The sequence below is a fragment of the Sphaerodactylus townsendi genome, unplaced genomic scaffold (assembly GCF_021028975.2).
Source record: "Sphaerodactylus townsendi isolate TG3544 unplaced genomic scaffold, MPM_Stown_v2.3 scaffold_20, whole genome shotgun sequence".
NCBI classification, from domain to species: Eukaryota; Metazoa; Chordata; class Lepidosauria; order Squamata; family Sphaerodactylidae; genus Sphaerodactylus; species Sphaerodactylus townsendi.
In genome coordinates, this window is record NW_025950363.1 from 1,623,096 (window position 1) to 1,694,254 (window position 71,159).

The window sequence follows — 71,159 nt, forward strand, 5'->3', positions numbered from 1 at the left end:
TTCCCTGGAGAAAGTGCGGCCTAGTGGTTAAGAGCTGCAGATCTGACTTTGATTCCCCACTCCTACACATGGAGCCTGCTGGGTGACCTTGGGTCAGCCATAGTTCTCTCTGAACTCTCTCAGTCCCACCTACTTCACAAGGTGTCTGTTGTGGGGAGAGGAAGGGAAGGTGTTTGGAAGCCGCTTTGAGACTACTCAAAAGTAGGAAAAAACAGAGTATAAATGCCAACTCTTATTTATCGGCAATCCTAATTTGTGGTTTTAAATTGTGGCCTCCGTACATCTTTATAATTCTTGTTTACGTCTGTATTGTAAATTGCCTTGAGGAGGGAAGGTGCCGTGGTGTGACCCAATCTCATCAGAACCAGAGCTGGTATTTAGGATGGAGACCACCAAGGAAGGCTCTGGAGGGGAAGGCACCGGCAGACCACCTTGGCTTAATCGCCTTCCTTGAAAGACCTTTGCTAGGGCTGCTGGAAGTCAGTGGCAACTTGATGGCACTTTACAGAGACACACACACTGTCTTGGGTTCTGCAAGGTAGAAAGGCAGCTAATCACCCTTGTTAACTAAATAAAAATTAGTTTTATGCATAATTGCTGGGTGTAGGGTATTAGCTCTCAAACATTTCTGTATGCCCTCTATAAGAGAGAACCGGGTTTGATTCCCCGCTGTGCCACTTGAGCTGTGGAGGCTTATTCGGTGAACCACATTAGCTTGTGCACTCCAACACACGCCAGCTGGGTGACCTTGGGCTAGTCACAATTCTTTGGAGTTCCCTCAGTCCCACCCACCTCACAGGGTGTTTGTTGTGAGGGGCGGGAAAGGGAAAGGAAATTGTTAACCCCTTTGAGTTTCCTTACAAATCCAAACTCCTCCTCCTCCTCCTCCTCCTCCTCCTCCTCCTCCTCCTCCCAGTCCCAGAAATTCACATGGGAAAATCATTTGAACTGCTGCTTTTCCACATATTCAATTCTGGCTGGTGATTACCCACAGTTGTGTCTCACACCCTACAATAAATTGAAGAAGCAAGATTGCCCTTCTTTGTTTACCTATAACAACAAGGAATCAAACACCAACAGCCCTGAAAATAGCAAAAGGAACGCCTTGCATTTCCCCCCTTTAAATTAAAAGAAACTTGGAATCAATCACGTTTTTTCCCCTTCTCTTTTACGAGAATTTCTTCTCCCAGAGAACAGCTGGTTTGGTGCATCTGGAAAAAAAAAACGGTCTTTGGTGGGTGACCTCCATCGAACGAAGCCTTTCCCAGGGCAACTTCATAATCTGTGCCTCCGTGAGCTCGAGGAAATTCCTTTGCAATCAGGGTTGCCACCTTTCATCTTTCGCCCTGCTGCTATGCCTTTAGCTGCCTGATGGGCTGAAATAGAGCAGCATGACTTACCTCCATGCTGGGGAAATCAGAGCCGAAATGCCGTTTGTCATGCTGCTAGTAAAGGAGCACGGAACAGGCCGGGTGATAAAAGTTGGCAGCCCTACACCCAGGCCATCCAAGTCAGTCCAATATGACCTGTGTGCTCTCAAGTTGCTGTCAAGTACACAACCCTTGGCCTCCCTTGCAGGGTTTTCAAGGCAAGAAACAAAAGGAGAGGGCTTGCCATTGCTTGGCTCAGTATAGCAACCGTCAACTTCCTTGGTGGACTCCCATCCAAGTACTAACCAGGGCTGACCTTGCTTAGCTTTCAAAATCTGATGAAATCAAGCTAACTTGGGCCATTTAAGTCAAAGCTAGAGACACATCAAGGAGTTTTGCCATTGCCTGTCTCTGTGTAGCAGCCCCGGACTTCCCTGAGAGCCAGCGTGGTGTCGTGGTTAAGAACAGATGGAGTCTAATCTGGAGAACCAGGTTTGATTCCCCACTCCTCCACCTGAGTGGCAGAGGCTTATCTGGTGAACCAGATGTGCTTCTGCAGTCCTACATTCCTGCTGAGTGACCTTGGGCTAGTCACGGTTCTTTGGAACTCTCCCAGCTCCACCTACCTCACAAGGGGTCTGTTGTGGGGAGAGAAAGGGAAAGGAGGTTGTAAGTCGACTTGAGTCTCCTTTCAGGAGAGCAATGTGGGATATAAATCCAAACTCCTCCTCCTCCAAACTCCCCCTCCTCCTCCCCCTCCTCCTCCTCCTCCTCCTCCTCCTCCTCCTCCTCTTCTTCTTCTTCTTCTTCTTTGTTTTCTTCTTCTTCTTCTTCTTCTTCTTCTTCTTCTTCTTCTTCTTCTTCTTCTTCTTCTTCTTCTTCTTCTTCTTCTTCTTAACTTCACTCAATTACTATACCCTGCTTAGCTTTGAAGAGGCTAACCTACCAGACCCATCCAAGGCAAAGGCCACCTACTAAAAATCCGTCATTAAATCTCTTCTACAGGACACTTTCGGACACTTTTCTCCTGCCGGCTTGGCAACGCGTGCCCGGCCCAGCAATCTGCAATTATCCGGTTTTCATCCGTTTCACGTTATCCCAAACCTGCAAACCTCAGTATTCCGTGGAAGTAAATAGAATAAGCCCACCCCCCTCGAATGATGCAGAGATTAGTGCGTGCTCCGGTTCAGAACTGGTTTCCAGAAATTTTTCGAGCTAAAATGGAATAGCAGACAGCAGAACCCAACAGATGGCAACTTTGGGGAGGAGAAGAAAAAAAGACCACAGTGGAAATGTTGCTGATTCCCATTTCCACAATGACACGGCCGTGGTTTTACTGCTGGCCATCCAATATTTCTGCATGCTAACGCGAGACTCTAGAGAGTTGAGAAACCCTGGAAGGGAAAAGAGGGGCCGCCGATCTATCCGATATCAGAGAACAGCAGACACTACCGAGGGCAGGCACTTTTAGCAGGAATTATTTCTCCATGCGATTCAGTGCGACCCGGCAGACCTCTCCAGAACAAAGCGAGGGATTCACGAAGGGGTTCTGCTTTCGTTGAAGGAGTCCACGACTCGGCTTGGTTATTGCAAAAGTCCCTGGTTGGTAGCAGAGACTCAGAGTCTTTGGTTCAGCTTCCCAGCATCCTCATTAAACATACTTCCAAATGTCTAACATGTGTGTTTGCCGTGGTATGGAGGCAGGTGTGTTCTTGGAGATGCAAACATTCAGCTATTGTCTGTTCCAATACCCGACTGCCGTTGAGCAGCACTTGGATTTCCAGGAATTCAAGAAGCAACGTGCCAAAGATTCTTCTACATTGGGTTGAACGGTGTTATTGGACAAGGATTCAAGGCGGGGGGGGAAAGTAGAGGTGGCCAAGTTGTTTCATGCTGTGGGCCGTTCCTGTTTGAGGGCAGGAAGCGCTGATTGCAGAGTAGCTGCATGTCATAGAGCTGGCTGGACATATGTTGGCATCAATTTAATCTATTAGCAGAGTGAGAACAAAAGAGACCAATACACTGTTGCTTTTTTATATAAATGAATTTTACTATTAGGAAGGTTACATGGAAATAAAATAGAACACCTTTCTATGCTAATACTATACTGGATTACATACTTCCACCTCATCATTTCACATCATGGTGAAAGCTATACCTTGTCGGTACTCAAACAAAGCAATAGACTTTATAACTACTGCCTACATGACCACTTGCATGTTAGCTCTATTAGGACTAACTGACCAATAAGCTTAATCAATAGACTGGCCATAAAACTGTTACCAGGTTGCATGCACACATGTCTGAGTTGTGACAAAGGAACAACATACTTCTTTCTTAGCTTAAGCCTTTATTAGCGCATAGACAACAGTACCAACAATAATAAAAATGGATTAAAAAAGCATATACAATACAGAGGAAATAAATGTTTAAGGTCGAAGGAAATCTACTGAAGCGTACGTTTTAGTAGAATTTCCAGGAGAAAGTCTGCCACTATCATACAGAGAAGGATGGGGGATTGTCCAGCGAGTAGTGTAATCTAAATTAAATCCAGGGAGATGGGGTAAAGGAGTAAGATTCACATACTTGGATCCTGATTTCCTTGAATCTGAGACAGTGTATTAGTAGTAATTAATGGAGCCCAGAGATTCAACTGAATACACGATCGTTACATGGGCACAATCTTTTTAGCCTTTTTTCTTGCTTATTAAATCTGCCCATGTAACAAGGCAGAAGGCATAACATTAAACCACTGGCTGAGCATTATGGCTCTCAACTTTGAGCAGGGTTTATGATTAAGCAATATTACGGAGTAGTGTGCCAAGTGGCCCGTTCAAATGGGAGGAGAAAAATCTCTCTCACGAGGGAAGCTTACGTTTTCTTAGCTGCTTGCGATGATTAGGGTAGAAACTCTCTATCCAATAGTTGACCATTTAATTTTCTATAAGCTTCTGAATAGGACAAAGGGCAAAGTGAATCCACTGATAGTCCAACAACATACTGTGTCTTATTCACTGCTGAAGGTATGGTATAGTGGTTAACAGCAGGTGGACTCTAATCTGGAGAACCGGGTTTGATTCCCCATTCCTCCACATGAGGGGTGCACACTTATCTGGTGAACTGGATTTGCTTTTCCGCTCCGATACACCTGCTGGGTGACCTTGTACCAGTCACAGTTCTCTCCAAACTCGCTGAACCCCACCTACTTCACAAGGTATCTGCTATGGGGAAAGGAAAGGAAGGAGTTTGTAAGATGCTTTGAGACTTCTTATCGTTGTGAAAAGGAGGGTATAAATCCAAACTCTGAAGAGCTAGTTTTTATCCCCCACTTTTCTCTAGCTTTTCAAGGTGGGCTAAAGTGGCTTGGAAGCATCTTCCCTTCCTCTCTGCACAACAGACACTTTGGGAGGTAGGTGAGATTGAGAGAGTTTGTAGAAGCTTCTGGGATCTCCTCCATAGTGCCATTTTCTGAGCTCACTCAGTTCCCTTTCATCTGTTTATTTGCAACATTTCTCTGTTTGTTCTTTTATTTTGGGGGGGAGAGGGAATCTGCACGAAGCATCCAATTGCCGCGAAGAAGGTATAAAGTACAGCACAAGGTTCTGAAGCATTGAAGCAATTCAGCACAGAACTAAAAAAGGGGGGGGCAAAATCACATAAAGGCAGGTAGGAATGGTTTCAAGGAGGTGAGTGAAGACATACGGGGGCCCTTTCCCCACTCACCTTTGTCTGAGGGTTGCTGCGTGCAATTCCCAGCACGTGCAATTCCTGGCGCATGCCCCGGCTTCCCCCCACCTGCATGAGCGAGGGGGGGGGTCATCAAAGAGCCACCATTTCAAAAGAGCCAGGAATTCTGGCAGCCTTCGAGAGGCCTTGAGAACAGCGGTCAGGCTATTTCGTTCTGCGCCCGCCCTGGAGAGTGGGGAAGTGCAACGCTGGACCCAGCTACTTGAGGAGGAGAGTGGCCTTGGGGCTTAAAGATAGATGGGGAAAAGGGCCATTACATTTGTAAAAGGAGGACAGATTGAAAAAGGTTTTAGAAATGTTTTAGGGGATTTGTGTGAAAAGGACCAATGATGCTCACAAAACGGACAAACTGTTCAAACAATATAAGGGGGATGGTGGAATTCCACTGAATACCAATGGATGGAAGGATAATAAATGAAGAATCCTATAAAACTTTATGATTGTAATACTTCCTGCTAGTAAGTTCCATTTTCCTGGGAGGGTTGATCCATTTTCCTAGAAGATACTCAGCCTGATACCTGCAATCTTTCTAAAAATCCATTTTGGCCATTATTCTTTCTGAAAACCTGCTGTACAAATGTTAACCTGGTGCAGAAAAAAGGGGAAACTCGGGAATGGAAACAAATCCAACTTTGCTTGGCACGCACAGAGCCCAGAACGCCAGAAACCTCTGATTGTCAACTAAAAAATAAAGTGCATTCTTGCCCTCTCTAGGTTCAAATTTCTATAATCCATTTACAAAATAGCTGGTTTTCACTGAGTTAGCAAATCCCATTGTATCGGCGGAAAATATCTGGAAGGAAGCCAAAGAGCACAAATGGAATGAATTGTTAGCACAGGGCTGATAAAGATTCCTGAGAGGTCTGTGAAACGTTATTGCTGTCTAGGTCAAAGTTATAACACTATATATAGCTAGCTGTCTGCCTATTGATCTAAGTATGCAAATGTGGAATATTGCTATTCACGAACCATTAGTATCCTAATTTTTTTTGTGAATGTCCTTTTAGTTGCCCGTTGCAGCACGGATAATCAACACGCTGAAGTGGATTCCTGTTGCAGCTTTGCTCTTTGATGCACATTTTTAAAAAAAACGTTTATCTTGACCCTATTCAAACGGCTGGCTGGATCTTTTTCCTTAAGAATGGGCATCCATAAACTTACATAGCTCAGGAAAGTTTTTCCTATCACACATCATCCTGTTTCCCCAGTCCCGCCATAACATCTGCTGTATCTGTTTTTCTTGTCATCCTGGACAGGTGAGAATCTTGAAGGTAAAGGGAGCAGCAGTGGCGTAGGAGGTTAAGAGCTCGTGTATCTAATCTGGAGGAACCGGGTTTGATTCCCAACTCTGCCGCCTGAGCTGTGGAGGCTTCTCTGGGGAATTCAGCCAGTTCGCACCACTTCGGCAGAACCGGTTGTTAAAATGGTGCTTGTAAACAACCAGTTGTTAAATTATTTGAATCCCGCCACTGAGTGTGGCCCAATTTGCAGATCTCTGAATCTATGACTGTGGCCACATTGGCTGTAAGCAGATAGGCTCCTTCCACACATGCAGAATAATCCACTTTTAACCCACTTTCAATGCACTTTGCAGCTGTGCGGAACAGCAAAATCCACTTGCAAACAATTGTGAAAGTGGATTGAAAGTGCATCATTCTGCATGTGCGGAAGAGGGGACATAGTTCTGCAAACATGGGGGCCACTCCAGGTTTTCAGAAAAATTTGAAAACCTAAAAAGAAATGGGGGTAGTGTTAAATCCCACCTCCAATAAAAATAATTGTCTGCACAAGGATTTTTAAGGAACAGTCGGCGCTGCTGTGGACCCAGTTACGGCAGCATGGATTTTGGATACGCCACATTCAGAGGTGACTATGGTCGAATCCCCACTTGAAATTTGCACGCAGATCCAAACCTGTTCGTTGTGAAACCGTGTCCTCTTCATCGGAGTTTCTCCCTCCCCACCGCAGCGAGCACACAGCAGACACACCCGGTTGCAGAACTCTTAGCAATCCCCACTACCAGACTAGCTTGCTTCACCGGTCTCCCCTGATTGGCTGGCGTGCCTTGATGGGGTGGGACCTTTTACCACTGCGGAAACGTACATTGTAGGAGTGTGATAAAAAAAAAACCAGCGTGTAAAAGTTTAACGTTTAACTGTTTAACTGTGCAAACAGTTCATCGTTACCTGTGTAAACCATGAACGATTCAAAGTTACGCGTTTGACTGTTTAATGTTTGCATCCCCTTCTGCTGGCCGATCGCAAAAGCGGAAAAGAAACCAAGGAAAGGCTGCACGCGCATCACAGTGCTGATTGGTTGCCCAAATTCTGCGTCGCACTCCAGGGTGGGAAACGAGTCAGGGTTTCAACCCTCATCCCTCCCCTCGGATCAGCTCTGCACCGTGTTAATGGTGTCTATGTCGCTTGCAACCAGGTCCTGCTGAAACGCAGATTAACAGGGAAAACGAGGGCCAGAAACGGAATCTGCCACGCAAGCAATGGGGAGGTCCTCCCTCAAACCTGGTTAGTTTGTGTTCTGAAACCTGGCTAAGACGGTAGTGGGGATTCGACCTATGTAGGCCTAGCGCCATGTCAAGCTCAGCAACAGGGGAGGCAGAGACAGCATTCCTCCCAAGAATCTCATGCGCCTTGTACAGGCTTAATTCTCAATGAGGGTAGTAGGTGTCTCAGGTCAGCACTATCACTGAATATTTAGGACACTTAACCACAAAAACAGATATGTGCCCAACTGCAATTTTCCAATGCAAATTATTTTTTGCTAACAGCATGCATATTATGACCTACAGCATTTCCCATTCAAGAACCCAGACGTCTAAGTAATCTAACGCAGATGTGTACTACTATCATAGGTTGTATACATCAGGGTTTCTTTTTTAAGGAGTTGGTTTCAGTGCACGTTCTGGGATTCCTGTCTGCAGCAGCAAATATAATGCTTTCTCGCTGGAAGCAGGAAAATCACACAGTTTCACACCATTTCACCCCCCCCCAGTCAGGGCGACACACCACAAATGCACCGACCTCTGTTATTTCTCCTGAATTTTTCCTATCCCCTACTTTCCTGGAACCAATTGCCACATGAATTCCATTTAAATTGCTGATTTGAACAGTGACGTGAGAGAAAAGGGATTAAAATCATTCAGGACTGAAAGAAAAATAACACAAAAAAATATGGCTGTTTTCCAAGCCTTGGTCTGGTAGTTTTTGCTTCTAATGTTTCACCCGAATCTATGGCTGGCATCTTCAGAGGCGGAGAAGGACTTTGGATTTATAGACTGCCTTTTTATCCTGTAAAGGAGCAGCAGTGGCGTAAGAGGTTAAGAGCTCGTATATCTAATCTGGAGGAACCGGGTTTGATTCCCCGCTCTGCCGCCTGAGCTGTGGAGGCTTATCTGGTGAACCAGATGTGTTTCCACACTCCTACATTCTTGCTGGGTGACCTTGGGCTAGTCACAGCTTCTCGGAGCTCTCTCAGCCCCACCTACCTCACAGGGTGTTTGTTGTGAGGGGGGAAGGGCAAGGAGATTGTCAGCCCCTTTGAGTCTCCTGCAGGAGAGAAAGGGGGGATATAAATCCAAACTCCTCCTCCTCCTCCTCCTCCTCCTCCTCCTCTTCTTCTTCTTCTTCTTCTTCTTCTTCTTCTTCTTCTTCTTCTTCTTCTTCTTCTTCTTCTTCTTGAGAGGCTGAAGGCAGATTACAACCTCCTTTCCCTTCCTCTCCCCACAACAGACACCTTGTAAGGTAGGTAGGATCTCTGAACAAACTAACTCAAGGTCACCCAGCAGGAGTGGGGAAACAAATCCAAATAATCACCCAACCTCTGCTTAACCACCTCCAAAGAGGGAGAACCCCCAACCTCCTTTGGCAGCTGTTTGAGGCCCACACACCCTGTGGGGAGGAGAAGAAGAAGAATTTGGATCTATACCCCCTCTTTCTCTCTTGTAAGGAAACTCAAAGGGACTTACAACGTCCTTTCCCTCCCCCCGCCCCCAAAACAAACACCCTGTGAGGTGGGTGGGGCTGAGAGAGCTCCAAAGAACTGTGACTAGCCCAAGGTCACCCAGCTGGCGTGTGTGGGAGTGCACGAGCTAATCTGGTTCACCAGACAAGCCTCCACAGCTCAGGCGGCAGAGCTGGGAATCAAACCCGGTTCTCCAGGTGAGAGCGCACCTGCTCTTAACCGCTACGCTACGCTGGCTCTCACGGAAGCAAGCGAGGCAATAGCAGGCCGGCAAAATGGCGGACCATCTTGTGCCAGGATGCTTTACAGCAGGAGACTGTAGGAGGTTAAGAGCTCATGCATCTAATCTGGAGGAACCGGGTTTGATTCCCAGCTCTGCCGCCTGAGCTGTGGAGGCTTATCTGGGGAATTCAGATTAGCCTGTGCACTCCCACACACGCCAGCTGGGTGACCTTAGATAGTCACAGCTTCAGTGTCGCTCACTCAGCCCCACCTACCTCACAGGGTGTTTGTTTGTGAGGGGCAAGGAGATTGTCATGCCCCAGGTCACCTTACAGGAGAGAAAGGGGGGATATAAATCCAAACTCCTCCTCCTCCTCCTCCTCTTCTTCTTCTTCCTCTTCTTCCTCTTCCTCCTCCTCTTCCTCCTCCTCCTCCTCCTCCTCCTCCTCCTCCTCCTCCTCTTCTTCTTCTTCTTCTTCTTCTTCTTCTTCTTCTTCTTCTTCTTCTTCTTCTTCTTCTTCTTCTTCTTCTTCTTCTTCTTCTTCTTCTTCTTCTTCTTCTGAATGGAAAGCCATGGAGAAACCCCACCGCAAAGCACACAGCCACTCTGCAAGCAAAAAATACACAAAGGTCCTCTAACAAGGAGCATTCCCTATATGAACAGCAGTCCATTGGGGGGGGGGGGGGACATTGCAGAACTGCTGGGCCCTGTTGGTCGATTGCGGCACTGTGTGCCGAAGTGTGGTGCCACCTGTGTTGGCTCTCGGTTCCCCCAGTTATAAAAATATCCCGAAATCATATTTTCCAGCGTTGCTGCTGCTGCTGATTCGTACAGCAGCTGGGTTTCCACATAAACTAAATGAGACTGTTGCTTTGTAACCTGCCAGTGCTCAAAATTTTTTTCTTAAAAAAAATCTCTCAGCTGACTGTATGAATGTATTGAAATGATCTACAGTAGTGCATGGAGGTTGGAACAATATTGTCGCTCTGCTGTTTGAAGAAGAAGAAGAGCTGTTTGGATTTATACCCCACCTTTCGCTCCTGAAAGGAGACTTAAGAAGACTTACAAACTCCTTTCCCCACAACAGACACCTTGTGAGGTAGGTGGGGCTGGGAGAGTTCTGAGAGAACTGTGACTAGCCCAGGGGTAGGGAACCTGCGGTTCTCCAGATGTTCAGGAACTACAATTCCCATCAGCCTCTGTCAGCATGGCTGACAGAGGCTGATGGGAATTGTAGTTCCTGAACATCTGGAGAACCGCAGGTTCCCTACCCCTGGACTAGCCCAAGGTTGCCCAGCAAGAATGTAGGAGTGTGGAAACACATCTGGTTCACCAGATAAGCCTCTGCCACTCAGGAGGAGGAGTGGGGAATCGAACCCGGTTCTCCAGATTAGAATACGCCAGCTCTTAACCACTACACCACGCTGGCTATCAGCCACACTCCATTAGAGGCCGGGTTATATTGAATGTTCTCTTGTGGATATTTCCTATGCAGAGATCACGATTTGGAGCACATGAAATGTTCCCTGATACCTGTTGCTCTTTTCTGCTGTCTGTTTCCTGCTTGATCAGCAGGTGCCTTGGTATTTGGGTGCTGTGTGGTTTCCGGGCTGTATGGCCGTGTTCTAGCAGCATTCTCTCCTGACGTTTCGCCTGCATCTGTGGCTGGCATCTTCAGAGGATCTGATGTTGGAAAAGCAAGTGGAGTATATATCTGTTGGAGTGTCCAAGGTGGGTGGGGAAACCTTGCCTGTGAGTAACAAAGGCGGCAACCAGGTCAATAGTTTAGGGCATCTGAATAGAAGTATGAGTAACAATGAAGACTATAGCCTGGGAGTAACCCTGTAGATAGCAAGGTCACTAGTGGGAGCATCTGAATAGAAGTATCTTGGCCTTTGTTTCTTTTTTCTTGGCTGCCAGTGCTGAAAAATACTAGGGTCAAGACTGTGTCAAACCAGCTCCACACAAACACAGGATGACCATAGACAAAAGAAACAAAGGCCAAGATACTTCTATTCAGATGCTCCCACTAGTGACCTTGCTATCTACAGGGTTACTCCCAGGCTATAGTCTTCATTGTTACTCATACTTCTATTCAGATGCCCTAAACTATTGACCTGGTTGCCGCCTTTGTTACTCACAGGCAAGGTTTCCCCACCCACCTTGGACACTCCAACAGATATATACTCCACTTGCTTTTCCAACATCAGATCCTCTGAAGATGCCAGCCACAGATGCAGGCGAAACGTCAGGAGAGAATGCTGCTAGAACACGGCCATACAGCCCGGAAACCACACAGCACCCAAGTGATTCCGGCCGTGAAAGCCTTCGACAATACATTGCCTTGGTATTGTTCACTTTCTTGCAAACGAGGATGACTTCTTGCTGAGAACTGAGCCAAGCCAACTGGAAGGAGTTTCTGACCCCTTGAAAAAACCGGTCTGTAGTTCGGGAGTGCTCAGTCGTTTAAATGATACATTTGAACTTGTAGGCAGGTAGCATACACATTGCAGTATCACTTTTGACCAGCAAAAGTCACAATGGAATGGTTTATGGTTTTAGCTCACTGTTATTGGTTTTATTTGCGAAGTTTTAATATGTATATTGTACACCGCCCAGAGCCGTCTCGGGGTGGACGGTATAATAAACAAACAAACAAACAAACAAACAAACAAACAAACAAACAAACAAACAAACAAACAAACAAATAAAAGGAAGGAAGGGAGGGAGGAAGGAAGGAAGGGAGGAAGGGAGGAAGGAAGGAAGGAAGGAAGGAAACTGAAAGAAAGAAAGAAAGAAAGAAAGAAAGAAAGAAAGAAAGAAAGAAAGAAAGAAAGAAAGAAAGAAAGAAAGAAAGAAAGAAAGAAAGAAAGAAAGAAAGAAAGAAAGAAAGAAAGAAGGCCAGTGGGCTGAAACAGATTTCATTTTAGGTCATAAAGTCTGACATAGAATCTTTTTGTGTTAATTCATTGTGATTTTATATAGATAAGGCAGTCTATTATGGGCCATCTACTATAATGGGGTGATTTTAATTTGCATAGGTATAAAAATGCATATGTATTTTTGCTATGCTGCAGTTTTTAATGTGCTGGCTCTTATCTATTCTTGACTTTTTGGTACTTAATTCTTAGGTGGGGGTTTGTTAAGTATGTTAATTTCCCCTTTTCTTGCTGGCACACTTTAAAGACCGACAACATTTCCCAGGTTATAAACTTTCCTGAGTTAAAGGTTGGTATTTGAAGTCAGCTTTGACTAACACAAGCTTATACCCTGGAAAATTTTGATCTTTAAAGAACTACTGGACTCAAATCTTGTTCTATACCTTGGAGAGGAGGATCCCAGATCTCAGATTTCCACGGGAGAAGGTAAAAACACAGTTGCTTAGCTTTCTCCCCCATCCCATGTACCTCCACTACCCTGATACCAGATGACCACAGCTGTTCCCAAGAGAAGGTTGGGAGGAAGCCAGAGAAATGGGAGGAAATGAGAGTGCAAAGAAATTGGTATGCAGAGATCAGCTTCTGACTCCTGACAGCCAAATGCCTCACAATTCATCTGGAAGTATGGGATGCATCTGTTGGGGGGAAACAAGTAGAGCATTAGGGCTACCAAGCCCCCCACCCCAAGTCATAGGCACATGTCCTGGGCGGAGGGCATTTGGATCACGTGGGGGTAGAAAATCACCCCCACACCCAGAGGTGGGATCCAGCAGGTTCTCACAGGTTCCCGAGAGTAGGTTACTCATTATTTGTGTGTGCCGAGAGGGGGTTACTAATTGGTGATTTTGCCACGTGATTTTTGCCTTAGTTACGCCCCTCCTCTCAGCAGTAGCGCGCAGAACTTGAAGCAGTCTAGCAAGAGGTGCACCCGGCGCATGCAAGTGGCAGCCTGTGCCTGCTCAAGTGCATTACGTTAAGCTCGCCCAAGGAACAGCGCATGCCCAGCGGCTCGCGTCACCTGCCACCAGCGCCCCGCCCAGGAATGCCCCGCCCCGGAATGCCCAGCCATGCCCCCGTCATGCCCTGCCCAGCCCCATTGGCGCTACGCCACAGTTTGAATCCCACCACCATGAGAACCTGTTACTAAAATATTTGGATCCCACCACTGCCCACATCCCTCCTCCTCTTTTCCCCCTCGCCCTGCCCTGCCAGCCCCAGTGGAGGCCGCTGCGACGACCCGCCTAGTCCCACCCCGCCAGGCCCCGCCACTGGCTAAGGTAAGTGAGGCGCGGGGGGGGGAGCGCGGGGGGGGGGGTTCGGGGGCCCATGGGGGGTGGAAATCTTGGAGTCTGCCCCGGGCTTCATTTTCCCTAGCTACGCCGCTGCCCTAAGTTCTCCTTGCCCTCATTGCTTTGAGCAGCAGTGGGAGCAAAATAGAAAGCAGCCTGGCATACTTATCAGAAGTTGGCACTGGAAGTGTCAAAGGGTAGGTCTGGGAATTTCCGGAGACGTTATGATTCTATCACAGAGTTTCCAGGGATTCCTAGAGCTGCCCTTTGTCGCTTCCTGTCTAAACATCCAGTTAGCACATAAGGTGCATTTTAAAAAAAATTCTCCCACAATGCTGTTCAATCCTATAAGAGCGTATATACATTAACAGCAATGTATGTACCGGGCAGGGAGAGAAAAGAGCCCCATCACAACCATTGTTTGTTGTTATCTGAAAAAAAACAACCCTTGGAATATTCCTGCAAAGAAGCTACAGATCCTTAAACAGAGTGTCCCAAAGTGGCCTTGCACAGAGAATAACCTGGAAATGATCCTTGGGGGGCAATAAATCTTCTTCTGTGACCTTGGGCTAGTCACAGCTTTTCAGAGCTCTCTCAGCCCCACCCACCTCACAGGGGCTCATTCCGCACATGCAGAATAATGCACTTTCAAACTGCTTTCAGTGCTCTTTGAAGCTGTGCGGAATAGCAAAATCCACTTGCAAACAGTTGTGAAAGTGGTTTGAAAATGCATTATTTTGCATGTGCGGAAGGGGCCAGGGTGTTTGTTGTGCGAGGGGAAGGACAAGGAGATTGTAAGCCCCTTTGAGTCTCCTGCAGGAGAGAAAGGGGGGATATAAATCCAAACTCCTCCTCCTCCTCCTTCTTCTTCCCAGAATTTGGCTCGACTGGACTGGAGATCTGAGTGCTTCTAGTCAGTCCCTGGGATGACCTTCTCCTTTTTTTGGGAAAAACTTTGCAGCGACATCTCAGAAAATTTGATAGATGAATAATGCACTTTCAATCCACTTTGAAGCTGGATTTTACTTAGGGAGCTGGCAGAGGCGTAGCAAGGGGGGAAGTGCCCGGTGTACTGGTACATCCTCCGCCAACTTGGAGCTACACCTCTGGTAGCTGGGGATGCTTAGTTTGGTGAAGAGAAGGTTAAGAGGTGACACGACAGCCATGTTTAAATCTTTGAAGGGATGGCATGTTGAAAAGGGAGCAAGCTTGTTTTCTGCTGCTCCAGAGACTAGGACCAGGAGTCATGGGTTCAAGGTGAAGGAAAAGAGATTCCACCTAAACATCAGGAAAAAACTTCCTGACAGTCAGGGCTGTTTGACAGTGGAATGCACTACCTCGGAGTGTGGCAGAGCCTCTTTCCGTGGTGGTTTTTAAACAGAGGCAGGATGAACATATGTTGGGAGTGATTTGATTGTGTGTTCCTGCATGGCAGAGGGTTGGACTTGATGGCCCTTGGGGGTCTTCCAACTCTGTGATTCTGTAGGAAATTCTACCCCCGCACATTCACTGTTTCGTTTGCACTCAGAGTATATCCAGACAGCGGCTTCATACAGACTCCCCAAAACTCACAGCAGCTACATGGATTGTGTCGACACAACAGAACAGGCAGGGTACAGCGGCAGGGTACAGGCAGGGTACGCAGGGTACAGCAGCTATTTTTATGCTCTTGAGGACGGACCACCAACCTTCTTTGGAGGTTTTTAAAGAGAGGCTCAATAGCCATCTGTCAGGAGTGCTTTGATTGTGTGTTCCTGCATTGCAGGGGGTTGGACTTGATGGCCCTTGGGGGTCTCTTCCAACTCTATGATTCTATAATTGGTAGGACAGCCACAGTGGTCTCTCCTTTGCCCCAACTCCCCCCACCCACCATTCTGCTATGGCTCCAGTCCACACTGAGACTGAGACTCCCTTGCCTTTAATCTCCATTGGAAAACCATCTGTGTTGGTTCTTTGGTGTAAAAAAAAAATCATACGGATGTTTGTAAAAAGTATCATATATTAAGCAGGCTTATATTAAGGGTGTCATCTGATCTCCTTAATCAAGTAGGGAAATGATGGAAAAACCAGAAAGAAGTTTACAGGAATTTGTACAGGCGGGTTGTATTCGAAGGAGATTCAGGTCAATCCAGCTATCACTAAAAGGGATTAACGAATTATAGAGGAAGAGATTCCAATCTCATTACAGAATAAGAGGCTCAGCTCAGCTGTGGCGGTGATGGTGTAAAGGGCCGTCAAGTTGCAGCCAACTTATGGTGGCCCCCGCAGCTTTTTCAAGGCAAGAGACAAAATGTTATTGTTTAAGAATTTTCACCTCTGCTTTTCTCAACCGTGAGGAGACTTAAAGCGGCATACAATCCCTTTCCCCTCCCCTCCCCTCCCCACAACAGATGCTTCATGAGGTACCGTGTTTCCCTGAAAATAAGACAGTGTCTTATATTAATTTTTGCTCCCAAAGATGCGCTATGTCTTATTTTCAGGGGATGTCTTATTTTTCCGCTCCACAGCTGCATGCTCTGGTGTTCTGTTCGACAGGCATGCTTCCAAACAAAAACTTTGCTACGTCTTACTTTTGGGGGATGCTTTATGTCTTACTTTCGGGGAAGCAGCAGTGGCGTAGGAGGTTACGAGCTCGTGTATCTAATCTGGAGGAACTGGGTTTGATTCCCAGCTCTGTTGCCTCAGCTGTGGAGGCTTCTCTGGGGAATTCAGATTAGCCTGTACACTCCCACACACGCCAGCTGGGTGACCTTGGGCTAGTCACAGCTTCTCGGAGCTCTCTCAGCCCCACCTACCTCACAGGGTGTTTGTTGTGAAGGATGAAGGGCAAGGAGATTGTCAGCCCCTTTGAGTCTCCTGCAGGAGAGAAAGGGGGGATATAAACTCAAACTCTTCTTCTTCTTCTTCTTCTTCTTCTTCTATTTAGCACTTCAGCAAAACCTCTACTATGTCTTATTTTCAGGGTATGTCTTATTTTCGGGGAAACAGGGTAAGTGGAGCCGAGGGAGTTCTGAGGGAACTGTGACTGGCCCAACATCACCTAGCAGGCTTCATGTGGAGGAATGGGAAAACAAACCCAGTTCACCAGATAAGAATCCACGGTTCATGTAGAGAAGTGGGGAAACAAACCTGGTCCATAAGATTGGAATCCACCCTTATATGGAGGAGTGGGGAAATAAACCTGGCTCACCAGATAAGAGTCTACGGTTCATATAGGCCCCTTCCGCACATGCAGAGTAGTGCACATTCAGTCTGCTTTCACAATTGTTTGCAAGTGGGTTTTGCTATTCCGCACAGTAAAATCCAGCTCCAGAGTGCATTGGAAGTGGATTGGAAGTGCATTATTCTGCATGTGCGGAAGGGGCCATAGAGGAGTGAGGAAACAAACCTGGTTCACCAGATTAGAGTCCGCTACTCTTAACCAGGCTGGCTAAGTGGATAACTGTGTTATCGCAAAATAAACATCACTTTTAAAAGGCAAGAGACCAACAGAAGGGGCTGCCTTTGCCTGTCTCTGCACAGCACCTCTGGACTTCTTTGATGGTCTCCTATCCCAATACTAACCGGGGCCAATCCTGCTTAGCTTCTGAGATCTCATGAGATCAATCTAGCCTGGGCTATCAGAAGAAGGAGAAGAAGAAGATGAAGAAGAAGAAGAAGAAGAAGAAGAGGAGGAGGAGGAGGAGGAGGAGGAGAAGGAGAAGGAGAAGGAGAAGGAGGAGAAGAAGAAGAAGAAGAAGAAGAAGAAGAAGAAGAAGAAGAAGAAGAGTTTGGATTTATACCCCACTTTCTCTCCTGTAAGGAGACTCAAGGTGGCTTCCAAACTCCTTTCCCTTCCTTTCCCCACAACAGACACCTTATAGAACATAAGAACATAAGAAAGAGCCTGCTGGATCAGACCAGCAGGAATGTAAGAGTGCGGAAACACCTCTGGTTCACCAGATAAGCCTCTGCCACTCAGGTGGAGGAGTGGGGGATCAAACCCGGTACTCCAGATTAGAATCCACCTGCTCTTAACCAGCACACCACGCTGGTCAGGGCACATATGCGCAAAAGATAGGGTTGCCAACTCTGGGTTGAGAAATACCTGGAGATGTGAGGTCTGGGGCCTGAGGAAGGCAGGGTTTAAGGAGGAAAGGGAGTTCAATAGGGTATAATGCCAGAGGTTCTGCCTTCCAAAGAAACCATTTTGTCTACATGAACCGATTTCTGTCGATGGTAGCTCAGTTGTAATCCAAAGGGATCTTCACCCACCGCTTGAAGACAGCAACATTATCAATAGGGCTTCTCAAACTCTTATGCAGTGGTGGGATCCAAAAATTTTAGTAACAGGTTCCCTCGCCAGCCCCCCCTCAGCAAAGGGGGCAGAGGCGTACCTAGGCAAACCTGAGCCCTGGGCAAAACCTGAGTTGGATGCCTCCCCCCATGGGCAGCCACCCCACCACGACCCCCCCAAATTTTTTTGCACCAGGTCATTTCTAAATCATCATCACATTATAGAAAATGCCCCAACTCACAAATCTGAACACAGCAATGGTGAAACACACAGGTTCTTTGATAGAGACTGGTGAGATAAAAGGTACGAAAGGCTGAGAATCAATGAATTGCAGTACCGGAAAGGGATTAACCCAGTTCAGGGAGTGACATTATTAGTCGCACTTGCTATATGGAACCTTCACGTTCAAAGGCAGGATGCCTCTTGGGGAGGCGAGGGCGTGGAGATGGAAAAGCGGACCCAATTAGTAACCCCCTCTCGGCACACACAAATAATTAGTAACCCACTCTCGGGAACTGGTGAGAACCTGCTGGATCCCACCTCTGCTCTTATGTCTTGGTAAGCCTTCTTCGGTATCTATAACTTGTCATCCTGTCTTTAAAAACACCAGGTAATGGGGAGAGAAGGAATGCTGGAAACTCTGTTTCCAGGTATAGGAAGTGAGAGTCTGGTAAAAGAAGAAGAGTTTGGATTTATACCCCCCCCCCCCTTTTATTTCCTGTAAGGAGACTCAAAGGGGCTTACAAGCTCCTTTCCTTCCCCCCCACCCTTTGGGGCTGAGTGGGGTTGAGAGAGCTCCAAAGAACTGTGACTAGCCCAAGGTCACCCAGCTGGCATGTGTTGGAGTGCACAAACTAATCTGGTCCCCCAGACAAGCCTCCACAGCTCTAGTGGCAGAGCAAGGAATCAAACCCGGTTCTCCAGATTAGAGTGCACCTGGTCTTAACCACTACGCCACTAGTTGCAGTTGTGAAAGGCAGTAGAGAGGAGGGCAGCAAGAGATAAGAGCCAGGCAAGGAGGATTTTCTTAGCCTCTCAAAAGGTACCTTCTGGCTTTCAGTCATCGCAAGGAGATGGAGTGTGACTTCTGTGGACTCTGTTTTAGCAACCACAGCCTCCGTCCTGCGCAAAAAAGTTTGCCTGCCGAAAATCACCAAAGGCATCTCAAGAGGATAGCACCGATAACGTCGTCGGCTGCGTTATCAGAGCAGACAATGGACTGTCTGGCGTCGGCCCATCTCAGAGAGTGTTTGACGGCAGATGCTTTGGAGGGCCTCAGAAATCTGGCACGGAGTCTTCCACTCTGTAATGTTATATCCACAAAAGCCTTGGAGGTGCGGATGAGCAGGGAGGGATTTCTCTCTCCTTCCAGGTGGTGAGCAGCTTATGCTCTGAAGCTCAATTATTCATAGCCCTGCTTCCTTGCATCCCAGCCAACCAACTATAAAATGGCCCCCCCCCCCCCCCCGCCCTTTATTGCAATGTCCTGTATCTGTTGATTCCTATGTGGAGAATGATGAAGAACAGAAGAAGAGCAAGAAGAGTTTGGATTCATGCCCTGTCTCGCTCTCTCTTGTAAGGAGACTCAAGGGGGCTGACAAGCTCCTTTCCCTTCCTCTCCCCACAACAGACACCTTGTGAGGTAGGTGGGCCTGAGAGAGTTCTGAGAGAACTGTGGCTAGCCCAAGGTCACCCAGAGGGTTCATGTGGAAGAAGAGGAGTTTGGATTCATATCCTGCTTTTCTCCACTCTAAGGAGTGTCAAAGGGGCTGACAAACTCCATCCCTTCCTCTCCCCACAAAAGACACCCTGTGGGATAGGTGGGGCTGTGAGAATTCAGAAAGAACTGTGACTAGCCCATGATCACCCAGCAGGCTTCATGTGGAGGAAGTTGGTTTTTATACTCCACTTTTTTTCAACCATAAGGAGTCTCAAAGCAGCTTATGAAATCTTTCCCTCCCCCTCCCCACAACAGACACCCTGCGAGACAGGTGAGGCTGAGAGAGTTCGGAGAGAGCCATGACTAGCCCAAGGTCACCCAGCAGGCTTCATGTGTAGAAGCAGGGAAACAAATCCAGTTCACCAGATAAGAGTCCGCTGCTCATGTTAATGAGTGGGGAATTAAACCCGGTTCTCCAGATCACAGGTCATTCGTTTTCAGGGGCATTTCAGTTCAGAAGCCCGTACGTGACCTGCCTACAATTCCAGCGACTTCTTCAGTCTGTCTAGAACTTTATCTTCGGAGGTTAAAACAGTTCATGGACAACTGGAAACCCTTGATAGAATATCTAGACAAAACAGGGAAAAAATGAATTGATGACTGGTGGTTCTGAAGCTTAAGGACTGCTAAAATAAGATCCAATAGAGAAAAGGCAGACTTTTTATTAATAATGATGCTAAAGATTTAAATTTCTGTTTAATTGCCAAGCGCTGAAAGTTTAGGATTTAAGGGTTGATATTTGGGGCAGAGTGAACCGAAAGTCTACAAGGGGGAGGAGGAGGAGTTTGGATTTATACACCACCTTTCTCTCCTGTAGGGAGACTTACAAACTCCTTCCCCTTCCTCTCCCCACAAAAGACACCTTGTGCGGTAGGTGGGGCTGAGAGAATTCCGAAGAACTGTGACTAGCCCAAGGTCACCCAGCAGGAATGTAGGAGTGCGGAAACACATCTGGCCCACCAGATAAGCCTCTGCCATTCAGGTGGAGGAGTGGGGAATCAAACCTGGTTTTCCAGATTAGAATCCACCTGCTCTTAACCACTACATCATGCTGGCTCTCCCAGAGGAAGACAACCACCTTGTCTTTTGCCTTGCAAACCCCACCGGGTTGCCATAAGCCTGCTGTGAAGTGACAATAGTTTTTACCACCATTGGGTTTGTGCAACTTTCCACATTGTCTTTAAATATCCTGGAGATGAGAACAAAACCTGTTTGGGAACCTTGGCTGAGAACCTTTGGCGCTCCAGATGTTATGGACTACAATTCCCATCAGCCCCTGTCAGCATGGCCAATTGGGGCTGATGGGAATTGTAGTCCATAACATCTGGAGTGCCAAAGGTTCGCCACCTAGCCCATAGTGGGTAACAGTTCATTTTTTTCATTAACACTGCATGCTTCCCTTGTTCATAATCAATTTAGATTCCAATGTCAAGTCCCCAAGCATAGCCTCTAGGCTTTTAAGCGTGGCTGAGACGCGTGGCATCATGGGAAATTGGGCGTGATGGCTTTCCCTGTGATTGTCAGGGCCATGTAGAGTTGCCAACCACCCAGTGGGGCTGGGAGATCACCCACAATTACCACTAATCCCCAGACAACAGAGAGCGGACTCTGGCATTATACTCTGCTTTGGATGGTAGGCCTGATAGCATAACAGTCCGCTGAGGTTCCTGTCCTCTCCATTCTTAAATATCCAGGGATTTCCCAGCCCCTAAATCACATCTCCCCAGACTACACCCTCAGAGCTCCAAGAATTTCCCAACTTGCAGTGGGAAACCCTGTCCAAATTTGATGCCGACTTTGCCACAATTCCTACCATCAGACTGCTGAAAGGGTGGCATTTAATTTTGGCCCTTTCCCCACTTACCTTAAGCCCTGCGCTACTAGAGGAGAGTAGCGCGGGGTCCCTCAGCACTCCCCACTGAGAGGGGCGGCGACAGCGCAGCCGCCCCGAAGCTGCTGCTGTCGCGCCCCTCAGTGCGAGGCATTCCTGGCGCTCTTTCAAAGGGCGCCTTTTGATGACCCCGCGCAGAGCGCGGGGTCGTGGGGACGCCCGGGCGCGCGCTAGGGATGCCGCGCGCTGGGAATTGCGCGCAGCAACCCTCGGAAAAGGGTAAGTGGGGAAAGGGCCTTTGCCATGCGGCTGAATCTGTGTCCTTTTAGCTCCTGTCTATGGTATTGGTTTACACAGATGGAACGGCTTGGCCTCAGCAGACTTACAAGCCACATGGCGCCTTTCCAAATTCTACACTTACCTGCCAGTGTCTGTGCAACAGACTTCGGGAATCAGAGAACGGACCTCTAGACATGTGGGGAAAAGATGCACGGAAAACGATGCAGGCAAAGTAACTTATTTCCCTTCCTGTGCTTTTGATAGTCCGTTATGATATCAAACCCGGAATGTGGAAGGTCACCATGTGGTCTCGGGATCGATTAAAACGTGCGGGAGTTGCATAAAGTGTGACTTTCTCGACTGGATCCCTTCCAAAGACTGCCGGGTCTTTGAACACCCTGAAAAAAAACCTTCCTGCCCACTGGAAGCTGGATCGGCATCAGGAAGCCCCAGCTAAAACTTTATTACTAATTTGGAAAACGTCTAGGCCGCTTCTCCAGAGAATCCTCGCCGAGGCATCTTCTGAAGTGAAGTGTCGCTAAAACATAAAACCCCATTGAAGTTGTATTGTCGAAGGCTTTCACGGCCAGAATCACTGGGGTGCTGTGCGGTTTCCGGGCTGTATGGCCGTGTTCTAGCAGCCTTCTCTCCTGACGTTTCGCCTGCATCTGTGGCTGGCATCTTCACACAAACACAGGACAACTATAGACAATAGCAATCAAAGGAAACAAAGACCAGGATACTTCTATTCAGATGCATTCACCTATTGACCTTGCTCTCTTCATTGTTACTCCCAGGCTACTGACTTCTTTGTGACTCACATACCAGGCTACTCTATTCAGAGGGCCTCACCTTTTGACCTCACAGTATATATACTCCACTTGCTTTCCATTCCTACTATCAGATCCTCTGAAGATGCCAGCCACAGATGCAGGCGAAACATCAGGAGACAATGCTGCTAGAACATGGCCATACAGCCCGGAAACCACACAGCACCCCATTGAAGTTGTTAGTAGGGTTTTTTAAGCATTAAAAATCCCGCCAGAGCCAGCACGGTGGTTGAGTTTTGAGTGTCAGACTAGGAGCTGGGCAACCGGGTTTGAAACCACAATCTGCTGTGGAAACCCACTGAATGATGTTGGCCTAGGCATATGGTCTCTGTATAACCTACTTTGCAGAATTGTTGTGAGAGAAGCAGAAGAAGAAGAAGAGGAGGAGGAGGAGGAAGAGGACGAGTCTGGATTTATATCCCACCTTTCTCTCCTGTAAGGAGACTCAAGGTGGCTGACAAGCTCCTTTCCCTTCCTCTCCCCACAACAGACACCTTGTGAGGTAGGCGGGGCTGAGAGATTTCCAAAGAACTGTGACTAGCCCAAGGCCACCCAGCAGGAATGTAGGAGTGCGGAAACACATCTGATTCACCAGATAAGCCTCTGCCTCTCAGGTGGAGGAGTAGGGAATTAAACCTGGTTCTCCAGATTAGAATCCACCTGCTCTTAACCACTCTACCACCCTGGCTCTTGGATCAATCACCACTTGGTACGGTCCCTTAGCCCCCGCTTAGGTTTTCCCGTGTCCTGGGGGCAGCTGGAGACCTGTTATTACAACTGATCCCCAGACAACAGAGAGCAGTTCATCTTAGGCAAATGGCCCCTTTGAAAGGTGGGGTCTATGGTGTGGTAGTCCACTGAGGTCCTTCCCCTCCCCAAACTCCGCCCTCCTCAGGTTCCACCCCAAAAATCTCCAGGTATTTCCCACCCCGGAGCTGGCAACCCTGTTCCTACATTCCCTCACTGTTGTTTGCACCACATGCATTGTTCTAAGGCAGGGGTCTTCAAACTATGGCCCCCCAGATGTTCATGAACTACAATTCCCATCAGCCCTGCCACTTGGCCATGCTGGCAGGGGCTGATGGGAATTGTAGTCCCTGAACATCTGGAGGGCCAGAGTTTGAAGACCCCTGTTGGGCAGGGGTGGCCAACCTTGTGATGCTCCAGATCTTCATGGACTACAATTGGCCATGCTGGCAGGGGCTGATGGGAATTGTAGTCCCTGAACATCTGGAGGGCCAGAGTTTGAAGACCCCTGTTGGGCAGGGGTGGCCAACCTTGTGATGCTCCAGATCTTCATGGACTACAATTGGCCATGCTGGCAGGGGCTGATGGGAATTGTAGTCCCTGAACATCTGGAGGGCCAGAGTTTGAAGACCCCTGTTGGGCAGGGGTGGCCAACCTTGTGATGCTCCAGATCTTCATGGACTACAATTGGCCATGCTGGCAGGGACTGATGGGAATTGTAGTCCATGAACACCTGGAGCAGCATAGGTGGGCCATCCCTATTCTAACGCATTCAGATGAGGACAAATAGTGGGTGGGAGAAGTCCCTATTGAGAGAAGTCCCATAAGGGATCCTTTTGAATTTCTTACCTCTACTCTTTCAACCCCCCAAAATCTCATTTTTCGTTTCATTTCTTCCTTGTGCTAATAGAACCCAGGATTTTTAGTCTTGTGGCATTTTCTGTTTCCTTGCATCAAGCTGTCCCTGTAAAATCAAAGTCCTTCAATATTTATGTGCCAATCAATCGGTAGTAGACACGGTCTGTATCAAGGTATAAGCGATGAGGCTGGGTGAATATAAATACAGTACATGTTGCATATAAAAATTGCACAGCGCACACTCCCGGTGCTAATGGATTCACAAAATCACTGCCAGAAAGCAGACAGCCAAAAACTATTGATTAAAAAAAAGAATAGAAAAAAGAACACAGGAATGTTTGCTCATCAGTAAGTCCAAAATAGTAGTGCGTGCCTGATCTAAGGGTATTCTTGTATATGATGCCTTCATATCTGCTGTGACTAAAGCTGCAGTTGCAGGACAGCTAAATCCTTCTAGTTTTCTAATCAGGTCTTCAGTGTCTTTTCTATAACTGGTAGTCAGAACACCAAAAGGCTGCAAGAAGGAGTCTCATCTCTGAAGTGTCAATAGTCCAGCCTAAAACACCCTTAATTCTGTTTCTTCCCCTAAGGGAGCAGCAGTGGCGTAGTGGTTAAGAGCAGGTGTACTCTAATCTGGAGGAACTGGTTTTGATTCCCCACTCCTCTGCCTGAGCTGTGGAGGCTTATCTGGGGAATTCAGATTAGCTTGTGCCCTCCCACACACGCCTGCTGGGTGACCTTGGGCTAGTCCAGAGGTGGGATCCAGCAGGTTCTCACAGGTTCCCGAGAGTAGGTTACTAATTATTTGTGTGTGCCTAGAGGGGGTTACTAATTGGTGATTAGCCACGTGATTTTTGCCTTAGTTACGCCCCTCCTCTTAGCAGTAGCGTGCAGAACTTGAAGCAGACTAGCAGGAGGTGCACCTGTGTGCATTCGTTTCCTGCCCAAGGACCGGCGCAGCGGCTGCGTCCTTGCCACAGCCCCACCCAGGAATGCCCCGCCCCCGGAATGCCTGGCCACACCCCTGTCGTGCCCCGCCCAGCCCATTGGCGCTACACCACAGTTTGAATCCCACCACCATGGGAACCTGTTACTAAAATTTTTGGATCCCACCACTGGGCTAATCACAGCTTTTTGAAGCTCTCTCAGCCCCACCCACCTCACAGGGTGTTTGTTGTGGGGGCCGGGGAGGGCAAGGAGATTGTAAGCCCCTTTGAATCTCCTACAGGAGAGAAAGGGGGGATATAAATCCAAACTCCTCCTCCTCCTCCTCCTCCTCCTCCTCCTCCTCCTCCTCCTCCTCTTCTTCTTCTTCTTCTTCTTCTTCTTCTTCTTTAAAAAGGCAGAATAAATGGACGTGCCTGGCATCTGAGTTTTCCATCTCTCGCTGGAATTCAGAGTACCGGGGAATAAACTGAATGAACTTGAACAGTATTCTTGCAATGTCAGTGTGGGTTTGCTTCTCTGATTCATATCTGTGACTCTCGTTCGGACCTTTATACCTCTGGCAACCGCATCACCCGCAAGTCATCCAGATGCACAGTTTCCAAAATGGTTACTCAGCACTGTCGTTGTGTGTGCGGAGGCAGATATTCCCAACTTGAACCTCCAAGTCTCACCGCTCGATTCATCTTATTTCACAGCTTCCCGGAGGACGATAAATGTCATTCCATATAACTTGGGGTTATTTTTTCTCTCTCCTGTTCTGCCGAAAAACCAGACGAATATCTGTGGGCCTCGTCCCACAAGAGGATATAATATAAATATATATATTAAAAGAAATCAATCCTGTCTTCGTATTTCCTCAGGGAACTTTGAATAATATAAATAACGGACAGTAGCGGTTAAATGGTGGGAACTCTGCGAAAAGACACTTTGGTGCTCGATGAAGGTCAAACATTCAGTGTGAAAAGAAATAGCGAAACGTTTGTTTCCCATTTTGTACCTTGCAGAGAAGAAGAAGAAGAAGAAGAAGAAGAAGAAGAAGAAGAAGAAGAAGAAGAAGAAGAAGAAGAAGAAGAAGAAGAAGAAGAAGAAGAAGAAGAAGAAGAAGAAGAAGAATTGGATTTATATCCCCCCTTTCTCTCCTGTAGGAGACTCAAAGGGGCTTACAATCTCCTTGCCCTTCCCCACTCACAACAAACACCCTGTGAGGTGGATGGGGCTGAGAGAGCTCCGAGAAGCTGTGACTAGCCCAAGGTCACCCAGCTGGCGTGTGTGGAAGTGCACAGGCTAATCTGAATTCCCCAGATAAGTCTCCACAGCTCAGGCGGCAGAGCGGTGAATCAAACCCGGTTCCTCCAGATTAGAATGCACTTAATCTTAACCACTACACCACTGCTACTCAAGTACCCTTGTATGTGACACTTGTGGTGGCATTTCTAGGGAGCGTTCCGAGAGGAGGTGCATTTTACTGCCTCATCACTGCCCTTAGCATTTTCTGATTTTTCCTGCCCCTTTAAGACTTCTTAGTTGTAGTCGAGAAACGAGGATGCTGGGCAGCCCCATCCAAATCTGGAGGCAGCAGGCCACGGTGCTAACGCGGCAATACCCTGAGGCCTCCAGGAGAGCTTTCCAGCAGCACCGGGATCAAGAAAAGGGCCCGAAACCCATCAAAAAGCTCCAGGACACATGCCAGCAAAAGAGTGGCGTAAGTCCGAGGCCTGGGGCGCCGCACTGTCACCTCTATGATCCATTCAATGACAGACTCTGGGTTTCATCAGTCAGAAGTCTTTATCGGAATGAACACTGAACCTCTGGCTTTTGCAAAGCCAGTTCTGACCCGCTCCCCAAAGGCCCATAGCTTTATTACCTCTGTTGATCACTCCTTCCCCTGCCCCCAACTACGTAAAGTGAAAGCAGGAAAAGAAGAGCTGGAAAGCGAAAGTCCATTCCCAAGGTCTAGGGAAAGATCTGGCTACCCCTCCCTTCGCAGAGAGGCCCAGGGATGCCACTGGTCGAATCCCCACTTGAAATTTGCACGCAGATCCAAACCTGTTCATTGTGAAACCGTGTCCTCTTCATTGGAGTTTCTCCCTCCCCACCCCAGCGAGCACACAGCAGACACACCCAGTTGCAGAACTCTTAGCAATCCCCATTACCAGGCAAGCTTGCTTCGCTGGCATGATTGGCTGGCGTGCCTTGATGGGGCGGGACCTTTTCCCACTGCGGAAACGTACATTGTAGGGGTATGATCAAAAAAACCAGCGTGTAAAAGTTTAACGTTTAACTGTTTAACTGTGCAAACAGTTAATCGTTACCTGTGTAAACCATGAACGGTTCAAAGTTACACGTTTGACTGTTTAATGTTTGTATCCCCTTCTGCTGGCCGATCACAAAAGCGGAAATGAAACCAAGGAAAGGCTGATTGGTTGCCCAAATTCTGCGTCACACTCCAAGGCGGGAAACGAGTCAGGGTTTCAACCCTCATCCCTCCCCTCGGATCAGCTCTGAACCATGTTAATGGGGTCTATGCCACTTGCAACCAGGTCCTGCAGGAACGCAGATTAACAGGGAGAACGAGCACCAGAAATGGAATCTGCCACACAGGCCATGGGGAGGTCGTCCCTCAAACCTGGTTAGTTTGTGTTCTGAAACCTGGCTAAGATGGTAGTGGGGATTCGACCTTTGTTATCTACGTTGCAAGCACAGCAAGAGTGGAGAGATTCAGTAACCCAAAGAGGCCCCAGACATTAAGCGCACACTGACATGTACTCCCGGCCCTAAACCCTGGAGGGGGCCATCCGATGTCCGCTCCGCCCTGACATAGGGGTTTTGCCCCAGTCAGGAATTTCTCCTGAGTGACAGGAGCCACCATGCCCCGCCCCTAACTTGCCGAGCTCCACACCTCGACTGCCAGGCCCCACCCCTCCAAACCTGAGCTTCATGAGGACTAGGCACTTTAAAGCTGTCTCTCCCGCCACAGAGAATGAAATATCCAGTTCACAGGGTAAATTTGGGGATAGCACTAAATTGCAGCCAAGTGTCCCTTTTCCAGCTTTTTCGTGCTTCAACCACCACGGAAGCTCTCTTGGGAATTTTCGGCCGCAGGCACCAAAATGTCTTGGAGCCCCACCAGACGATATCTGCTACCTATTACCAAGTATTCATTAGTATTAAATATTTAAGGCATGGTCAGGCCAGAATTAGACCCTTTTACACTCCATTGATTTCCTGGGAGGGCGTCCAGCCCAAGCGTCAAGTTTCTGCTGTACAGATCAATGGGATTTCAAACACGGAGCCGACGGTGGCCCGGGAAGGAATTCGAAAATTCATCCATAATTAATTTAGCGCTGGAGTATGAAGGAAGTCGTATTGAGCCGCCCGTCTATATTGGCTCTTTCCAACCATGAGGTCGTTTGAAATGTTGAACAGTATTAATGGCAGCTCTTCGGTCAAGTAGCGCACAAGAGGCAGCGGGACATGCCCAGCGAGCAGAAGTCTTTGGGAATCAAGACTCTCAAACTGCGTGAACGGCACAGCGCTGGATACTTCTCGCCAAGGCAGTGTTGCCAACCTCCAGGTGGGGCCGGGAGAACTCTCAGAATGACAGTCAATCTCCAGACGACAGAGATCAGTTTCCCTGGAGAAAATACCTGCTTTGGACGATGGGCGCTTTGGCATTATACCCTGCTGAGGCTCCTCCCCTCCCCTTTCTCCCCAGGCTCCACCCACAAACCTGCAGGCATTTCTCCAACCTGAAGTGAGCAACCCCAGTGCTGGAGTGCAAAATAGTTATTGAACCAAACAAACCACCAGGAAGATCCAGACAAAACAAATCGTTTTGAAAGCCAGCGTGGTGTAGTGGTTAAGAGCAGGGGGGTTCTAATCTGGAGAATTGGGTTCCCCACTCCTCCACTTGAGTGGCAGAGGCTTATCTGGTGAACCAGATGTGTTTCCGCATTCCTGCATCCCTGCTGGGTGACCTTGGGCTAGTCACAGTTCTCTCAGAACTCTCTCAGCCCCACCTATCCCACAAGGTGTCTGTTATGGGGAGAGGAAGGGAAAGGAGCTCATAAGCCACCTTGAGTCTCCGTACAGGAGAGAAAGGGGAGATATACATCCAGGAGCAGCAGTGGTGTAGGAGGTTAAGAGCTCGTGTATCTAATCTGGAGGAACCGGGTTTGATTCCCAGCTCTGCCGCCCGAGCTGTGGAGGCTTATCTGGGGAATTCAGATTAGTCTGTGCACTCCCACACACGCCAGCTGGGTGACCTTGGGCTAGTCACAGCTTCTCGGAGCTCTCTCAGCCCCACCTACCTCACAGGGTGTTTGTTGTGAGGGGAGAAGGGCAAGGAGATTGTCAGCCCCTTTGAGTCTCCTGCAGGAGAGAAAGGGGAGATATAAATCCAAACTCTTCTTCTTCTTCAAACTCCTCCTCCTCCTCCTCCTCCTCTTCTTCGTAATCATACCCATTTCTGTCTCACCGTTCAGACAGCAGATGACTATGACTGTATGAATGACAGCATTCCAGAGGAACATTTCCAAACTTCCCATCATACAATAACTCAGGATACAACCTACTCCCCTTAGTACACAAACGCATCCATGGTTCAACCAAACTTCCCCTCTTTTAATTGAAATAATGTTCACAGGGTGAAGAGGGGCTGTGTTTACTCACATGATTAATTGCTCGTGCTGCAGACAATGAGGTCTTCTCCTCCAAACATCTGGAGCTCATCTTCAAACTCTGGTTAGGAAAGAGCAAGATGGACAGTTATGACACGCTTGAATTCTTCCAAAATAGAGCCTGAAGTCATTGCTTGGAACTCCTTCATACGCTTGCTCAGCTCAGTTTGTGAACAACAAGAAAAATTCATTAAAATTCATTAAAGGTCATTAAAAATTCATACATTCATAAAAACCGTTAAAAGATATTTTTATTTTTTTTAAAAAAGAAAAGAAAAACTGGATGGCAGACAGAATTCATAGAATAGAAAGTTGCCCCATACCAAAGGTGAGGCAGCTGACATTCACACCAATCCATATTGCACTGATATGGTTCCATTCGGAGATGTGCGTTCAGGTCACAATTTGGTTCCAAATAGTAAGCAGTATTCTTGAATATCCTCTTCCCTCCCTAAAAAACACTGTGCTGGAACCAGGGGTGGAGCGAGGGGAAATGGCGCCCTGCCGCAGCACCACCCACCCTGCCCTGGAATGCCCCCGGAACGCCCCCGCCATGCCTCCTCTGCAGCTCCGCCTGGGGTGTTGCCCCCACCCCACCCCACAGGCGCAATGCCACTGGGCGGAATGATCTATGGGCTACATTCAGAAGGAGATTAGACAGATTCAAGGAGGACAAGTCCAACAGTGACTACTAGCCTTGGTCTCAGGCATACCGCTCACGGGGACATGAGGTGTCCCTAGGCGCACACTATTTAGTCATGGGGGGGACACTAGGTGCTCACTGGGTCCTTGCGCCTGGCCTCTTCTCTGACTCCCTCCATGCAGGGGCTGCATTCACCAGCTTCGGGCCCGCTGGGTGCTGGGTCTGCAGGAGAGGCTGGGCGCAAGAAGGTAGGAGCACAATTTGGGGTGAGGGAGCGAATTTGGAAAGGCCCAGGGGGCGCCATTTTAGTTCCTGCCTAGGGTCAGGGGTGCCATTTTAGTTCTTGCCCCGTGCGCCATTTTGTTTAGGCACGCCTCTGGCCTTGGTAGCTAAAGATAAACTTCATGTTCATAGGCACTAAACCTCTGAATCCCAATGCAAGGTGGTGGTAACATCAGGGGAAGGCCTTGGTCTCTGTGGCCTGTTGTTGGTCTTCCTGAGGAACTGGGTGGCTGCAGGGTGAGGCAGGATGCTGGACTAGATGGACCACTGGAGACCACTCATGTCTCATCAAAATGCCATCCTTGGGTCTTTTTGGTGGGAAACTTGCAGGAAGAAAGCCCCCCTGCCCCCACTTGTCCCCTTAGATCAGTGGTTCTCAACCTTCCTAATGCCGCGACCCTTTAATACAGTTCCTCATGTTGTGGTGACCCCCAACCCTAACATTTATCCATTTTACAGAGGGAGAACACGGATGCAGAGAGTCTTAGGCGACCCCTGTGAAAGGGTCGTTTGACCCCCAAAGGTAAGGTGACCAGATGGTCACCTTTGTGAACCAGGACGGGCGGGTAGGCGGGCAGATGCGCGCAGAAGCCGCAGGAGCACACTGCCTTCTGGGGCGCTGCCGTTTCCCGCCCTGTCACAGGGCGGGAAACGGCAGCGCCCCAGAAGGCCGTGCTCCTGCGGCCAAGCGCATGGGAGGCTGCCGCACTGCCTTGCGCCCCAGGAGGCAGTGCGGCAGCCTTCCAAAAATCGGGACAATTGAAATAACAAACAAATTGTTTGAAGGCGGGACTGCCTCGCCAAAAGCGGGACGTCTGGTCAGCCTACCCAAAGGGGTTGCGACCCCCAGGTTGAGAACCGCTGCCTTAGATCATGATAGTACACCGCAAAAGGACAGTGGCCCCTTCCGCACATACAGAATAATGCACTTTCAATGCACTTTGCAGCTGGGTTTTACTGTGCAGAATAGCAAAATCCACTTGCAAACAATTGTGAAAGTGAATTGAAAGTGCATTATTCTGCATGTGTGGAAGGGGTCAGTGTAAGTGGACAATTGGAATGGTGGAGCAGAATCCTTGAGGAATGAAGTGCCAGTGCCACCCAGTGGCCATTAGTGGGAATTTAATAGACAGAAAAAAAGAAAAGTTTTTAAGGATCACAATCTTATCCCTCCTAGCATAATTTACTGTCCATTCCAGACCGTGAAGGTGTCCGAGGACGGTGCTGCTATCACACTGCCTCATCCAGAGAGCTTAATGGAGATGTGGGGAGGGAGAAAGCAATAGGAACCACCCCACATCCTGAAAGCTGCAACGGGTCCAGAGGAGGGCAACCAGAATGGTAAAAGGTCTGGAATCCATGCCTTAGAGACTTAGGGCGTTTTTCCACTTACCTTCTGCCCCGAGCTACTGTAGGCAAGTAGTGCGGGGTCCCGCGGCACTCCACAGTACAGGGGCGGCGACAACGCAGCCGCCCCAACGCTGCCGCTGTCACGCCCACTCAGCGCGCGTCATTCCTGGCGCTCTTCCAAACAGCGCCTATTGATGACCCCACGCCAGAAGCCCGGGTGTGCGCCAGCAATGACGCGCGCTGAGAGTAGCGCGCGGCATAGGGGGCTATGAGGTAAGTGGGGAAACGCCCTTAGGGAGCTGGGGATGTTTAGTTTGGTGAAGAGAAGATTAAGAGGTGACATGATAGTCATGTTTAGATAACTGAAGGGATGTCATGTTTGGCTTGTTTTCTGCAGCTTCAGAGACTAGGACCAGGAGTCATGGGTTCAAGGTGAAGGAAAAGAGATTCCACCTAAACATCAGGAAAAACTTTCTGACAGTAAAGGCTGTTCGACAGTGGAATGCACAACCTCGGAGTGTGGTGGAATGTCCTTCTTGGGAGGTTTTTAAAGAGAGGTTGGATGGCCATCTGTCAGGAGTGCTTTGATTGTGTCTTCCTGCATGGCAGGGGGTTGGACTTGATGACTCTTGGGGTCTCTTCCAACTCTATAAAACCGGGACACTTGAAAAAACCCGCGGGACACGGGACAAATTGTTTTAAGGTGGGACTGTCCCGCCAAAAACGGGACGTCTGGTCAGCCTACCCTAGAAACACCTTGCCACCCCTCCCACACACACCAGCTTCCATTCCGAACACCAGCTCAGACTGCCAACATTTACACTGGTGGGGCTGTAGGGCGCCCATTGGTGTACCTGGCCCTCCACTGGCATATTTGCCACTTGTGCTGGCGGCGTGGGCACCTGTGCCAGAACAAGGCTGCACTGGCTCCACGGATAGGTCTGCCTCAGATCGGGTTGCTTGTTGCACAAAGTAGTTGCATGGGGGGAGGGGAGGGGGTTGAATCATAGTCAGGGTTGCTGGGAAATTTCTGGTATTTGGGAACTTCTTGGAGGTTTTGGGGCTGTACCTGTGAAGGTGGACTTTGGGATTTGATTTTATAAGAACATAAGAACAAGCCAGCTGGTTCAGACCAGAGTCCATCTAGTCCAGCTCTCTGCTACGCGCAGTGGCCCACCAGGTGCCTTGGGGAGCTCATGTGCAGGATGTGAAAGCAATGGCCTTCTGCGGCTGTTGCTCCCAATCACCTGGTCTGTTAAGGCATTTGCAATCTCAGATCAAAGAGGATCAAGATTGGTAGCCATAAATCGACTTCTCCTCCATAAATCTGTCCAAGCCCCTTTTAAAGCTATCCAGGTTAGTGGCCATCATCACCTCCTGTGGCAGCATATTCCAAACACCAATCACACGTTGCATGAAGAAGTGTTTCCCTTTATTAGTCCTAATTCTACCCCCCAGCATTTTCAATGAATGCCCCCTGGTTCTAGTATTGTGAGAAAGAGAAGAATTTCTCTCTGTCAACATTTTCTACCCCATGCATCATTTTATAGACTTCAATCATACCCCCTCAGACGTCTCCTCTCCAAATCCAAAGAGGTCCCAGAACGCTTCTGCAGCCTCTCCTCAGGGAAGGTTGTGCTCCAGTCCCTCAATCATCCTTGTTGCCCTTCTCTGCACTTTTTCTATCTCCTCAATATCCTTTTTGAGATGTGGCGACCAGAACTGGACACAGTACTCCAAGTGCGGTCGCACGACTGCTTTATATAAGGGCATGACAATCTTTGCAGTTTTATTATCAATTCCTTTCCTAATGATCCCCAGCATAGAGTTTGCCTTTTTCACAGCTGCCATGCATTGAGTTGACATTCCCATGGAACTATCAACTAAGACGCCTAAATCCCTTTCCTGGTCTGTGACTGATAGCACTGACCCTTGTAGCTTGTATGTGAAGTTTGGATTTTCACCTAGAACCTATGGTATTCTGTAGATGCTTCTCTCTGCAGTTTTCTTCAGGGGTACAAATATTAGTTGGCACTTATTATATATCTATTTTTTTAAAATAGCTTTTGGTGGCTTTTGGTGGTCTTGGGTGGAAGGGTCTCCCCATTCATAATGTGGCTTTGGGTCAGATCTATAGACTTTTCTTAACTTCCTGAATAATAACAATAATCATTTTATGAAATCACAGCCATCAGATTTTCAGCCGATGTTGGCCGTCATACACATTGGGTTCTTCCCAAGAACCTAGGATGTTGCAATCTATCAGCATGTTATATGCACACATCCAACTAATGTGCCCTTTGGTAATTGATAGATGGAGATTTCATCAATACATTGATTGTTCAGGTGCTGTCTAAGGTTTTTGGGTATGGCACCCGGGCTTTCAATAAACTGCTGTTGTTATCATTACTATTAAAAATGACAACAATAATAGAAGATGCCTATTCCTGAGCTCTGCAGCCCTGAAACAGGTTCCTTTACTAACCTGTAGATTTCCCTTCACTCCTTCCAATGTCCCAAATGACCTCTGGTCACCTTGCCCTGTCACTTCACCACTACACCTGTGCGAATTGTGTGTAATTGCCGTCAAGCCACTTCTGACTCATGGCGACCCTATGAATCAATGTCCTCCAAAAACATCCTGTCGTTAATCGCCTTGCTCAGGTCTTGCAAACCGAGGGCCATGTCTTCCTTTTTAGAGTCAATCCATCTCATGTCGGGTCTTCTTCTTTTCCTGCAACATTCAACTTTTCCTAGCATTATTGTCGTTTCCAGTGACTCTTGTCTTGTTATGATTAGACCAAAATACGATAGTTTCAATTGGGTCATTTTAGCTTCAGTAGTGTGTTTGTGTGTGTGTGTAGTGCCCTCAAACTGCTTTCAACTCATGGCAACCCTACGAATTAAGGACTTCCAAAACATCTGATCATTAATATCCTTGCTCAGGTCTTGCAAACTAAGGGTTGAGGCTTCCTTTATAGCAGGGGTGTCCCATGTTGACCCTCCAGATGTTCATGGACTACAATTCTCATCACCTTCTGCCAGTAAAGGAATCGTAGTCCATGAACATCTGGAAGGCCAGAGTTGGACATCCCTGGTTAAAAGGTGGATATTTGCTGCAGAAGAAACTGGAAGTCTCTATGAGTAGGAAAAAGGGAGGCTGTGGGAATCCAGAAGACTTTACAGCAGGGGCTGATGGGAATTGTAGTCCGTTAACATCTGGAGGCCCACTGTTGGACACCCCTGCTGTCAATCCACCTCATGTTGGATCTTCCTATTTTCCTGTGACTTTTCACCTTTCCTAGCATTATTGTCTTTTCCACTGACTCTTCTCTTCTTATGGGGTGATTGAAGTACGACAACCTCAGTTTAGTCATTTTAGCTTCTGGAAAGAGTTAAGCTTGATTTGACCTGCAACCCACTGATTTGGTTTTTGGACTTTTTTTAGGGGGGTGGGGGGTGGGCAATTCATGGTATCTGTAACACTTCCCTCCAACACTGCATTTCAAAAAAAAGTCTACTATCTTCCTTATCCAAATGTCAAGCCTTTGGTATTTTAGTAGTTAGAGCCCACTCCCTTTCAAGGAGGGTGCCATATCAATTGAACCAAATAAATAAATAAATTTGGTTTTAGTGTTTAGATTATCTAGTTCCCATCTACGACCCTGATCCTGAATAAACTGAACTAAACTGAGGTAAAAGGGAATCCCAGGGCACCCACTCACTTGCTCTAGAACTACAACCCCCACAATCCTTCGCGCCGCGGTGGGTCCTTCCTCTCTCTCCCTTAGCTCCGCCCTTCTAGGGTCGTCTAAGACAGCGCCTGCTCCCTCAACCGCTTTTCCTCTCCTCCACGCATTCCTACGGGCGCCTGCGCCGTTGCGCACGCGCAGTGTAGGCGCCGCTCGAGGGGGCGGGGCGAGGGCCGCGGGGCGGGGCGTGGCCGGCGTCCTTGGCGAAGGGCCGGAGCCGGGGGTGTCTGTCGACCGCGATGTCCTGCTGTGGGAGCGGCGCGGGGGGCGCACGGAGCCTCGGCCGCCTCCTCCTCCTCCGTGAGTGCCGCCGGTAACGCCCCCCTGGCGGGGTAGGCCTTGTCACGTGACCCTGGGCCTCTCAGCTCTTTCCCACGAGAGGGAGTGGGGAGGGGGTTTCCCTTCTCCCCCCCTCCCTTTGCTGGGATCCCCCCCTCTTTGGAGCCAGGGCTGTGGAGCTCTTACTCCCGAGTAAACAAGGCCAGTCTGGGCTCGCAAAAGTTTCTGGCCAGGCGGGTTTCTCTGGAGCAAGCGTGGGTGGGCATGAAGAATCCTTCCCCTGACTCTAGAGTAGCCCCATAAGCTCCAGAGAGACATCTGAGCCACATGTGCTAGTGGAGTCCAGCTTGCAGTTTGCACTAGGCCTGCTGTCCTGGGAGAGGGGGGAGGCCTATTCAATGCTGGGGGGGGGGGGGGAGGCAGCAAAGAGTCCACTGACTTCCGAGTAGACCCATCCAGCTCACTTCGTGGATGACATTTCTCTGAGGCCTCTCCGGAGACTTGCTCCAGATGGCTCCCAAGTATTAACTCTTTGCTTTTTAACTCCACCCAATGTTGCACCATATGATGTTTTCTATTATTTGAAACCTCTTTATATTTTAAATTTTTGCATATTATGGGATATTTCATCGCTTAGATGCCAATAAAGGTCTCACATTGGATTGGTCCGCAAGTCAAAACAGGGCCATAAGGGAGAGAGTTTTGGGGGTGGGGGTATTTTATCCTGGGTTTTCAGCTGCAAATTTTGTTTTATTTTTTTGAAAGTTGCCTTTATTGTATTTATTTGATTGTTTTATTGTGAGCTGCCTTGAGTGTTGGAGATATATGGTGGCAGTGGTGGGATCCAAAAATTTTAGTAACATGTTCCGATGGTGGTGGGATTCAAACTGTGGCGTAGCGCCAATGGGGCTGGGCGGGGCACGACGGGGCGTGGCCGGGCATTCCGGGGGCGGGGCTGTGGCAAGGACGCAGCCGCTGCGCTGGTCCTTGGGCGGGAAGCGAATGCGCGCAGGCTGCCACGCACGCCGGTGCACCTCCTGCTAGACTGCTTCAAGTTCTGCGCGCTACTGCTGAGAGGAGGGGCGTAACTAAGGCAAAAAATCACGTGGCAAAATCACCCATTAGTAACCCCCTCTCGGCATACACAAATAATTAGTAACCTACTCACAGAAACCTGTGAGAACCTGCTGGATCCCACCTCTGTATGGTGGGATATAAATGTAATGCATAAAATAAACTACTAAGAAAGAGGGGTTGCAAATGCAACTGGACTTTCTGAATTGACTCCCCTCCTGTCTGACGGTTGTGGGTTTTCCAGGCTAAGGCTGTGTTCTTAGTATTTTTTTGCTCCTACTAATTTCGCCTGGGTATCTTCAGATACGCTTTTCGTGTTGCCACCGCAATGGTCTCCATGGGTACAATATGAAAGTTTAAGTTTTGTAGTTGCCACCTGTAGCTAAAACTTCCGCACAGTCTGCGAAACCCTCAACAACCAGTTGGTTTTGGCCATGAAAGCCTTCGACATCATATAAAAGCAGTGCCATAACATTGTAAGGGTGAAAGATTTAAGGTTTGGCACTTTATCTTTGTTTTTAAACTACAATGTGAAAAACTGTTCTTCTAAACTGCCTTGAACTGTAAGGAAAGAGGGCATGTAAAAGTTTTAATAAGTAAATGTACGAAGACAATGGCAAAAACTTACTACGGTTAGCAAACGTTGCAGAAAGAGCATGAAACAATTCCTGGATCTTTAGGCAAGAAACAAACAGGTCACAAAACACTTTCAATTAAGAGTCAGCTGCATAGTTAGAAGACTTGTTAAAGAAAATAAATATATTGTTAAAAACTTTCATGGAAAGCATCAGTTGGCTGCTAGGGTTTTCTAGCCAGTGGCCGTGGGTCAGGTGGAAGTTTCTTTAAATTACGCATTTTTGTTCTGATCTGTGGCTGGCATCTTCAGAGGCATGTCAGGGTAAGATGTGTTTTGTGCCACCTCTGAAGATGCCAGCCATAGAACATAAGAACATAAAAACAAGCCAGCTGGATCAGACCAGAGTCCATCTAGTCCAGCTCTCTGCTACTCGCCGTGGCCCACCAGGTGCCATTGGGAGCTCACCTGCAGGATGTGAAAGCAATGACCTTCTGCGGCTGTTGCTCCCGAGCACCTGGTCTGTTAAGGCATTTGCAATCTCAGATCAAAGAGGATCAAGATTGGTAGCCATAGATCGACTTTTCCTCCATAAATCTGTCCAAGCCCCTTTTAAAGCTATCCAGGTTAGTGGCCATTCCCATCTCCTGTGGCAGCATATTCCAAACACAGAAGCGGGCAAAATGTTAGTAGCAAAAACTACCAGACCACAGCCCAGAAAAACCACCACACCCAAGAAAAGGAATGCTTTACAATGGCATTCGAGGGACTTGGTGCCAGCTGATCCTCAGAGGAGAGGGTATTCCACGTGTGAGGTGCCACCCCTAAAAAAACCCCGTCTCTGGTAGTTGCCTGCTTCACAACTGTGGCTACAGGAAGCTGTGAGAAGGCAGATCTTAACCAGCAAGCTGCGGTTTGTATTCACCCCATAGCAGAAGCAAGCCCTGTTGCTTTCTGTTGAATCCCATATTGAGTCAGGGTACATAGTCTTTTGGACTGGTTTTGCCTAAAAATCTTGTGCTCAGAAATGAAGGCTGCTGACCAGGGTGAGTCTTGTTGAATGCGGTGGTGTTTCCCGTTGCCCAAACATGGAAAAGTTCAAAAAGGAACCCTAAATGCAGTGATTTGACGGAGAGCCAGTGTAGCTGTTAGAGTGGCAAGCGAAGGCCTGAGACAGCTGAGTTCGAAACCCCCCCCCCCCCTTGGGTCCATGACAGCCTACCTTACAAAGTGGTTGTGGGATTGAAGGGGAGAATGGCATTACACCACTTTGGGTCCTGATTAAGGAGAAAAATATATATATACATATATATATATAGAGGCAGAGATAGGCAGATATAGATATAGACATATATACAGGCTTTCAAAAACAAACCCCCCAAGAGCAGATACCAGCTGAAAGAATATCTGCTTCGGTTGTGGTGCGTACAGACCTGACAAGGTGTCTTTTCCTCCCCTCACTAGGATTATTTTGAATCGCCATCTCTCCCGTTTTAACTATGTTGCGGTTGATTATCTATGTTTTAATTATTGTAATGTTATGGTGTTTTAATTTCTTGTACACCGCCCAGAGCCCTTCAGAGGTAGGCGGCATAATAAGTTGAATCAATCAATCAATCAATCAATCAATCAGTCCTTCCATGATGAGCCTGCTTCTGTCTTTTTCTGTGTTTCACTGGTCTTTTCAAGCAGCAAAACTCTCTGGGATGGCAGCTGAAGTCCCTGACGTCTTCTAGGCTGTGCTGGACATGTGGCAGCTTTCAGCGCAACTCAAGACAGGCTGTCTGCCAACAGCAGAGTTTTAGGTGGCAAAAGGTTCCTACGACCCGATTCCTTCCTTAGCAACTGAGTTCTCATTGCCTAGAGGGGGACGTCCGTTGCTCAGAGCAAGAACTGGGTCGTTTTAACCCTGTTGAAGTTGCTGAAGTTGGACACACACACGCGCCCGCCACCGGATCTGCTGGCCAGATTCTAAACCAGCAGTGTGCGCCAAGGCTGTTGCAAATGTGTGTCCATTACCAGTTTGCAATTAACACTAATTTGCATGACACATTGATAGCCCCCCCACAGCTGGGGAACAGGTTGTCCTTATTCAGCAATAAGCTGGTGACAAACTGATTTAAGGATGTATCAAAACCTCACCCCCCCCCCCTCTTAAAATATTGGGAGGTTGAAATAACAATTCTTTTGCATTGTTTTGTTCTTTGGCTCTTTGTTCTTTGTTGTTTTAATACTTCATAATGTTGGAGAGATGGATTAGCAGTGGAGCAGATGGATGCTATGGCCAGGAGGTTGCAGAGCTCACTGCATCTAATTCTGAGGGAGCTGGGTTTGATTCCTGGCTCTGCCTCTGAGAGCTGTAGGAGGCTTCTCTGGGGGAATCTAGATTAGAATGTGCACTCCCACACATGCCGGCCGGGTGACCTTGGGCTAGTCCCAGCCTCTGTGGGGAGCCTCAGCTCCGGCACCCCCCCACCTTCTTCACAGGGTGTTTTGTTGTGAGGGGGGAAGGGCAAGGAGATTGTAAGCTCCCCTTGAGGCCTCCTGCAGAGAGAGTGTGCTGGGGCAATCCAAACTCCCTCCCTCCTCCCTCCTCCTCCTCCTCCTCCTCTTCTTCTTCTTCTTCTTCTTCTTCTTCTTCTTCTTCTTCTTCTTCTTCTTCTTCTTCTTCTTCTTCTTCTTCTTCTTCTTCTTCTTCTTCTTCTTCTTCTTCTTCTTCTTCTTCTTCTTCTTCTTCTTCTATTTTGGCAGATGGGAGTTTTGCTGTCGTCAGTGCGTGCCTTCTGCAGCTTATATCCTCGTACCCGGCCACAGAGCTGCAGATTAAAAACCCATGCCCAAGGAAGTGTTTGCCTGTGCTTGATTATGTGTAGCCCTCTGCAAAAAGGTGGCTTATGGACTCCCCCCCCCCCCCACGCATGTGCTGCTTTGTGCCAGCTTGTGGCTTGCTGATGGTAACTCGATCTTGGCTTGAGGAGAAGTTCATTCTGCTCGCTGTGTTAAAGCTTCTGCAAACGACCTTAAGATCCCTACTAGTTGCCTCTGGGCCGTCCCGCTGGAGTTGGCATTTATTGTCCTGAGCCGAAAGTATAGATGTTAACCAGTGTAGTGTAGTGGATAGGAGCGGTGAACTCTAATCTGGAAAACCGGATTTGCAATGCAGGAACACACCATCAAAGCACTCCTGACAGACGGCCATCCAGCCTCTCCTTAAAAAGCTCCAAAGAAGGAGACTCCACCAACTCCGAGGTAGTGCATTTCATTGTCCAACAGCCCTCGGGAAGCAGATGCAGAGTTTACAAGTGCCGGGGTTTGTCCGTTCTTCGTATCTCACATTTAGCCCAAGTAACGCAATTGATTTGCAGCGTAACAGCCCTGTCAGCTAAACGGAGTTTATGCTTGCATAGGTGGAGCAGGAAATTTTCCATGGAGAGATGTATCACTGGGAAATTTTGTGCCCCATGTCTCTGGTTCTGAGTCCAACCTGGTCTTAAAAAGCCTTTCATTCCTGCCAAAAGAGCAGGGTTTTTTTCTGAGCAGTTTTTATTCACTTCTCCCCAGATTTCCAGTTTTTGTGTCGGAAAACCTCAGGCTGGGAAGACTTTGGCCAGGCCCCATATCTCCAGTGCAGTCTAGTGGAACGTGTAACTGGAGGAGAAGAACTGTAATTGTTTTATACCTTGCAATAGTGAGAGAACAAAGATCATGCTTTGGCGACCGAGCAATAAAAGTACGGCGGAGCAGCCTTTTGTTGCCTGTTGATATAACTTGTTGTCTTCCTTGCTTCTATGAATATTTTTGGCTCCCTGAATGCCACTCACCCTGGGCTGAAATGAGAGATATACCCTCTAGAAGCAGAAGAAGTGTACTCGCCTCTCCTCTATAGAGTCTTGAGAACATGTTACTTTGATCCAAGAGCACTTGTGGCAAAATATATTTTACTTTCAAGCTTTCAAATGGGTGAGGGAAGCAGGCGCTCGGACCCAGGTAGAATATTCTACAACAAAGAAGGTCCAGCATGTTTGTTCACTGATGGAGGAATATACAGTCCACTAACATCTTTATGTGAAAGGTTGTAGTCTCCTGTCTAGAAAACCCCATAAGGTTGCCATAAATCGGCTGTGATTTAGAATTGTAGAATCATAGAGTTCGAAGAGACCCTAAGGGCCATCAAGTCCCACCCCCTGCCATGCAGAAACACACAATCAAAACACTCCTGCTTTAAAAACCTCCAAATAAGGAGACTCCACCACTCTCCAAGCAGTGTAGGAGGTTAGGAGCTCGTGTATCTAATCTGGAGGAACCGGGTTTGATTCCCAGCTCTGCTGCCTGAGCTGTGGAGGCTTCTCTGGGGAATTCAGATTAGCCTGTACACTCCCACATACGCCAGCTGGGTGACCTTGGGCTAGTCACGGCTTCTCGGAGCTCTCTCAGCCCCACCTACCTCACAGGGTGTTTGTTGTGAGGGGGGAAGGGCAAGGAGATTGTAAGCCCCTTTGAGTCTCCTGCAGGAGAGAAAGGGGGAATATAAATCCAAACTCCTCCTCCTCCACCGCCGCTGCTGCCGCCGCCACCGCCGAGGCAGTGCATTCCACTGTTGAACAGCCCTGACAGTTCTCAGGAAGTTCTTTCTAATGTTAAGGTGGAATCTCTTTTCCTGCACCTTGACTCCATTACTTTGTGTCCTTGACAGCACTTCACACACACACACAAACCATTGTAGACTTTGCAGTTCAGTGAGTTTCAAGTTGTGGTCGAATTGCCCACAGAGAGCAGGGTGTGATACAACTGCCATCATCTCCCGTTGTAACCTTTCCCTCCCTTGGCAAGCATCCACCACACCAGGTGCCTCTCTCACATCTAGAGAAGTCTTCCCGCATGATCAGGCTAAGAGGAATGATGCCTCCCTGCCACTCCTGAGGGAGAATCCAGTTGCTTATTTTTCCACATGTTGCTCTCCGGTCTTTTTGTGCGAGCAATCGGTATGCTGTGGGCCAGGAAAAGAGGCTGCAATCATTTTGAATCTGGCGCCGGAAACATCAGCGCCTGAAATAATGAGGCACAGGTTAGACCAGTGGTGGCGAACCTTTGGCACTCCAGATGTTATGGACTACAATTCCCATCAGCCCCAGCCAACATGGCCAATTGGCCATACTGGCAGGGGCTGATGGGAATTGTAGTCCATAACATCTGGAGTGCCAAAGGTTCGCCACCACGGGGTTAGACCCAGAGCGGCAGGCGCTCATGGGTGCCACTACCATTCCCAGCAGCCCCTGCTAGCATGGCCAGTTTGCCGTGCTGGCATGGGCTGATGGGAATCGTAGTCCATGAACACCTATTCTTTATTCATATTGTATGGGATATTTCAAAAGAATTCCTTATGTAGCTAAACTTTGCCCCTGCAGGCAAACCGTAGAGTTCACTCCATGTGTCCTTTCTCATTGTCCTTTCCGTGTTAATTTCTGGGCTAAATTTTTGAACAACCCCCCCCCCCTTTCTGAAAGGAAAGGGCATGCCGATAAAACTAGCACATTATTTCTTTTGGCAAATCGGAATCCAGCAATAATAGAATTGGTTGCATAAATTCCTGCAGCGTGCTCTGAGTCTTTGTCAACCTGGCTCTTTCAACCTTTCGGATTTTATCGTTTTAAATATCTGCTATGTATTCTATTGATACATTCCTTTTTTATTATATGCCAATAACGGCTTTGCTATTGATTATTATTGGCAGTTGAGAAGGGACTTTTGGGTGCTCCTTCGGGAGGATGGGGAGGCTGCTTGGTTGTTTGGATGTGTGAGTGCGTGGTGGGTAGCCAGGATGCAAAATTTGCAGAATAGTCCCTCTCAGAAGGATCAACTCTGATGATGTCGCTGACATGGCTCAAATTTTCACTGAGGCAGGTAAACCGCCTACAACAGCGACTTCTTGTTGCGTGATGTCACTCAATCTGCAAAATGGAACGGACTCTCTTAATCCAGCGCGGTGTAGTGGTTAAGAGCAGGCATGCTCTAATCTGGAGAACTGGGTTTGATTCCCCGCTCTGCCACTTGAGCTGTGGAGGCTTATCTGGTGAACCAGACTAGTTTGTGCACTCCGACACACGCTGGCTGGGTGACCTTGGGCTAGTCACAGTTCTTTGGAGCTCTCAGCCCCACCCACCTCACAGGGTGTTTGTTGTGGGGGAAGGGAAAGGAGATTGTCAGTCCCTTTGAGTCTCCTTACAGGAGAGAAAGGGGAGATATAAATCAAAGCTCTTCTTCTTATATCTGGCTGTTGTGGGTTTTCCAGGCTGTGTGACTATAGTCTGGTAGTTTTGCTGCTACCGTTCCGCCTGCATCCGTGACTGGCATCTTCAGAGGCACGTCACAGTTAGATGTATTTCTCTCTGCGGCATAGAAAACACATTTTATTGTGGCATAGCTCTGAAGATGCCAGCCGTAGATGCAGACAAAATGGTAGCATCAGACTAACAGCTACACAGCCTGGAAAGCCCACAACAGCCAGTTGATTACGGGTGTGGAAACCTTCGGCAATACTTCTCCTCATATCCTTGCAGAAACTGGGATGCAGCTGCTACAGAAATGCAACACGAGGCTATCTATTGTCTTTTCCTATTTATTTTTTTCCTAGTGCAGAAAAATGGAGTTCGGCATTGTTCCTACACTGCAACACGAAGAAACCTTTACATCACTAAAGACACAAAGGTCATTTGTCAAGGCTTTACCGGCAGACAGGTATGTGTTTGGCCAGCCCATTGCTTGCAGGTCTGATTACAAACAGGAAACGTGTTGGGACAAGATTTCTTACCCCAATGCTCTTCCTGTCTTGGCTCTGCGCTGGTGGCTGTCCAGTGGCTCTGCGTTGGTGGCTGTCCAGTGGCTTTCAAGCTGGATTGGAGTTCTTCCAAAGTTTGTCAAGGAGCCATAAGGAGAGCCATGTTGGATCTGAACGATGGCCACCAAGTGCTGACCAGCTGCCTCTTAAGAAACCCTCAATCAGGATGAATGCAACAGCAACCGATTTAAAAAACCAGGGGGCATTCATTGAAAATGCGGGGGGGAAGAATAAGGACTAATACAAGGAAACACTTCTTCACGCAACGTGTGATTGGTGTTTGGAATATGCTGCCACGGGAGGTGGTGATGGCCACTAACCTGGATAGCTTTAAAAGGGGCTTGGACAGATTTATGGAGGAGAAGTCGATCTATGGCTACCAATCTTGATCCTCTTTGATCTGAGATTGCAAATGCCTTAACAGACCAGGTGCTTGGGAGCAACAGCCGCAGAAGGCCATTGCTTTCACCTCCTGCATGTGAGCTCCCAAAGGCACCTGGTGGGCCACTACAAGTAGCAGAGAGCTGGACTAGATGGACTCTGGTCTGATCCAGCAGGCTCTTTCTTATGTTCTTAAAGAATACTGCCTCTGGAACTTGAGGGAGTAGAGCTCCATTGTGGTTGACAACCATTGATAAGCCTATCCTCCGTGAATTTGCCGTCTCTCCTTTTAAAGTCTTCCAAGTGGGCGGCTATGATGAAGGGAGGTGCAACAGAGAAAGCTCACACGCACCCCCTTGTACCAATCGGCTATCAGGACTCTGGCCCCTTACACACATGTGGAATAATGCACTTTCTATCCACTTTCAATGCACTTGAAGCATTGAAAGTGCAGCAGTGGCGTAGTGGTTAAGAGCAGGTGTATTCTAATCTGGAGGAACTGGGTTTGATTCCCCGCCTGAGCTTCGGAGGCTTAACTAGGGAATTCAGATTAGCCTGTACATTCCAACACACCCCAGCTGGGTGACCTTGGGCTAGTCACAGTTCTTCTGAGCTCTCTCAGCCCCACCTCCTTTAGGAGAGAAAGGGGATATAAATCCAACTCTTCTTCTTCACTTTGCAGATGGATTTTACTGTGCGGAATAGCAAAGTCCACTTGCAAAACAATTGTGAAAGTGGATTGAAAGTGCGTTATTCTGCATGTGCGGAAGGGCCCTCTGTACTGGATACCATCCCCTGCCAAAAAAAGACCCCTTACTTGATACTGAAGGCGCCTACCAAGCTTTCATTTACCCCTCACGAACATAACCTACTCTTCATAAACATCTGCTGAGCAGTCATGAAGTTCACAATCCTGGCTTAGACGATTCTCATGTCTTCACAATCTAGCATGAATTGTCCCTTGTCAACCATTTCAGCACACTTCTCTCAAGACTGGGAACCTTAGAGCAGCAGTGGCGTAGGAGGTTAAGAGCTCGTGTATCTAATCTGGAGGAACCGGGTTTGATTCCCAGCTCTGCCACCTGAGCTGTGGAGGCTTACCTGGGGAATTCAGCTTAGCCTGTACACTCCCACACACGCCAGCTGGGTGACCTTGGGCTAGTCACAGCTTCTCGGAGCTCTCTCAGCCCCACCCACCTCACAGGGTGTTTGTTGTGAGGGGGGAAGGGCAAGGAGATTGTCATCCCCTTTGAGTCTCCTGCAGGAGAGAAAGGGGGGATATAAATCCAAACTCTCTTCTTCTTAGAGAAGTGTGTCGAAATTGCTGTCCTGAGAGAAATTGGAACAATTATACTGATAAGGGGACAATTCGTGCTTGTAGGAGCAGAAAGAGCTTAACTCCACAGGCCTACAAAGATAGCAAGATCTGGTCAGAAACCGGAGACAGATCAGCTTGCTGGATTCTTCAGCTTGGTGTTCTTATCCTTTGGAGATAAGAGTTTCTATGACATTGTTAGGACACAAGTTGCGTTTTGGTTTAGCCAATTTGTCCAAGGTGGTGTGTGTGGGTGTGACCACATCTTGTGGCAATGAATTCCACAGGTTAAGTATATCCTGTATGAGTTCCATTCAGTTTCAGTGGATGACCCTGAGTTCTAGTATTGTGGGAGTGGGGGAAAAACTTTTCTTTGGTCCTTGGTGAGAAGCACAGTACTAGTGGGCAAGCTTTTTTGAATGATGGCCACTGACCCTTCCATGCAAGACCCCACTATAGCCAGGTTGTTCCTTCCATCTTGGACTGGCCTCATACGGAACAGAAGTGATTGGTTGTACTGTTGCCCTGTGTAATTGGTTATGCGGGGCAACAGCCAATCACCTCAGTTCAATATGAGCTAAGTATTCCAAACATGTTCCAAGATACTCACAAGGATTGATTGGCAGGCAGGCATGATATGTATAGGGTTTCCTGGGATTCCAAATGGTACCTTTAGCCCGATCTTGTCACATCTGAGAGACTGGGCCCTTTCTACACAAACCACCCCAAACATTTGTAAAATGTCATTGTGAGTTTAAAGCAAATTATATTTTAATTATTACATGGATTTGTAAATGTTGGAAGCCGTCCAGAGCCTGTATCGGGAGGGACGATATGCAAACCTGATAAAATAATGAGTAAAAATAAATAACAGTTCAAGAGACTTTTAAGGACCATTACAGGCAAGGGTAGCCATCTTACTGTGTGACAGATGGGCCGCGTAGCCTGTCTGTGCTACAAAGGGCATCTTCTGTTTATAGCCTCTCATTCCGCAGTTAACATTTGGAATGTTTTTCCGTCATTGACTGCTGCTACGCGAGTCTTAGTCTGGTGGTCACAGGGGAGTATTTCTAGGTTGCTGATTTGCTAATTAGCAACTTCCATTCCAGTGAAAGCTGCAGAATAGATCATTGACACATTTTGTGTAGCCCGGCCTTTGCATTCAGATTAATTATCACCCGGTTTGGGCTGTACCCCTTTACACTGTAAACCGGAGATTCCACATTTATGTGCTTCTCCTGTTATCAAAAACTGGGGTTCCTTCCCTTCCGGTAAAAACATAGCTTCCCAGGGGGCTGAAACTACAGCGTGGTTTTGATTTCGATGTGCCCGTTGCTGTGTCCTTGTACGACTCCCGTCAATTTCGGTGGGATTCCGTTCGTTTTCTTCTTTGCTCATCTTCTTTTGCGCACGGTCTGTCCGTGTCTCGCAGGGTACCTTTCACAGTCAGCAGGCGCTGGAGTATGGCACCAATCTAGTAGGCGGAATTTCGCCGGGCAAAGGAGGCAAAACTCATTTGGGGCTTCCCGTCTTCAACTCGGTGCAAGAGGTAATGTTATATAGTTCATAAGATAAGAAATAGAGTGAAGGGAAATTAGCCATTGATTCGAAGTATATATTTTTGTTCACAGAAGATTCTCCCACTACCAGGAGGAGGGAATGATTTTGACCACACTCTCACTTCAGAACCTATTATGTGCCCCCTCCCCCACCTTGTGGTTGAGGTTCCCCAGTCTTTGAGGGCAGGATTCAGGGGATATTGGAGATTGTAGTGTTGATTTCTTTACTTACAGCATTTATATGCCATCTTTCCACCCAACTTTGTGGCCCTGTGGGAGCATGTTCCCTTCCGCAAGTGCTACTGCAATCTATTATTTATTATTAAACATTTATATTCTGCTTTTCCTTGTGGTAGAAGGGAGGCTGCAATAATAGTTGGAAAGATTCTCAGTTTAAAACCTAAAAATAAAGTAACATACCCCAAATATATTTCTGGCTTGACAGCAGTACATGTGAAAGGGATCTGGGAGTCCTAGTAGACCGCAAACTGAACATGAGTCAGCAGTGTGATGCGACAGCCAAGAAAGCCAATGTTATTCTGGGCTTCATCAGTAAGAGTATAGTTTCTAGATCAAGGGACATAATGATACCTCTGTATTCTGCATTGGTGAGACCTCACTTGGAATACTGTGTCCAGTTCTGGGCACCTAAATTCAAGAAGGATATTGACATGCTGGAACGGGTCCAGAGCTGGGTGACCAAAATGGTAAAAGGTCTGGATTTAATGAAAGTTTTATTTATTTTACACATATAGGCAACAGATACAGAAAAAGAAGAATCCAAATCTCCACACACACACACACACCCTCTCCACAGTAATAATAATAAAAGAAAGAGAAACACACACACATCTCTACACATATATATGGTGACTAGGCTTGGTCAATACCCTAGAAATTTGGTAAAATTTGGATTTGGATTTTTTCAGGCATAAAATTATCTGTATGCATGAATCAGACAAATAACATTTTCGATATACGCGAATATTCAGGTCCGTCTGATTTTTTTTGGTGTTTTCACATTTTGGCCTGCTAGTGGCAACAAAATTTCAGGGTATCATTCGGAGAGTGTCCTGATGATATCACCTGAGTTTGGTGAAGTTTGGTTCAGGAGAGCCAAAGTTATGGACCCCCAAAGGGGGTGCCCTCAATCAGTAGCCGTTCATGGGCAGAATTCCTATGGATATATGTATTTGACCCGCCCAAAAAAGAAATTCCAAGCAATAAAAAAGAAATTCTGGGTGCAGGCAACACACTATATTGAACATTTTAACAGAGTTTTGTTTTTTAAATTTTTTCCCGGTCTTGGATTGCTGTCCCGTAGGCAAAAGAACAAACGGGTGCGACTGCCTCTGCCGTATACGTGCCACCTCCATTTGCAGCTGCCGCCATCACGGAAGCCATTGATGCCGAACTCCCCCTGGTGGTCTGCATCACAGAAGGCATTCCCCAGCAGGACATGGTTCGAGTCAAGCACCGATTGCTTCGCCAGAACAAGACGCGGCTCATCGGCCCAAACTGCCCGGGAGTCATCAACGTAAGGGCTTGGTTGACATTAAAGCAAGTTGGAGTCACAAATGTGTGTGGGGGGTCCCCTTTGAAGAACGAAAGTGATGAGAAGCGTGGGGTCCAAGTATTTCTCTGCTCCAGGATTTCCCCCCCTTTATAGCTGGTACACTATGTTAGAAGAAGAGTTTTGATTAATACCCCATTTTTCTGAACTGTTAAGGAGTCTCAAAGCAACTTACAAACTCCTTCCCGCCCTCTTCCCACAACAGGCACCTTGTAATGCAGGTGGAACTGCAAGAGTTCTGCGAGAACTATGGGTAGTCCAAAGTCACCCAGCAGGCTTCATGTGGAGAAGTGGGGAATCAAACTCTTTTCTCCAGATTAGAGTCCACCAGCTTTTAACCACTACACCATGCTGTGTTGGGATATGGGGAAAAAAACAGATTCTCAAATCCCCTCTCAAATATGGGATTTGCCTCATAATTCTGTTACTAGGGATATAACGGACAGCCAACGTGTGTCTGGAAATCCTGGAAAGATCTGGTATCCTGCAATGAAAAGACAGTAGTAACACTTGGTATTTGTATGGCACTTTCGGCATTGAAAGAACTTCATATTCATAGTCATGCCGTAACATTCAGCACCTGTGCAGGGGTTGCCTGACACTGTTATCTGCATGTTTCTGATTGGTGGGGCAGGGAGCAAATGAAACTGAGAGAAAGGGAAACTTACTGAAGTCCAGCTAGTTGGGTGGATCCAACCATCTTCCCGATAGTCTTCTTCCAACCTCAGTGGCTCTTTCTCCACTTGAAGAGCCACCTAGTTGAAAGAAAGCTTTTTAGATTGTAGAACGGCTTTCAGCTTGAGCCCAAAGGGCCGACGGGATCCAAGTATTTAATGAAAAGGTGAGATTTCGACCATAGACATCAGCCACTAGGGTTCACCAGATTCCGGATCAGACATGGCAGGTTAGCTTCTCTTCCTGGCAAGTTGCCAGTCCCTGTTCTGAAGACGTTCAGTGAAGTCTGGAAGCCTGCTGCGGTATGCCGCTATAACATGGGTTCTGTGTGTATATACTGGAGAGCCAATGAAACTTTGCTGGCTTTGTCAGTAGCTCAGTTGAAGTTCTCTCCAAGTATTCTGCAAAGTGGGCAATGGGCATGCCAAAATTTCTGGGGAGGAGAAAAAGGATTTGGGTGTATACCGGAAGTTTAAAGCAGTGGGCTTTCAAACAGTTCTGGGATTCCTGATATATCAAGGGAAGTCTGGTCCAATTTCTGTTTTGGTTGGTTTGTTTTGCAGCCCGGAGAATGTAAAATCGGCATCATGCCCGGCCACATTCACAAGAAAGGCAGAATTGGTAAGATCTTGTCGATGGTTTTGACATACCTCAAAAGTCCTGCTGATCTCATTGTAATTGTATTGTATGGTGGCAGCGCCTTCAAAGAGGTGGCTCCTCACTGTCGCAACTTGAGCAAATAGACCGGAATGCGGCCATCCTGATCTGGATCAGCCTGCCCAGCTTTGCTGTAACAGTCTGTTGTGGCATGTAGGCTGGATTCAGGAACAAGTCCTGTAGCCAACAGAAACAATTATTCAGGAAATGGCTGTGTTTTGCTATTCCCTGCAGTTGCATGATTGTACAAAGCTCCCTTATACCAAATCAGATTCTTGTTCCATTGATGTCACGTGCAGGAGCAGGGAAAGAAGAAGAAGAGTAGAAGAGTTTGGATTTATATCCCCCCTTTCTCTCCTGCAGGAGACTCAAAGGGGCTTACAATCTCCTTGCCCTTCCCCCCTCACAACAAACACCCTGTGAGGTAGGTGGGGCTGAGAGAGCTCTGAGAAGCTGTGACTAGCCCAAGGTCACCCAGCTGGCATGTGTGGGAGTGCACAGGCTAACCTGAATTCCCCAGATAAGCCTCCACAGCTCAGGCGGCAGAGCTGGGAATCAAACCCGGTTCCTCCAGATTAGATACAAGAGCTCTTAACCTCCTACGCCACTGCTGCTCCTTGAAACAAATCCAAGTCATCGGATAAGAGTCTGCCACTTGAAACAAATCCAAGTCATCGGATAAGAGTCTGCCACTCACGTGGAGGAGTGGGGAATCAAACCCAGTTCTCCAGGTAGAGTCCCCCGCTCTTAACCATTATGCCACACTAGTTGATTGCAACTGCAGTCTCAAATTCAGATTTGATTATTTGGAGTTGCCCTCTCCCAGATTGGTTTCAGACCCATTGACGATTGGCGTCCTGCTGGTGGGAAAAGGGGCAGGTCTGCTTGAATTTTTGATGCTTTCATTTTGCTGGCATGAACACAGCATTTGGGGACAGGCCAGTAGCTCTGTGATGGAGCCTGTTTGGGAGGCAGAAGGTCCTGAGTACTTGGCATTTCCACTTAAAAGGATCAGGGAGAAGGTATTGTGAAGGAACTCAACCTTGGAGTCTCTTCCAGTCAGGAGAGATAAAGATTTTTGGAATGAGTATCATTTTATTGTGGTGTAATTCATCAAGTAGTGGGACTTTTTTCTCCTCCTCTGATACCATTTGTCTGGATGAATACATTGAGAAAGAGTTACGAAACAGGAGTGATTTAACCCAGAAATGCCTCCTGTAGATTCATGCAGTGCTACATTCATTGTATTTGCCTGTTGCCAGAATGTATATTTATTTTTTTATGAGCATGAAACTTTTTCAGTGTTTATTAGTGTTGCAACTACCGTGTTTCCCCAAATATAAGTACTCTAGTCACTTATATTAATTTTTGCTCCCAAAGATGCGCTATGTCTTATTTTCAGGGGATGTCTTATATTTCTGTATTCTGTTAGTCAGGCATGCTTCCAAACAAAAACTTTGCTACGTCTTACTTTTGGGGGATGCCTTATATTTCGCACTTCAGCAAAACCTCTACTATGTCTTATTTTCCGGGGATGTCTTATATTCGGGGAAACAGGGTATTTATTGTGATTGGTAGTATGCATGTACACTTGGCCATTATTATGTACTTCAGCGTTGGTACACATTGATTAAATTGATGACGTGGATGTGTTGCTTATGGTAAAAAGAACTGGTGTGGTAACTACATTGTGATATTTTTGGAGTGACGTACAGTGTATTTCTTAGCTCTTTCACAGTTCGTGTGTGTGTTTGGTTGCATCTAAAATCTGATTCTGATTTGGGATAAGGCAATTTCTTGTTCATCTGTTTGCATTGAATGAGTTCTCTGCTGCTTTGTTTGCTTTCGAATCAACGGACTGCAGCCGACGGGAAACTATTACTAGCCACTTTCTCGGTTCCCTGGTACGGGTTGGACAGACTTGAGCCACTGTTGATTGAAGAGTGGTATTGCATTGTGTCTCAGAAAATCATAATTGCAACTGAGCGTTCACTTTCTTGTTTATAGCCCCTGGGGCATAGATATCAAGACATGCGAAGACTTGGCTTGCTGCTATAATTTATTTCAAAATTTATCTCCCTCTTCAGGTATTGTATCAAGATCCGGCACCCTAACGTATGAAGCTGTTCATCAGACAACTCAAGTAGGGCTGGGACAATCCTTTTGTGTTGGTGGGTTTCTCTTATTTTCTCATCAATATATCTAACTAGCGGGCCCGGCCACGCATTGCTGTAGCTGAGTCTGGTGAAGTGGAAAAGAAAGAAAAGGGGAAGCGAATGGTTCGAAAATGTGTCATTGCACAATGATTGCAAGGGAGGGGCAAGGAGCCCCTTGCTCCCCTCCCTCTCTCCCGTTCCCTTGCATGGCAACCCATCCTGTCCCTCCCTAACGTTCCCCTTCCTCTGCTAGGGTGGGTGGGCCATGTGCAGGTGACTGGCCCTGTCCCTTTCACTCCCTTCCCTTTCAGGCGAATTATCTAGCTTAAAAGACGCTGGGAGGCATGAGCTACGTTGTGTTCAAATTTCAGAGCATTTGGTCCAGCAAACCCCCGGACCCTCCCTCACCTTCCCCTTCCTCTGCTAGGGTGTGTGGGTCATGTCCAGATGGCGGACCCCATCCCTTTCATTCCATAAGGCAGTGGTTTTCAAGGAAGGCATGGTTGTTTCCCTTGTATCAGAGGGTGTTGCTTTGACGGCCAGAGGGTGTTGCTTTGACGGCCAGCAGATGGCACTGTTGCGGAACAGAACTGTGGTTCCAACTGTCACAGGTGTGGCATGTACACAATAACTGGATTTGATGTATCCAGTTGTGACATGTACACAACAGGAGGTGTGGAAACAGTATGGAAACCTGACCGCACGCGAATGCGACATTGTGTGAAAATTCCAAAGCAATCGGTCCAGTAGTTTGGGAGATTACCTGTCAGCAGGAAAACGCACTGATAGATTTTTATATGTATAGATTGCAGACTATCTGCCCTCCCCCGTGGATAATAATATCCACACAATGGGCCTACCTGCAGAAAAGGCAGGCACTTTTATGTATTTGGAATACTCCCCGGGTTTGCAGAAAGGCACAGGTGTGGATGCACATGTTAAAGTGCTAAAGGTTTGTGTCGAGGAAGCTGAGAGCAGTGTATTGGAAAGAGAGTTTTAACGATACCGTGGACTGCCAAATAATTGGTTTTTAGATCAAATCAACCTTGAACTTTCCCTGGAAGATTAAATGACTAAACTAAGGCTATTGTAGTTTGGTCACATTAAGAGAAGACTAGAGTCTCTGGAAATGAAGAAGAAAAAGAAGAAGAAAGGTTTGGATTTATACCCCACCTTTCTCTCCTGTAAGGAGACTCAAGCAGCAGGCAAAATCACCCACCGAAGCAGCAGGCAAAATCACCCTAAAAATTGCTGAAGAGCTCCACGGCTGAGGGAGAGAGCCACATCTGGCTGGTTTCCCAGCTCCACTTGTTTGCCTGGTTGGGAAATGTCTGTGTGCAAAGATTGAATCGTAGCTTTAAGAAGCCATAGATCGGGGTGGAACTAGGAACGACTGGGCCAGACCACATGGTTTCAGTGGCTCATCGGTCATAAAGCACTTGTCTTGTATATTTGGTGACAGATTATAAGCTTGTGGTCTTGAGTATCCCTTCTCCCAGGAGGTTGGTAATTCAATCTTGTTGAAAGAACAAACTACCCCAAAGTTACATGTCTGTCTTCTCATGTCTGTATTGAATCTGGCATTGGATGTGGGATTTAACCCTCATCTTCCACACATACATCCCTGCAGGTATTCAAAGGCAGGAATCTCTCCCATTCCAGCCATTTCAATACAACAACCTTTATTAGGCATATTAAAACAGAGTGTTACAGACATTTCTAAAGTACAAATCAAAAGTACATTCAAAACACAGACAGGTAAACTGTATCTAGCATTGGACGTTACTTAGAAAGTTCTGTCACTTGTAAAAGAAATTTTGCTACTTTTTCCAAGAGCATGGCCTCTGTGTTATTTAACAAAAGCTCCACAACAGAGTTGTCAGAGTCTCTTTCAGATTTGTCTAAGACCCGCCCAGGAGAGAAATTCCTAATACCCACATATCTTGGACAGTCAAGTATAATGTGAGCAAGAGTCTCCACTTGGCTTTTACAGTGTGGACAGACCCGATCCTGGAGAGGGATAGATAGGTAGCGACCCTTTGTAACGGCCGATGGAAAAGTATTGCATGTCTCTTGTTGCAAAAAGGCACGCAACTCAAGATGGCCGCTTCAGTGACCAAATGGACCACTGGAACTGGGGGCGTGGCTTGTCATCATGGCTGTCTTTGAATCCCTTCAGGAATCGGAGGAGACCCATTCAACGGGACAAATTTTATCGATTGTCTGGAGGTCTACCTGAAGGACCCAAATACCCATGGAAGGAGATCATCTCTGATGATAGAAGCGCAGGATGCGGCTGGGATGATGCCGAAGAAGACGCTTCGTCAATTCCTCAAAGAAAAAAATAAATAACTTGCTGTAAAGCCAGACTATTTCCTGGAAATGCTGTATTCTTGAGAAGAGACAGGGTAAATGTAACGAACCAGTAAAGTCCAGTCAAAAGTAACTGTAGCAAGTCCTTTATTGAGCTGACATCCTTAGTCAAATACAGGCAATGCAGGAACTAAATTCCAGAACCCAGGCAGCTGCTTTTATGGAATTTAGTTCCTGCATAATGTAATGAATCAGTAAAGTCCAATCAAAAGTAACTATAGCAAGTCCTTTATAGAGCTGGCATCCTTAGTCAAATACAGGCAATGCAGGAACTAAATTCCAGAACCCAGGCAGCCGCTTTTATGGGCTTCAGATAAGTTCCCGCTTAAAAGAAAGTAAACAATCCAAGTTCTCACACAGACAGTTTCACACAGGCAAGCAGACAGCAACTGATAACCATTCCGGGCATCCTGCCATAAATTACAGCAGACATTCTGTCAAGGTTGCATTGCAACCTTACAGTAAACCCCTTAAAACTTACCTAGTGGGCTTCCATGGGGTGACAAGATTTTGTCTGGCCCTGTTGCCTGTGCAGCTGCAGGTAGAACCCATCAGAAACCAGGATTCCACATGGTAGGATTCCCCACGGGTTCCCTGCCCCAGCCTCCCAGAAGTGGCCACCCTGCCTTCCCTGGGCCACTGGAACTTTTGACATTGAGCCTAGTCCTCATGTTCGTTTCTACCTGAAATTTCAGTTGCCGAAACTGGTCCATCCAGTAGGATTGCTGAACTATCCGCTTGGATTTCATGACCCTGTGTTCTGGACAGGAATTTTCTGCATGCATCTGCATTTTTGCCCCCTGCCCCAAATCTTCACTTCTAGGCATAATTTTGGTATCTGCTGCCTTGAACTTAGATGTCTGCCTCTCAGCCAGCTGTGCTGTCTTGGACTACTACTACTACTTTATTATTTTTAACCACGTTGTCTTCCCTCAAAGGGTCCAGACGCCAAGCCGGTGGTCTCTTTCATCGCCGGGATCACAGCTCCTCCCGGCAGAAGGATGGGCCACGCCGGCGCCATCATTGCTGGTGGAAAAGGGGGAGCGAAAGAGAAAATTGCTGCCCTGCAGAACGCCGGGGTCGTGGTCAGCATGTCTCCTGCTCAGCTGGGCTCCACGATGTACAAGGTTAGCGAAGCAGGTCTAGACACCCTGAGACCGTTTCTGGATAGATGTCCAGAATGATGCATGGCTTGTTTGGGAGCCAGACTACTAGTGATGGTGGCCACGGATTCATCCCGTGGCTGCCAGGGCCATTTGAAGAAGAGTTGGATTTATACCCCCCCTTTCTCTCCTATAAGGAGACTCAAAGGGGCTTACAATCACCTTTCCCTTCCCCCACCCCCACAACAAACACCCTGTGAGGTAGGTGGGGCTGAGAGAGCTCAGAAGAACTGTGACTAGCCCAAGATCACCCAGCTGGCATGTGTTGGAGTGCACAAGCTAATCTGGTTCACCAGATAAGCCTCCACAGCTCAAGTGACAGAGCAGGGAATAAACCTGGTTTTCCAGATTTTAGAAGCATTTGTAAAAATTGCAGAGAGGCCATGATTTAAATCAGGCACGCAGTGTGGCAGTCCTGGGCGCAGTGGTCCTGTCCTCCCACACACACCTGTCCAGGTGCAGGAATGGAGTGGGGGCCTGTTGCTGTGTGCCCTGTTTATTTCCTGAGGGCCTGTTGCTGTGTGCCCTGTTTATTTATTTATTAAACTTGTACCCCGTTTTCCCCACCAAAGCAGGCTCAGAGTGGCTACCAACACATTCATACCAGAACAGTACAATACAAAACCAATAAAACGCCTCACAATAAAATCCAATATGGTGCATAAATACCGGTGGAGGGGAAGGCAGGGAAGGCCACCAAGATGCTCTCAACGATTCATTTATTTTATTTATTCTATTTTAGACCACTGTCTCCCATTGCAAGAGGCTCTAAGCCGGTGGTGGCGAACCTATGGCACGGGTGCCAGAGGTGGCACTCAGAGCCCTCTCTGTGGGCACTTGCAAACAGAGTCATATCCCCCCCCCCCCACACACACACACATCTAGGCTAGCCTGAGCCACTGGGCTCGATTATTAGCATTAAACCTAAGACCTAGTTTGGGGGAAGCAGTGTAGGTAACCCTATTAAGCCCCACTGATTTTCATGCGAAGAACTAAAGCACAATCCTTTACCTGGGAGTAAGCTCGGTTGCTGGCAATGGGGCTTGCTTCTGAGTAAACCCTCCTAGGGTCATGATTCACCCGTTGGAAGAGTTGCATAGTTGCTTCAAAGCAAAGCCAACTACCACCAAGCTTACTCCTGAGTAACGCATGCCTCAGAGCCAACCATTTTTTCTAAACTAAAACCTCAGCATTCAGGTTAAATTGCCGGGTTGGCACTTTGCGATAAATAAGTGGGTTTGGGGTTGCAATTTGGGCACTCGGTCTCGAAAAGGTTCGCCATCACTGCTCTAAGCGGTGAACAACATTCTTTCCCGATAAAATACAGCCCAGCGCTCAGTCACGGGGCCTTAAGATAAACTTGGCAAAGATGGAATGATCAATTTAACACTTAATACCTGTTTGTCCTTAAGGTCAAAACAAAAAGAGAGGCAGACATTGAAATGGAGATTCTGAGAAGGGAAAGGTTTGAGAAGACGATGGGGTGGGCGGGGACTTTCGCTTTATTTATTTTTTTAAGGACCTGTTGTCCTTTATTAGGGACAGCGCAAACAAAGGCACCTTCTCTTAAGAATTCTGTTTGAGTTCTCACCGAGGGGAGCAGTCGTCTTCCTGCTTGTCGCGACTCTCACCCGGCCCTCTTTCCTTTTTAACCCCCCCAGGAGTTTGAGAAGAGAAAAATGCTGTAAGGCGAGGATCCGCTGAAACGTGCCGTCACTGAAATACCGCCGAAATACCAACACAGCCTGTCACCTCCTGCGTCTCTCCGTCCTTGTCACATGCTAATTTTTCTTTGCCCGAATACATCGGTTTTTCTGAATTCAGCTTTAAAGCCACAAGGTTTATTTCAGTGGCTCCTCTGTTCAGACACGATTGTACATCATAGAAAAAAAAGAATAAATCTACCACTAAACTTGATTTTATTTGAAACCCCGGAGCTTGTCGATCACTGTTATTTCTGTTCGTCAGCGCAGTCCAAGGCTGTCAAAAGCCTGTAACTAAACTAGCAGGAAATAGCCTGTTTGCATATACTTTAAACGGTCATTGCTTTTCCCTGTGTTTAAAGAAAATATTTCTTTGAGAGGCAGTTTTGCGATATTGCAGCGAAGTCTTCGTCATCCACAAGCGAACTGTCTGTTCTTTGCATCTAGTGATGTTCAGTTGTCAAATTTTGCCAAACCATGAAGAGTTTAGGTTTTGGGGAGAATCGCGTATTATTTCATACAGGAATTTATCTGTTACGTGGTTGGACCATGCCATACACGTTTGGGTGGATCTGTGGCTTACTGGGAAAGCATCTGTTGGCTTGTAGAACCAGTTCAACCCCTGGCATCTCCTCTCATTAGTTTATATGGTCATTGACCTTCAGTAGATAATGAATAAATAAAACACTGTTCACCAACACTTGAAAATTACAAATACGTACAGACAAAGCCCAGGAATCGAAGGATATCGAAGAGATAGAAAAAGTGCAGAGAAGGGCAACGAGGACGATTGAGGGACTGGAGCACCTTCCTTATAAGGAGAGGCTGCAGCGTTTGGGATTCTTTAGTTTGGAGAGGAGACGTCTGAGGGGGGATATGATTGAAGTCTATAAAATTATGCATGGGGTAGAAAATGTTGACAGAGAGAAATTTTTCTCTCTTTCTCACAATACTAGAACCAGGGGGCATTCATTGAAAATGCTGGGGGGAAGAATTAGAATTAATAAAAGGAAACATTTTTTCACACAACGCAGGATTGGTGGTTTTGGAATATGCTGCCACAGGAGGTGGTGGGATGGCCACTAACCCTGGATAGCTTTAAAAAGGGCTTGGACAGATTTATGGAGGAGAAGTCGACCTATGGCAGGGGTAGGGAACCTGCGGCTCTCCAGATGTTCAGGAACTACAATTCCCATCAGCCTCTGTCAGCATGGCAATTGGCCATGCTGGTAGGGGCTGATGGGAATTGTAGTTCCTGAACATCTGGAGAGCCGCAGGTTCCCTACCTCTGATCTATGGCTACCAATCTTGATCCTCCTTGATTGCAAATTGCATTGTAAATGCATTAGCAGACCAGATGCTCAGGAGCAGCAGCAGCAGCAGGCCATTGCTTTCACCTCCTGCATGTGAGCTCCCAAAGGCACCTAGTGGGCCACTGCGAGTAGCAGCGTGCTGGACTAGATGGACTCTGGACTGATCCAGCTGGCTCGTTCTTATGTTCTTAAATTCTTCTATAGAAATAATTCTTCTTTATCCTATAGGAAGAATTCTTTTAAATTCTATAGTCCTGTAGGAGACTTAAAGGGGCTTACAATCTCCTTTCCCTCCCCCTGTGAGGTAGGTGGGACTGAGAGAGCTCCGAAGAACTGTGACTAGCCCAAAGTCCCCCAGCTGGCATGTGTTGCAGTACACAAGCTGATCTGGTTCACCAGATAAGCCTCCACAGCTCAAGTGGCAGAGCGGGGAATCAAACCCGGTTCTTCAGATTAGAGTGCACCTGCTTTTAACCACTACACCACGCTGATATTTCATCTTCCACCTGTGGCCTCCTTGAGTGGGCCTTTTTGAGGACAGGCGGAGCAAAGTGGTGTAAAGTCCCAGTTGACGCAAGATGGCCCTGAAGGGTTTTCAAGACCAGAGGCGTTCAGAGGTGGTTTGCCATTGCCTCCCTCTGCATAGCAACCCTGAACTTGGGTGGTCTGCCATCCAAGGACCAACTAGGGGCAACCCAACTTAGCTTCTGAGATTTGACAGGACCAGGCTAGTCCATCCCAGGAAGGGAAAGCTTATTGTACGTTGTGTCTATCGCTGCTGGAATATTTTCCCTGCTCTTTCCTGTAACAAATTATTTCAATTAAATAAAAGGGAATGCGTCAACAATCAATATTTCCTGCAAATTGTCAGAGCTCCTCAGCTGATAAGTTTTGCTACTGACGGGCAGAAACAAATGCCTCCCACGGGCGTGGAATAATAAACCCATGGAGTCCGTGAACGTAAATTCTGGATGAAGTTTCTGAGTTTGTATTCGTATCAACAGAAATGAAGCGTAGTTTATGCGCATGCATGTGAGCCCACTTTCATGCTTCTTGGCAAAAGGATGTGCAAGGGTTGCATTTTTGGAATCCCCAACCCCTAAAAATGTCCTCCTTTTTGGCTGTTGTGGCTTCTGTTTTCCTAATATTTTTCTAAGCAGTTCAGCAGACCTACTGAGGAGGCTGAGGACCTGGATAATCTAGGCTAGAGGAAGAAGAAGAAGAAGAGTTTGGATTTATATCCCCCCCCCTTTCTCTCTTGTAAGGAGACTCAAAGGGGCTTACAATCTCCTTTCCCTTCCCCCCTCACAACAAACCCCCTGTGAGGTGGGATGGGGCTGAGAGAGCTCAAAAGAACTGTGACTAGCCTAAGGTCACCCAGCTGGCATGTGTTGGAGTGCACAAGCTAATCTAGTTCCCCAGATAAGTCTTCACAGCTCCAGTGGAAGAGCAGGGAATCAACCCCGGTTCTCCAGATTAGAGTGCACCTGCTTTTAACCACTACACCACGCTAGCCCAGACTTATCGAATGTCTGAAGCTAAGCAAGGAGGGCCCTGGTTAAGGGAGATCACCAGGGAAATTCAGGGTTGCTACCCAGAAGTACACAATGGCAAACCACTTCTGAACATCTTAAGAGCCCCCTAATCATGTGGGCAGGTGGGGAATCAAACCCTGTTCTCCCAATTAGAATTCGCCACTTTTACCCATTCCACCACACTTTCTCAGTCTGCTGTACATTGGACATCTATAGTTTTGAGGGGAAACAATCACATTTCTAGCCCTGGAGGTTTCAAAGTGCGCGAACCCTCGCTTGCGTTGGGGGAGATTGACTTTATCTTGCAAACCTGTTCTTCACGACCGTGATAATATTCTTCATTTCTTTTTATTTAACCAAAGCCCTGTTTGCTGCAGAGAAAGGAACAAGACTGTCTGGGAGTTTATTTAATGGCTTTTGTAATCATCTGGGGAAATTGGTATCTGATTTTAGTGACACAAAGAAGCCACGGGGCAGCATACTGATTCATGTGCCCTTTGGGGGAACGGTGGCAGCTACCAGCCATAGTCATTAGAAACTAGTCTTCTCAGCCTAGAAAAAACTCTTAAGTGGGTTATAAATTCTTGTCAAAGAGACTGGCAAAATAAATAGAGAAGGAAGTTAAAAAGAGAGCCGGCTGCCTTTGAGTTGGATAATTGCTTGGGTTATCGGACTGCCATCTCCTCCTTGGCTATCCAAAGTCTCCATTCTCAACGTCAAGTTATCTTAACGGAGGATACTAGACCCGAAACGTGAGTCAGTTTGAAGCTTCTCTTCTGGTTGTTGAAGCCAGAGAAGGAGTGAGCCAGAAGAGCCGTCAGCAAGGTTTACCTTTTTGGGGAAATAAGAACATAAGAACTAGCCTGCTGGATCAGACCAGAGTCCATCTAGTCCAGCATTCTGCTTCTCGCAGTGGCCCACCAGGTGCCTTTGGGAGCTCATGTGCAGGAGGTGAAAGAAATGGCCTTCTGCTGCTGCTGCTGCTCCCGAGCACCTGGTCTGCTAAGGCATTTGCAATCTGAGATCAAGGAGGATCAAGATTGGTAGCCATAGATCGACTTCTCCTCCATAAATCTGTCCAAGCCCCTTTTAAAGCTATCCAGGTTAGTGGCCATCACCACCTCCTGTGGCAGCATATTCCAAACACCAATCACATGTTTGTTTCCTTTTATTAGTCCTAATTCTTCCTGGGGCATTCCTGGATGGGGCTGTGGCAAGGACGCAGCCATTGCGCCGGTCCTTGGGCGAGAAACAAATGCGTGCAGGCTGCCACGCACGCCAGTGCACCTCCTGCTAGTCTGCTTCAAGTTCTGCGCGCTACTGCTGAGAGGAGGGACGTAACTAAGGCAAAAATCACGTGGCAAAATCACCAATTAGTAACCGCCTCTCGGCACACACAAATGATTAGTAACCTACTCTCGGGAACCTGTGAGAACCTGATGCATCCCACCTCTGAAACAGACGGACCTGACTTGGATAAAGCCGAGGTGACAAATGGATGGACAGGTTTCTTCTATGGTCATTTGACTGGCATAAAATCAAAGGTGTGCCTGAGTGGAGATGGAGAAGGGGAGAGATCTCAGGAGGGTAGAATGCCACGCAATCCATGTTCCAAAGCACCCATTTTCTCCAGGGAAACTGATCTATGTCGTCTGGAAATCGCTTGTCATTCCAGGAGGTCTCCAGTCCCTTCTTGAAGGCTGGTGACCATAGTCATAGGATAAGAACATCAGAAAGAGCCTGCTGGAACAGACCAGAGTCCATCTAGTCCAGCACTCTGCTACTTGCAGTGTCCCACTTTGGGAGCTCACGTGCAGGATGTGAAAGCAATGGCCTGCTGCTGCTGCTGCTCCTGAGCACCTGGTCTGCTAAGGCATTTGCAATCTGAGATCAAGACTGGTAGCCATAGATCGACTTCTCCTCCATCAATCTGTCCAAGCCCCTTTTAAAGCTATCCAGTTTAGTGGTCATCACCACCTCCTGTTACAGCATATTCCAAACACCAATCACTAGTTGTGTGAAGAAACATTCGTAGGAGTGGCGTAGGAGTGGCGCAGTGGTGTAGGAGGCGCAGTGGCATAGGAGTGGCGCAGTGGCGCAGCAGTGGCGTAGGAGGTTAAGAGCTCGTGTATCTAATCTGGAGGAACCGGGTTTGATTCCCAGCTCTGCCACCTGAGCTGTGAAGGCTTATCTGGAGAATTCAGATTAGCCTGTGCACTCCCACACACGCCAGCTGGGTGACCTTGGGCTAGTCACAGTTCAGAGATCTCTCAGCCCCACCCACCTCACAGGGTGTTTGTTGTGAGGGGGAAGGGCAAGGAGATTGTAAGCCCCTTTGAGTCTCCTGCAAGAGAGAAAGGGGGGATATAAATCCAAACTCCTCCTTTCTGCTCTCCTACATTCCTGCTGGGGGACCTTGGGCTGGTCACAGTTCTCTCTGAACTCTCTCAGTCCCACCTACCTCACAAGGTGTCTGTTGTGGGGAGAGGAAGGGAAGGGAGCTTGTAGGCCACCTCGAATCTCCTTACAGGAGAGAAAGGTGAGGTGTAAATCCAAACTCCTCCTCCTCTTCTTCTTCTTCTTCTTCTTCTTCTTCTTCTTCTTCTTCTTCTTCTTCTTCTTCTTCTTCTTCTTCTTCTTCTTCTTCTTCTTCTTCTTCTTCTTCTTCTTCTTCTTCGTCCTAATTCTTCCCTCTAGCATTTTCAAGGTATGCCTTCTGGTTTTAGTATTGTGAGGATCTGCATGTTCAGGCCCCCAACCCAAAAGCTCTTCAAGATGTTCTCAAACACCGCATTTGCTGTCTTGTTAACAGGGTTTGAACAGGGGGCAAAAAACCTCCTACCTGGGAGAAGACCTGTGTCGTCATCATCCTAATGATACAGCACTCTGATTCATCTGGGGGTTGTTGAGGTGGAAATGATTCTCTAGGAATCCAACAGGGAATGGAAGCTGCTCGAGTGAAAAAGTTTCTTTTGTCAGGTTGGATTTAATGTCTGAGTAATGACAGCTGTGTGAGAAAACAATTCCTCTCAAAGGATTTTCCATCATCCTTCCACAACCTACAGGCTGAGAGGGTTGTGGTTTTTCTTTCAATTCCATTCTCAACGTGGATATCGAGATGAATTTCTTTAAAACCCCGAGTTGCGCTCTGGGGTCATTCATTGACCCTGGACCTATTCAGGCAGGAGAACTGTGTAAGATTTACCTCAGAAGTATTCCAAAATTCATCTAGGCCCGTGTAAGTTGGACTCCGACTCAAATATTCTGAACCACTCCTGAACACAAGCAAAGAATGCTAGAAAAATATACATGTGGAAACCAGAATTTCTGTCCCCCTTTCTGCATCTACAATTCTGTCAAATCTAGAAGAGTTTAGAAGATATATACCTGGCTTTTTTTCAACCATAAGGAGTCCCAGAGTAGCTTACAAAGTCCTTTCCTTCCTTTCCCCACAAAAGACATCTTTTCCCGTTTTTTAAAAAAAACTCTTTATTTTCAATTAATTTAAAACAACAAAAGAAAAGATTACAAAATAAAGACATATTTCGAGGTAGATGGGGCTGAGAGAGTTCTGAGAGAACCGTGAGTAGCCCAAAGTCACTCAGCAGGCTTCATGAGGAGTTAGGAATTGAACCCAGTTCTCCAGATTAGATCCGTGGAGGAATGGGGAATCACCAAACCTGCTCTGCCTATAGATTATTAGGTTCACTACTGCTCAAGTGTGGAGGGGAGTGGGGAATCAAACCGGGTTTCTTTCTGCTAGGATTAGGGGAGTTTCTCGTTGCTCCTCTGGAGGAGTGGGGAATCAAACCCAGTTTGCTAGATTAGAGCTGTTGCTCCTCTGGAGGAGTGGGGAATCAAACTCGATTTGCTAGATTAGAGCTGTTGCTCCTGTGGAGGAGTGGGGAATCAAACCCAGTTTGCTAGATTAGAGCTGTTGCTCCTGTGGAGGAGTGGGGAATCAAACCTGGTTTGCTAGATTAGAGCTGTTGCTCCTCTGGAGGAGTGGGGAATCAAACCCAGTTTGCTAGATTAGAACTGTTGCTCCTGTGGAGGAGTGGGGATCAAACCCAGTTTGCTAGATTAGAACTGTTGCTCCTGTGGAGGAGTGGGGAATCAAACCCGGGTTGCTAGATTAGAGCTGTTGCTCCTGTGGAGGAATGGGGAATGTGTAAACCCTGTCCTGGGCAAACCAGGGACTGACCCAATACTTCGTATCAAGTGCCTTTCCAAAACATCTCCCAGTTTCAGGCTCTCAAGGATGATGAGGTTTCGAAGAAGCTATGTGTTAATGATACCAAAACATTTGTGGAAACTCTACCCACAGGTGAGCTTTGTAAAGTTTCTCAGTCTTCCGAGTGGGTTTTGTTTGTCTGGTGGAGCTGGAGAGCAGAGCTCTGACAGGAAGGCGCTTACAGGCCTGGTGGGGAAAAGAAGATTGACTGTGTGTTTCACATTAAATAACCCTCTTCCAAGGACAAATCTCTGCCAGTCGCACTGCATCTTTCTCCTGCTTTGGGCTCTCGGTTGACAACCCTCCCTTGTACATTCTCTGGGATGCTGCTATGGATTTGCAATGGGAGGGAATGAAATGGGAAGAGAAATAGAAAAGGAGTCCAAGAACAGGGAGGTTTGCAGGGCCGGGCTGGACTTCTAGCTGTCTCGCACAGCGTCCTGTCTGCCCCTGCGACCGGCCAGATGGCCTCTGGCTGAATTCACCAGCTCAAAAGTGAGGACTCTTTCCATCCCCTGTTAATCATCTCCAGCATCTGGCAACTGGAGATATCGTGTCTCTTTAAGCCAGTGTGGCGTAGTGGCTAAAACAAGGTGCACTCTAATCTGGAGAACCGGGTTTGATTCCCCACTCTTCCACCTGAATGGCAGGGATTTATCTGGTGAAGCAGATGAGTTTCTGCTCTCCTCCATTCCTGCTGGGTGACCTTGGGCTGGTCACAGTTATCTCTGAACTCTCTCAGTCCCACCCACCTCACAAGGTGTCTGTTGTGGGGAGAGGAAGGGAAGGGAAGGGAGCTTGTAGGCCACCTCGAATCTCCTTACAGGAGAGAAAGGTGAGGTGTAAATCCAAACTCCTCCTCCTCTACTTCTTCTTCTTCTTCTTCTTCTTCTTCTTCTTCTTCTTCTTCTTCTTCTTCTTCTTCTTCTTCTTCTTCTTCTTCTTCTTCTTCTTAAATTTCAGAAGACTATCTCAGGTTACAAACAAGCCATTGGTATGGCTGTATCTTCACTCAAGAGAAAACAAGCAATGTGTATGGAGCAAGTTCTGATTCCTGGACGCCTAATTTGTGAAACTCAATCCCTGGCTCACTTTATCTGCTCGGTTGCAATCTCTTTTGTGTTTGTTTCCCAATTGTCATTTTACTCAGTCGCATTTATGCTGGTGCAAGGGCTTGCAAGGGGGGTGGGGGGAGGTGAAGAGAATGAAGCAGCTCGGCCGAGTCCCAATTTGCACTGTCCATTAGCTTACAACTTCCAAATCCTGGAAACAGCCTGCCCAACTGAATGACAATGGCAAGCCATTCCGATAATGACAATGCGAAGCCCGGCTCTTAATTTCCTCGACTGCTTGACTGAGCAAGGCAACGAGGAAGCCAGCGCTGAATGCAGGCCAGAATAGCCAGCAACAGCATCTCCCCCTTCCTCTCCCTGCCCCGAGACGGGACAGATGGCGGCTCCTGTCAGCTTAAACACCCTGGGCACGGAAGACCTCTGGAGGCAAATCTCCACATCTGCTCACCTGGCCTGGTGCTCTGTTGGCCCTTCACTCTCCCCGAAGCGACCGGCTTTGGGCTCAGCGTCTTTCCAGGGTCTTTGGTGACACCGTCCCAGCTCTGAAATTCTCATCTCTCCTGAGGTTTGGTACCTGTATCTCCGAGATAGGGAGCCATTCACCCTCGCCCTAATCTTTCTGGCCAGGGCGTCTATTTTGTGCCACCAGTCCCAGCAGAGATAGCCAAGCTTTATAGGATTCCATTGCTACGAAAGGTAGAGAGAGAGGATATGAATGGGGACATTGAAGATGTTGGGGTGCTGTGTGGTTTCCGGGCTGTTTGGCCGTGTTCTAGCAGCATTCTCTCCTGACGTTTCGCCTGCATCTGTGGCTGGCATCTTCAGAGGATCTGATGGGTTGCAATCTCTCCCAGCCACGGATGCAGGCCACAGATGCAGGCGAAACATCAGGAGAGAATGCTGCTAGAACACGGCCATACAGCCCGGAAACCACACAGCACCCAAGTGATTCCGGCCGTGAAAGCCTTCGACAATACATTGAAGATGTTGCTGGAGCAAGCCAGATAGCTTCCTTTTCTGTGTTAGTTTATTTGAACAATCCCATACGGTCGTCTTGTTTGACCTCCTCTTCCCCCTTTCCCTCTTAGTTCTCCTGCCCTTCTTTCTGTCTTCCCTCTCCTTTCCTCCTTTTAGTTGGAAGAGACCACAAAGGGCATCAAGTCCACCCCCCTGCCCATACAAGTATACACAACCAAAGCACTCTTGACAGGTGGCCATCCAGCCTCAGTTTAAAAACCTCCAGAGACTCCACCGCCCTCCGAGTCAGCGCATTCCATTCTCAAACATCCCTTTACCATCAGGAAGTTCTTCCTGATGTTTAGGTGGAATCTCTTTTCCTTCAGCTTGAACCCATGACTCCCGGTCCTAGACTCTGAGGCAACAGGAAACAAACTTGTTCCGCCTTTAACATGACATCCCTTCAAATATTTCAACGTGGCTATCATGTCACCCCTGTTCCAGATTGGGTGGTCAAGAGAGGGGGAACACCCACCTACAAAAAAACCAAATCCAAGGTGCTATGATGGCTAAATGGAAGTTCCATAGTCATCAGCCAGAGGTGGGATCCAACCAGTTCTCACCACTTCTCTAGAAGTGGTTACTAATTGTTGTTTATTTTAACTGGGTTTTAATTGTTTAAGGCCTTGCGTGGCCTGGGACCTCCGTACCTGCGGGACCTTCTTACCCCATACGTCCCAAATCGATCTCTGCGTTCGGCAGAGACCAATTTACTGGTGATCCCTGGCCCCTCAATGATATGGCTGGCCTCCACCCGGGCCAGGACTTTTACAGCCCTGGCCCCGGCCTGGTGGAACGCCCTTCCACCAGCAGTTCGGGCCCTGCGTGATCTTACTGAGTTCCGCAGGGCCTGCAAGACGGAGCTGTTCCACTGGGCCTTTGGGGAGGCTAGCCGTTGATGGGGGCCCCCTCCCTATACAACACCAAGTGGATCCTACCGTTTCTCCACCCTTGGGGGGCTAGAGGGAACTGATAGCAGATGCCATTCTTGTTTTAATGCTAATTTTAATGCTGCTTTTAGGATGAGATAGGGTTTATTTTTAATCATTAGAGCCTGTATTTATTGAAATTGTGGTTTTAAATTGTTATTGTGCTCTATCTATGTGTGTTCACCGCCCTGAGCCTTCCAGGGGAGGGCAGTCTATAAACCCAATCAATCAATCAATCAATCAATCAATCAATCAATCAATCAATCAATAGTATGTTATATTACTATGTTGTTCACCGGCCAGATCCCTTTGGGGGTAGGGCAGTATAAAAAACTGAAAAAATAAATAAATAAATTTTTTTTTAGTACCAAGAAGGGGTTACTAAAGAAACTCCCCTGCCCAATAGGGACTGGAGGTGCGTGTGTGCAGCGGCACCACTGTTTGAATCCCACCACCATCGGAACCTGTTATTAAAAGTTTTGGATCCCACCACTGTCAGCAGCAATATATCTGTGAGTATATATTACTATGGGGCAGCAACAGGTGGTAGCGTTGGGCTTCCATTCCGTGCTTGCAGGCCTATTGTAAGCATCTGGTTGGTTATCACAGGAAACAAGATGTTGGACTGGACAGTCCTTTGATCGGAGATAGCATGAGACCTTACCAGACGAGGAATGCGCCTGAGACCCCACATCTTCACCGTTTGCTCCCACCCTGTATGGTCCTCCCTTTCTCATTCACATCGTGCTCATCCACGCCTCTTCCCTGCTTTGATATCCATTAACTGCGATAGCAAAAAGGAACCTCCATATTCTGAAGCAGTAGGCCCAGAGAAGATGAGACAGGGAGAGGGTAAGATTTGCACGGGTTCCTCTTGAACACCCGCAGGCTTCTGACTGGCTCTTGTCGGATTCAGGGTGGTGGATCGGATAGACGCTGCCATTTGATCCGACCAGCCTTGCCCTATGCCCGTGGTGGCGAACCTTTGGCACTCCAGATGTTATGGACTACAATTCCCATCAGCCCCTGCCAGCGTGACCAATTGCCCATGCTGGCAGGGGCTGATGGGAATTGTAGTCCATAACATCTGAAGTGCCAAAGGTTCGCCACCACTGCCCTATGCTCTTATACAGCCACATTCGGAGAGGACAGCACGTAACAGGTAATCCGAAATCCCAGCCAGGGCTAACCTTTCCTCCGCAGCCTCTGCAGCCGGTCTGGGCATGGGTGTTTAATGCCTTCATGGTGCTTGGCTAGCTGATAGAACAGGACATTAGAATGATGCGCCAGAAGTGACTGTAATAAGGGAATCGGCCCCTTTGGCAATTCGCTCCGGATCCCTCGCTGTTCTGCCAACATTGCTCACTACATAATCACCGCCTCTCTGAGCAGCAAGAATGGGAAAAGGGAATAAATAGCTCTGTCCTTCCAACCGTATGGCGGCAGCCTCTTCCCTGTCTTTGCAGCACAATTAGCAATTGATAATCACTCATTTGTGAGACCGCAGGCCTGCCAGGTGACTTTTGAAGGCGCAGCGGAGGGAGGGGGCATCCTGGGATGAAGCCATTTCTCTGCCTTCCAAGAGAATTCTCTGTTTATCACCAGTACCGGAGGACAGAAATCAAGAGATGCAGTTGGATGGAGGTATCGGGTCTCGCACTAGCAGAAATCTATCAAAAGCGGTTTAAGAGAGGGAATCAAAAATCCATGGGTGGATTGATGTTTGGCAAGGAGCTTTCCAATATTCTGTTTAGCAAATGGATTGTGTGTGTGTGTGTGGGAGACTGTTTTTAGGATAAGTAGAGAGGGCGTTATAAGCTGATGGTGAATGTCCTGACTGGCCATTATTGAAGAAGAAGAAGAAGAGAAGAAGAGTTTGGATTTATATCCCCCCTTTATCTCCTGCAGGAGACTCAAAGGGGCTGACAATCTCCTTGCCCTTCCCCCCTCACAACAAACACCCTGCGAGGTAGGTGGGGCTGAGAGAGCTCCGAGAAGCTGTGACTATTTCTTTAGCAAGCCTTTATTGGCATAGACAGCAGTACAACAATAATAAAAACAGATTAAAAAGCATATACAATACAGGATATACATGTTAGGATGAAGGAAATGTACTGTCATTTAGTAATTTCCAGGAGAAAGTCTGCCACTATCATACAGAGAGAAGGATCAGGGTTGTCCAACAAGTAGTGTAATCTAAATAAATCGGGGAGAAGCTGTGACTAGCCCAAGGTCACCCAGCCTGGCATGGGTGGGAGTGTACAGGCTAATCTGAATTCCCCAGATAAGCCTCCACAGCTCAGGCGGCAGAGTTGGGAATCAAACCTGGTTCCTCCAGATTAGATACACGAGCTCTTAACCTCCTACGCCACTGCTGCTCCTATAGTAGTTCATGCATGGGTCATGCACGTAGACATAAGCAAGGTGTATTTTGTCCCTCCATGGACTTGTCAGTGATTATGAATTCTGCGTGTTTTTAAAAAGTCTTAGCAATTGGTGATGATCTAAGTCGGTATGATTCATATTATTCTTTCTGTGTACGTATCCGCGGAATCTTATGGGCGGTATAGGCCCTTTCCACACAAGTCACCTAAAACGTTTGCAGAACGTTTGCAAAGCATTTTTAATCCCCTCCCACCCCCATTTGTTCGCACTTGCCCCCTCGAAATGTTTCGGGGCTGCCGTGAAGGATTTTTTTCTCTCATTTTTGGCTATTCGTTGAATCGATCCTTTGAAGACTCGATCTACGGAGTCTCTGCTGCTGGGGGTAATCGATGCTTCGAAGAGTTAGCCATCAATTTTTAAAAACACACACGACAGATGAAAACAAAGAGGCGAGGGGACTCGGAGATGCGAAAAGATGGCTCCCAGGGAAAAGTTCAGGGATGGCGCAGAGGTGTAGACAATGCAGCGGAATAGAATAGAATAGAATAGAATCTTTATTGGCCAAGTGTGATTGGACACACAAGGAATTTGTCTCCGGTGCATATGCTCTCAGTG

General features: G+C 47.6%; 1 protein-coding gene and 1 long non-coding RNA gene across 2 annotated transcripts; both read left to right on the forward strand.

Annotated features, from left to right (window-relative positions):
* The first annotated feature begins 26,578 nt into the window (after window positions 1-26,578).
* On the forward strand, window positions 26,579-55,187 carry SUCLG1 (succinate-CoA ligase GDP/ADP-forming subunit alpha). The gene is made up of 9 exons (XM_048482743.1): window positions 26,579-26,737; window positions 30,540-30,605; window positions 35,883-36,054; window positions 44,300-44,403; window positions 47,632-47,748; window positions 49,083-49,295; window positions 50,570-50,627; window positions 52,751-52,834; window positions 54,999-55,187. Exons 1-9 carry the CDS (start codon window positions 26,579-26,581, stop codon window positions 55,169-55,171), a joined length of 1,146 nt encoding a protein of 381 aa, XP_048338700.1. The 3' UTR covers window positions 55,172-55,187.
* Window positions 55,188-56,133: 946 nt separating this feature from the next.
* LOC125425176 lies at window positions 56,134-58,284 on the forward strand. Its single transcript, XR_007243325.1, has 2 exons — window positions 56,134-56,319; window positions 58,017-58,284. It is a non-coding gene; the product is annotated as an uncharacterized LOC125425176 (long non-coding RNA).
* Window positions 58,285-71,159: the final 12,875 nt, after the last annotated feature.

What these genes read in the sequence shown, in the direction of transcription:
- SUCLG1 (XM_048482743.1), top strand. Translation starts at nt 26,579, where the DNA reads ATGCTGGGCAGCCCCATCCAAATCTGGAGGCAGCAGGCCACGGTGCTA. An exon ending in ACTGCCCGGGAGTCATCAAC is followed by an intron (nt 49,296 to 50,569) that starts GTAAGGGCTTGG and finishes TTTGTTTTGCAG; the next exon opens with CCCGGAGAATGTAAAATCGG. An exon ending in GGGACAATCCTTTTGTGTTG is followed by an intron (nt 52,835 to 54,998) that starts GTGGGTTTCTCT and finishes GAATCCCTTCAG; the next exon opens with GAATCGGAGGAGACCCATTC.